Source organism: Rosa chinensis, chromosome 3, assembly GCF_002994745.2.
Source record: "Rosa chinensis cultivar Old Blush chromosome 3, RchiOBHm-V2, whole genome shotgun sequence".
Lineage (NCBI taxonomy): Eukaryota > Viridiplantae > Streptophyta > Magnoliopsida > Rosales > Rosaceae > Rosa > Rosa chinensis.
In genome coordinates, this window is record NC_037090.1 from 22728106 (window position 1) to 22797772 (window position 69667).

The window sequence follows — 69667 nt, forward strand, 5'->3', positions numbered from 1 at the left end:
TCTGTTCCACAGTGGAAAGATTTGTGTTTTGGACCCAAATTTGAGTCTAAAAATATGAGTCCAAAATATGGGTCAAAAAATAAGTCCTGCACCACTGCAACACCCAATAAAAGTAAGTAATTTTGTACACTATTCAGATGGACTCAAATCACTATTCCAGCTTATTTGGACCCAAATTTGAGTCTAAAAAATAAGTCCTCACTGTTGATGCTCTTAGGGGTGCTTACAAGATTGAGTGTAGTGTGAAAGGTTATGGAAGTACATGATGCATGTTCTTATTTTTTGGTTGTCGGTGGTTTTGGACTTGGGACCAACATTCAGGTCTGACAATCTAAATCTTTACATGGGCATGCAAAAAATGGGAGAATCCAAACCCATAAGCTTAAACACAATTATCTACCTAATAGTCTTTCCAACAACACAAACATCAATACTTCTTTTATCCTGCAGTAGTTATCTTATTCTACACTAACATCAGATGTCAAGCAAAGTCCCTTATTATGTGTCTCCACTAGTCTAGTTTAAAACAATATTATCCAAAAGAAGGTTGCATCATTTCCCATAAAGAAATACTCTAGTTGATATCAGTATAAGTATGAATTCAGCATCAATCACTACAGTAGAGGTATATGCAGACATGATTCCATGCTTTAAGCCTTGTGGCAAGGAGGCACGGCACGCAAACCTAGTCTTGTTCTTAGTGATATAGTTTTCACCTTAGCACTGTAATTTTACTCAAGTTCTTGTAGTTTTCTACTTTCTCTGTAGCCTATAAATTAAGGTTTCTTGTTCCTGCATTAGGACAACCCCCAGGAAATACAACTCAACAACCTCCAAGCAACATACCTCAGAGCCTCTAAATAATACATTAAGCAAGCCTCAAGCAGCAGGCCAAGCATTCCCAACCTCCAATCAAAAATCAGTTTCAAGCTCTAAATAACTTTAAACCCATCAACCACCACCAAAAATCTGTTCCTTCCTTACTGCATTAGATTACACTATAGCAAACCTCTAACCGTAGCAAGCATCTCATCTTCTGCAATTCATGCACTTCTAGCTCCCACACCACATGCCTTCTTACAAACATTTTTTCATGTACTTTTGTTCATCTATCAGACTATCAAAGCTATATGAAGTTTTTGCCAACATATCACAAGAAACATGTCACCGCAGCAGGTCAATATTACTGCGGGGGAGCTTAGGGGAAGACGCTACAAACCTTCTTGAAACTTTGGACTCAGTTCCCGAACTCAGAAGGGGTAAATAGAGGAGATCAAGCCAATCAAGCAATCCTAGTAGCCTCTACACAAATCTACCCAACACTTTTGAATTTTTGTTTTTTGTTCTCTATCAATGTGATTTATCTTTGTGCATGTTATGCAAAGATTGAGTTTTTTTTTTTGGCTTCTGTTTTTTTCCTCCTTGTGTTGTTCATATGTTTTGTTAATAAATTTAGACCAATAAAATTATGAATTTGACTCATGGATGAGTTGTAACTTATCGGAAAGGCATAAAATCATAAATCTGCTATCAGGCTATCACATATTAACCACAACCACCGACGAGAAGGGAGGAGGATTTAGAACACCAATGTGGAAGTGCACCAACATGAATCGATGATTGGATTACATCAAATATGCTTTTTTGGTTATTAAAAAAAAGGGTTGATAATAAGTTGTTTGAGAGTGAGGATATCTCGGTTTCCTACTCATTTTTCCGAGAAGAAGTTTTGTTTTCAAAGAAGAGAAAACCATTTCTATTCCCATGTTCTGTCCAGCGGCAAATCTTCGGGACCTTGTCGTCTGACAGCTAGGTAGTATTTCTCAGTCTTGTCGCAGTGGAGTTTAGGCCAAGACGAGGATAAGCGTTGGTGGAAGTGTATTATCTGCAACTGAGGAGTAGTCTACAATCGCCTATCTCAAGGAAGCCTGGGGAAGGCCGGGATGGTCACTTGAGCAGGCGCTCCTGCAGCATCCCGAAATCAAAGGCGATCCGGTAATAGTTGCTGATGGTTCGTGGATCTGACAATGGTGCTCCAGCTACGGTTGAGGTTCGATGGCTTGGCTCTTGCCTCGATTTGGCAATGGTTCCTGCCTTGATATGGTCAGGATGACGACGATCGGTTGATTGCTTCCTCGACATCAATGTGATCCGGTTCATTGGCACGGTGATTTGTTGGTTGCGATGCCGCCATTCTAACCGGGAAAGGTTATCAATCATGGGCCTGTCATGGGTCATGGGCATGTGTTCAGTCTTTGGGCCTCTACTGGTGAGCTTATATTCTGTTTTATGTAGTTTTAATAATCTATTTCAAGTTTAGGTGCATTTTATTTACAATAAATCCCTGCCAACTCTTGGTATGGTCATGTGGGCTTTGTATTAGGTTGCATACTCAGTGTGCCTTCTCTGCCCTATCGAGGGTGTAGATCATGGATTGGATGCAACCTCCTAGTGGCAAGATGAAACGTTGTGTTGGCGGATTTATTTCTAGTCGTCAGCATGTTGGGAAAACTACTTTTTTTTGTTTTATGACATTGCTTTAACTTCCTGATATGCCACGATTATTGTAAAGCAAATGGAGCAGTCAATATGACACTCTTTGTTATTTTTAGTGTATGTTCGATTACATTGTAGTTGTAGAGACTCTTATTATCATTCAGAATATTTTCATCTCTTTCATCAATGAAGGCCTAAGGGCGGCCACACTAGCTCTTATTTCAAACAAGAAAAAAAATATTGATTTTAAATATCAAAAGTTGAAATCATCTTATAAGTGTTAAATCACTTACATTCTCGGTTGCATAGAAAAATTTTCATAAATGAAAGAAAATTTGAACACCCTTCACCCGAGTTTCTAGAGCAAATATGAGCCTATTGTTTTTGTCCTTCGCCTCTCGGTCGAATTTCTCTAAATTGGCATTGTAGCTTAAACCCTGCTTAAAACCAAAGCCCATTAATACCGTCCTCAAATTGGAGAGGAGCTCCAACAATGTCGAAGAAGAAGCTACTGACTCCTCTCTCCTCTCTTCTCCTCCTCCGACGAACCCTAACTTCCACCCCTCATTTCTCAATCCCACACTTCCAATCCCGCACCAATTTCTCCCCCAATATCGAAAAGCTCCGCCCCCTTTTCCCGCTCCCCGGATTTGATTTTCCCGGCAAATCTTTCATCTCCTCCCAATTTGGGAACAAACCCAATTCCCCCACTGCTGGAACTGCAGCGCTGCCGCTCAAACGACGCCTTTTCTGCTCTGCCCCTCCTGTCGGTGCATCCAACCCGTCGATCACTCCGTCGATTACTTTCAGATATTTGGACTGTAAGTCATTCCAGAAATTTTGATGCTTATCATTGTTTTGCTACATCAAATTGTCTTTCTTTCTTTGAATTTGTGGTTTCTATCTGTTTGGTTTCTGAGAAATAGTGGAATGTTTGAAACTTGGATAGTCATTGTTGTGAGGCTGTAAGAAAAACAAAGCTTATGCATTGCTGGTTCTATATTGTTTGATAAAGAATGAAGAATTGAAGCTGTTGTGCTTACTGTTACTGTTCCCTTTTTTTTTTTGGTTTGAAAAAAAAAAAAATTACAGGGAGAGGAAGTATGATAGTGTGGAGGAACATCTGGAGGGAAAATATAAGGATTGGCAGAAAAAGTTGCACCCTGATCTTGTTCATTCAAAATCAGAGGTATTTCCTGAGACTTCTTCAATAGTTTAATATTTTGGAAAGAGATGAAAGAAGTATTCAGGCATTCAGCTATTATAAGGTGAATTTGATTTGGTTATTGTTTATTACGTTAACAGAAGGAGAGAGAGTACGCTGCTGAACAGTCTGCTCGGGTGATTGATGCATACCGCACGCTTAGCAAGCCCTTGGCGAGGGCAATCTATATTGTAAGTGACCTTTTGAAGTTTTTTCTTGGCTATGAGATTTGTATTTGATGCTGTGGTCAGACTTGGTGAGTTTTTTTGGGTACTTTTATGTATTTAAAGCAATGTTCTGAGAACTGGACCGGGTATAACATCCGAAACTAAATTTATTGTTATATTTATTCACCGTGTAATTACATTCGGCCAAGATCCATTTCTTCTTTAGGTTATATAATAAAATGTTAGGAATTTATGATGCTAGATAGATACTAAATACTTTCAGGGAGATAAAGGATTTATGACAATAAATAGATATGTTGTGTTTTTTCTAGCCAAGTATAGATTAATAGTACATTCCATATTGAAAAAAGAAGTTTGTTTTCAATTAAGGGCTTTTCTTTTTTGCATGTGTCCTATGGTCGTTGTATTTGCACTTCACTACTGTTGTAATGGAAATCCTTATCCATAAAATTCCTGCATCCTCGTTCTGAACTCTTTGTGCCGAGTATAACTGAATTAGTAGGAAAGTGATGGGGAGCATTCATAATTGAAACTAAGTTGCTAACTACCACACCCATCCCCCTCTCCCTTGCTCAGGCTATCTCTACCCACGAATTGGTCTAGCTCTCCTCTGATGGAACACATTCCCCTCTAATAGGCATGTTGGCTCAATACATGTTATACGGCAGAAAGTTTGTAATATTTCTGGAAAAATGCCAAGATTCTAGCCTTCTCTACTAGTATCCACAGAACTTCACAATTTTTACCAATATGTCCAAAATTCCAAAAGGACACTGAGGAAGAATATTGCCCGACTTCTATAAAGATGTAATATATTGCCCGTCTTTCAACATTTTCATCACACTGTGCATACTCAGATCTCATTGTTGCTAGCTTTTCAATTGCACTTTGGTTTCTGGGCCCCTTAATGAAAGACAAATGCGAGAAGATCATCTGGTCAATTTTTATTTTCCTTTTTAATGATGCTTAATGTCTGCTATTCATTCTTTCCGCAAGTTCATGAAATTAAACTGCACTATATCTTTTTCAGCTGAAGCTTGAAGGTGTAGACATCGATGAAGAAGAGACACTTTCAGACTTAGATTTGTTAAGTGAGGTAATTTGCAAACTTTGAATTTTACTGTATTTATGCAAATCTAGTCCTTTGTAGTTTGTTGAAAGATACCGGTTATATCTGCTTGTTACTGGAGCCTCAGAGAAACAGTGAATAAAAAAGATGGGACACATAATTTCATATTTTCGTATCTACACGTATGTTCCATGTATCTGCTTATTGCTCCGTGTAGAGATCTTTAACATATTTGGAGGGCACATGATTTAGATGAATAGTATCTATCAGGTTCTCTCTCTGAATCTGTTAAATCATTTATAGTGAATTTTTAACCAAGTCTGTAAAATCCAAGATAATTTAAGCATGTGATATTTGAGGTTACAAATTGGGATGTTGCAAGTGAGCATATTTTGATTGAGATGATTTGCCATGGAGGTGCTGTCTTAATTCATCATTCTAGAATTCTTGATTCAGGACATAATCTTATGTAATTGGAGAAAGCATAGCTCCTGTAGATGTTTTGGAGGGTTGCTTTCATCTTATTTTCTGAAATGGATGGAAGTTATTGATATTTCAGTTTTCTGATTATTGGTCCCCCCACTAAGACTTCGGACTTCTGATTCCTACTGGCTTAAAATATTTTCAGATTTTGGAAGTAAGGGAAGCTGTTGAAGAGGCTCCCAACTCTCAGGCTTTAAATCAGATTCAGTCTCTGGTATGACCCAAGACTTTTTTAATACATGCAGGAATACTTTGTACAGGAGTACATCATTTCTGTACGGTTATCACATTTGTGGGTTCTTCACTCGATGTAGAGCAATTCCTTACAGGACTAAGGGTCATCAGATTGTTTAGATTCTTAAGATTAACTATTGCATCTTGTCTAATGGCAGGAATGGTATTGTAACAGTTCTGTGTTTACTTCCTTCTGGGAAGGAAAGCCTGCTTGTTTACCTTAAGTCACCTGCCTAGTCAATTGAATATGTGTAATGAGGTCTTTAATGCCCTTTTATTATCTTAATTTATATCCAAAATGACCTGTGTTCTTACTCATCCAGATGCAAGAGAAACTGAAGCAGTGGTCTAATTCTTTTGCCGAGGCATTTGAAAGCCGGAACTTTGAAGAAGCCGTAAAAGCTATCCGGCGAATGACTTACTATGAGCGTGTAAATGAAGAAATTGTAAAGAGGCAATGAAGGTAGTCTATACTATACTCTTCAACTAAGTCATCATTATAGACAGAATGGGTATACCACGATTCATATAGGGCAAAGTGTATTAACATTTCTATCTACCAAAAAATGCATTCCGGAAAAGGCTCTATACGGTTATGTTATCATCCTGTAATTTCAAGTAATATATCAGAAAATAGAACCGTGGGTTTGTAAGCCTAGAAATTTAGTTTTAGTGAAGGCTGGATCTCTTATCTTTTACTTATTAGATTATTAACACATATTACTAATGAGACTTACTATCAAGCAACTTTCAGGCTGGGGCGTGTGAGACTGATATGGTTCTTGTGCAAACAGAATTTAAATTCATGATCGGAAAGTACAAGCTCTAATGAAGAAAGTGTGAGTAGTTTATATTTCAGAAATGAAATGTTCTGCTTTAATTATTTGCCCCTTTTCATCTGCATGAATGGTAGTTTGATCCTAGATTCTGTTCTCTATTTACAGGCAGGTTTTGATTGAAGACCTGGTTGAGATTGTTCTGCATCCTTTTGATTCATAATAGATATTAGAGGAGCCGATATTCTAAATATTTTCATGATGGTTCAGACTTCAGAGATGGATTGTTTATGCTACAGTTGTATCCAGCAGGCGCTTGTAAGCCTAGGAGTTCATCACTGAATAAAAGATACATGATGGTGTCATTTGTTTACAAAATAATAAAGAATTTATTCTGTGTTTTTCGTCAAACTCAAACTGTTAGGAGTCTTGTATTACTAGTTGATCCAGACACCAAAGATTATTGTAGATGAGAAAATATTTTATCAGATCAATTTTATCTTCAAATTTAAGGACTCGAGTTCATGGATCTGCTCCATTTACAGGTCTACCTATACTTCTTGGGTTTCTAGACTCTTAATGGCATTTATATTCTTGTGTCACCCAAGATTCGAGTCTTAATGGCATTTATATTCATGTGTCACCCAATATTTGATCTTACGGCTTTAGTGCATGAGCCTTCCATCCTCTCTATTTCACAATCATTGTACTCCTCTCAGGTTGCCACCTTTTCTTTTCTGCTTATGGCGGCCCAACCACCTTCTCCTCCTGATCACCCCAAATCACCTCCTCCTAATGCCCCTCCCAACTTGCATCCTATACCGGAACCCTTCGGATTATCATCATGCTCCATCATCTCCTCCAGATTATCATCAAACAAATCACAATCAGTCTCTAGTCATGGCCCATCGGGGACAATATTCTATTCCATTTATTGCTCCTCCTCCAGTGGTGGAACTTCTTGATGATCCTTGTGAAACAAATGTCGCTGATCGGGGAAGAAGATGCCTAGTAGGACAAGTCTTTGGAGAGCCGGTCTCAGTTAAGAGTGTCAGGTCTCGGTGCTTGAGCACCGAGTTGGAAAGTCCTTCTTGGAAGCGTTCAGATTAATAATAGCTTTGGACCTGACTGGTTCAGGGCAATGTTTGATAATGAAGAGGATTTCATTCATGTTCTTAACAACAAGCCATGGTTTGTCCAAGGACAAATAGTAGATTTTTTTTTTCAATTTTCTAATAATTTTTAATGAAAAGCGATTTGAAAACAAAAAAAAATTTGAACTTTAATTTGAAAACAAAAAAAATATCTGTCATTATTTTCTTTTAAGTTGAAAATGTATTATTTAGTGTTTAGACAAATATATTTTTAACAGGATATTTAACGATGAGTTTGCGATATTTTTCAAAAATTGGTGCGGTAAGTGTTGAATAATTCAAAATTTAATGACTACTAGTGATTTTTTGACGCCACGATAATTCAAAAATTTCTGCTCATTTGTGTAGTCCTTTGTGTCTCATCTTCACTCCTCTTAACGTTTGCTAGCTCCTCTTTCCTTTCGTGAGTTCATTTCCACTTTTTAGCTCCAAGGTCCTGAAAATAAAAACTATTACTAAAAATAGAAACTTTCCTAAAACGAAAAATAGAAACTTTCCAAAAGTGAGAAATGGAAACTTTCCTAAACTAAAATGGAAACTTGCTAAAAACCGGAAAAAGAAACTTTCCTAAACTAAAGGGATTCATTTAAGGAAATAACTAAGCAAATATGAGGAAATAACCGTTAAAACGTCGCATTAAAATGCTCCTATCAAATGTCAGTTGGCAGGTCAAGAAATTGACCCAGAAAATGACCAAAAGTGACATTTTGTGAATAGTATCTGACAGGTCAAGAAAAAATGTGAAAATGAAAGGTAAAAAGCAGTGAATAATATTGACCTGCCAAACTCAACGAGTGGACTTACTCGTAGGTTTTGGTGCTTAGCCAGTTGGAAAGGCCTTCTTGGAAGCGTTCAGATTAATAATAGCCTTGAACCTAACTGGTTCAGGGCAATGTTTGATTATGAGGAGGATTTCATTCATGTTCTTAACAACAAGCCATGGATAGCTTTGAACCTGACTGGTTCAGGGCAATGTTTGATTATGAGGAGGATTTAATTCATGTTCTTAACAACAAGCCATGGTTTGTCCAAGGACAAATAGTAGATTTTTTTTTTCTTTCAATTTCCTAATAATTTTAATTGAAAAGCGATTTAAAAAAAAATTTGATCTTTAATTTGAAAAAAAATATATATCTGTCATTATTTTTTTTTTTAAGTTTAAAATGTATTATTTAGTGTTTAGACAAATATATTTTCAATTTTAACTGACTTTAACAAGATATTTAACGACATTGAGTGAGTTTGCGATATTTTTTAAAAATTGGTGCGGTAAGTGTTGAATAAGTTATTTTTTGATGCCACTATAACGACCCAGATTTCGAAATTATCATTGTCCCTGCTTTGAGTAATTGTGTGGCTTTCCTTGCGCCACGTCCGATGTGGAAGTGAGTCGTGGTTAAGTTCCAGACAAGGAAATGAGTCATGACTCATGGTCAGCCTGAAGCCCAGACTACAATCGAGTTCAGAATGCGCGTAAACAGCTAGTAGAATCGTTAACAACGGAGACACTGAAAATGTAATATAATAAGAAAGCGTAAAATCCCACTATTTGAAATCCAATAATACCCCGAAAATGTTATTGAAATCTTTGCTTCTCTTCCTCCTCTTCCAATTTTGCACTTGCAGGGACACCATCAGATGGAATGAACAACAACTGAAGGATGTTGATGGTGAAGTTTTGGTGTCCAAAGAAAACAACTTTGAGTTGGGTTTCTTCAGCCCCGGCGTTTCTAGCCACCGGTACGTTGGTATTTGGTATTCTCAATCTAAAATATCTGCAAAAACAGTGGTGTGGATCGCAAACAGAGACAGCCCCATCAATGATACCTCTGGGGTTCTCAAAATGAACAGGTATGGAGAATTAGCTCTTTATGCTTATAACATGGAGAACATTCCTATATGGTCCACAAATGCGTCACAGTCGGTCCAAAACACAGACACCTTAAATAGATATGTACAGCTTTTAGATACCGGAAACTTAGTCGTGTTCCGGGATGGTAGAAATGGAAGCTTGATTTTATGGCAAAGTTTTGATTATCCTACTGATACTCTAATCCCAGGTATGAAATCTGGGTTGAATTGGAAAAAAGGGCTAGATTGGCATTTAACATCTTGGAAGTCACAAGATGACCCTGGAAAGGGGGACTATGCCTTTAGGGTCGATCCGAATCACAATGCTACTCCCCAATATTTTGTCTACAAGGGTTTCACTAAGTATTGGCGAGTGGATGCAGGGCCATGGCCTAATTTTGTTAGTAATGCCAACGAAATGTATATTACCCTGCCTTATAAGAGCAATGCTATTTCGATACTAAAGTTGAAGGATTCCGGGTTATTTCAGCACCTACTATGGAATGGTGCTGACCATCAATGGGTGGAAATGTGGTCTTCGCCGAAATACCCTTGTGACTGGTATGGACATTGTGGTGCCAACAGCAAATGTAGCCCTGACAATATTAATTTATTTGAGTGTGAGTGTATTCCAGGGTATGAGCCAAAATCTGTAGATGGTTGGAATCGGAGAGATGGAATAGATGGATGTGTGAGTAAACGAGTAAGAGTGTCAAAGTGTAGGAATGGAGAAGGGTTTGTGAAGGTGGCAAGGGTAAAAGATCCAGACACGTCGAATGTAGCACGGCTGAGAACAAGTATGAGTGCCAAAGAGTGTGAGCAGGAGTGCTTGAAAAATTGTTCTTGCACGGCATATATGAGCATTACACTGGAAAGGGTTGCCAATTGCTTGACATGGTATGATGACTTGATGGACATGTTAGTTTACACAGGGGCCGGACGAGATCTATATGTTCGTGTGGATAAAATTTCATTAGGTACTACTTTGCTTGCCAATGGAAATTTCAATTACTAATTTTGAGAATTAGAAGAATCTGTCTGGTTTACAATTTTACATAACTGGGTTTGGTGTTCATGTATGTAGGCTCTCTTTGTAAGCCTTTTCTAATTTTTGTCCCACTCTTATATGCAGCTGAGGCCAGAAACTCACAAGGTTTCTTCAGGAGTGGCAAGGTCCTTATTCCAATACTAACTGCTCTGGTGGCACTACTACTAATCATTATACTTTCCGTGTGGTTGCTTAAGAAAAAGAGGAAGACAAGAGGTATAAGAAGAACTAATCTATTATGAAATGATGAACTGTTTTAGTTACCTCAAAACCCGTAAACAAAATATCTGATCTGATTTTATAGTCATTTTGCTAATGTAGTTTTAATAGTGAAGATCAAATGATTGAGAGAATAATTTTTCATGTTTCTCATTTTTTTTTTTTTATTTATGATGGCAAAGACTATTTGGATGCGGAGGAACTTGAGGAAACTAAGAGACACCCGGAATTGCAATTTTTCGATCTTAACACACTAATTGCAGCCACAGACAACTTCTCTGATGCCAATAAACTCGGCCAAGGTGGTTTTGGCAGTGTTTATAAGGTAATTAAACCCATATCAGGTAGCTTATTGTTTCTTACTGCAGCTACTCCTCAAAAGTTTTATCTGTGAAAGCTCTATATGAATATTGAACCATATATTCAGGGTGAGTTACCAAACGAACAAAAGGTTGCTATAAAAAGATTGTCCAGAACTTCAAGACAGGGAATCGAAGAATTCAAAAACGAAGTTGCACTAATAGCCAGACTTCAACACAGGAATCTTGTGAAACTTTTAGGCTGCTGTATAAAGGGAGAAGAAAGGATATTGGTTCTGGAATACATGCCGCACAAAAGCTTGGACTCCTTTCTTTTTGGTATGTTATTAAGAAGAATCCTTTGTTTTTGAGTTTTTGGTATGTTATCAAGAAAACTTTGATTTTTTTTATGCCTTATCTAAAATAAGTAGCCTCTAACCAACATATCCATCAATATAAGTTCCAATTCTCTTGTTGTAGATAACACAAGGAGGTCACTCTTAAATTGGGAAAAGCGTTTTGAAATTATCAATGGGGTTGCTCGTGGGGTTCTATATCTTCATCGGGACTCAAGATTGAGGATTATCCACAGGGATCTGAAAACCAGTAATGTCCTTTTAGATGCCAAGTTAGACCCAAAAATTTCTGATTTCGGCATGGCAAGAATATTTCAAGGGGACCAACTCCTGGAAAAGACAAACAGAGTTGTCGGAACATAGTAAGAATCATACTAGCACTCGTACATTAATTCGATTAATTAGCAAACTGTCACTTTCGTATTCATTTACTTTTCTTTGGTTAAAGATTGTAATATGTCATTTTGTTCATATCCAGTGGCTACATGTCACCAGAATATGCAGTATTTGGGAGATTTTCTACGAAATCTGATGTGTTTAGTTTTGGGATCATACTATTGGAGATTGTTAGTGGCAAGAGAAACAATGGTTCTTATGAGATGCATTATTCCATAAACTTGATAGGACATGTAAGTAACACAAAGTTTGCTTATAATGTTTCCTTGATTTGGATTACATATTGATACCTTTACCAAAACTTTGAACAACAGGTATGGCAACTTTGGGTAGAAGACAAAGTCTTGGAAATTGTGGATTCATCACTACTAGAGATTTATCAGCTTGATGAAGCCTTGAGATGCATTCAAGTTGGGCTTTTGTGCGTGCAAGAAGATTTGAAGGACCGACCAGCCATGTCAGCCGTCGTGTTCATGTTGAGTGGTGAAACATCTCTTCCATCTCCTAAGCAGCCTGCATTTGTTTTCAGAACAAGTTCCAGCATTGTTGATGATCCCTTCATTCCAAATGAATCATATTCTAGTAATAGTTTGACAATAACTAACATGGAAGCGCGATAATTATATGTAGTGTTCACCTGGTAACCAAAAATTTCATGGTCACGTACCATTTGAATTAAATTGAATGGTTGAAATTAAAATATTTAAAACACTTTCAATTAATCTCAATTTTTGAATTTAAATCTAATAGGAGGTAATTATTAAATTTGTGATCAACGGTGACCGAGTGAACATTATAATGATATGAAGCTCTTGTTTATTCTTAATTAACATAATTTCTTTTATGTTTTCTAGTTCACCACTGATTTAGGATACAAGCATATAAGAATTTATTGTATGTGCCGTTTTGACTTTGAAAAATGACATCTCTTCATTCCTTTGTCAAACAAAATTTATACAATTTTTTTTTTTTAAGTTGGAGTTGTATACTTGTATTGCACACTGACAATAGAAACTAATAAAAAAGAGACTTGTATAGATAATTGTGTAGTTATTTTTTCTTTTTGTTTTGAGGGGAGGAGATCACCTGTCCCCAATTTTCCTATCCCAAACCTGTCCCACCAATCATATTCCGCCACATATTTATTTTCTAACGGCAACATAACACTGTTTACGTCCCCTAAAAATAATAAAAAAAGGCAAAAAGCTTAATTTTTTTCCTGTACTCTTTCTCCCTCTCCTTTTTCTCTCATCAAAACCCAAAAGCTGTTGAACTCTCTCTCTCTCTCTCTCTCTCTCTCTCTCATAAAAATCCAAAAACTGCTATCCAAATGGAGTTTCTTCTCAGCAAACCCATGCTAAATTTCCCAAACTCCTTTGACTAAATCCAAAATTCTGATTTTGAATTGTGTATTCTATCTTTTAGCTTAGTTGGAGAAAGAGTGTTAAATTCAGATTTGACTTCGGTGACTAGAGGAAATTGGATACAAAATATTTGCTTTGAAAATATGAGATCAGAATCCTGGAAGCTGCAATTCAATCTCTTCTTTTTTCTTCAATTTGCTCAAAGTTTTAATGAAACATGAATGTCATGGATGGTGGCTCTGTGTGTGGGGACCAAGAAGAAGAGGTATGGGTATGTGTCAAAATATATTATTTTTCTTTAATATAATATAATATATATATATATATATATGTTGTTAGTAAAATCATCATTAATTATGGATTTGTATGGGTATGTGTTATTAATTATGGATTTCTTTAATATAATATTTGTTAGTTTATATTTTTGTATGGGTATGTGTCAACATATATATACATGTTGTTATTTTTCTTGGCAGATACAATCTTCGAATCTTGGACAAGTTGGATGGTTTCTCTCTGTGAACATGATGTTCATGACGCAAGTTAAAGCTTCAGTTGAATTAGATGAATGCGTGTAAAGTGAAGTAGTAGAATTGTCGACAAGAGCTCAAATAGAGAGAATCCCACTCGACTCGCATACAAAAACGGTGTATGAAAAAGGACATCTGGTCATTTTTTATATTCACACATAGCCAGATTGCAAACGCCCTGAAAATGCTGTTGAAATCTCTGCTTCTCTTCCTCCTCTTCCAAGTTTGCACTTCCAGGGACACCTTAAGATCGAACGAAGAACTGAAGGATGATGATGGTGGACTTCTGGTGTCCAAAGAAAGCAGCTTTGAGTTGGGTTTCTTCAGCCCCGGAAATTCTAGCAACCGCTATGTTGGGATTTGGTATTCTCAATGTAAAGTATCTGAAAAAACAGTGGTGTGGATCGCAAACAGAGACAACCCCATCAATGATACCTCTGGAGTTTTCACCATAAACAGGTATGGAGACCTAGTTCTTTATGCTTATAACATGGAGACCAGTCCTATTTGGTCTGCAGATGTGCCTCATTCAGTCAAAAACACTGGCACCTTATCTGCATATGTACAGCTGTTGGATACAGGAAACTTAGTTATGTTCCAGAATGATAGAGATGGAATCTTTGTATGGCAAAGTTTTGATTATCCTACAGATACTTTAATCCCTGGTATGAAAGTTGGGATGAATCGGAAAACTGGGCTAGAATGGGTTTTAACATCTTGGAAGTCACTAGATGACCCTGGAACTGGGGACTATACCTTTAGGCTTCATAATTGGAGCCACGTTGTCACACCCCAGTATTTTATTTATAAAGGTTTGTCTAAGTATTGGCGAGGTGATACAGAGCCTTGGCCTAATTCGATCCGAAATGCAGAGGAAATGTCTTTTTTCCTTACCTATAACACCAATAAACTTACAATAATGAAGTTGATGTTTTCTGGGCTACATCAGCACTTGGTATGGAGTGATGCTGACCATCAATGGAAGGAGTTGTGGTCTTCGCCGAAATACAGGTGTGACTGGTATGGACATTGTGGTGCCAACAGCAAATGTAGCCTTGACAGTGGTAATCTGTTCGAGTGTGAGTGTCTACCGGGGTATGAACCAAAATCTATAAATGGTTGGAACGGGAGAGATGGGTCAGATGGATGTGTGAGTAAACGAGTCAAAGTGTCAGAGTGTAGAAATGGAGAAGGGTTTGTGAAGGTGGAAAGGGTGAAAGTGATGTAGGACAAGAATGGACCCAGTTTAGCCGAAAAACCATAAAAGTAAAGAAGCGGTGTAGAATCACGAAGAGTGATTGGAAAATAGGTAACTCACGCGTGATCAGGTTACTAGCCGCTGGAATATTCAAGAAGATTTGGTTTTGGACTTTTCGGGTTTCTCGTGCGAAAAGTCAGGTTTTGATTTTGAATCAGATTTGACTAACTTTTGGCCAGAATGTCCGTTTGAAACGCATGATACCTTTCCAGAATGGGAACGACGAGATATTCAAGACTCACTTTAGTGAGCCCTATCAGATTTAGGCCAAAATGTATCGTCTTAATTATCCGATTCGTGATTTAATATTTTTAGGTTAGTTTTACATTCTTTTTATTTTAGGTTTTCTAGTTTATTTTGGATTTGTTTTGTTTTAATCCGTGGGCTTTAGAGTTTCATTGTTAGTCGCCCTAGGGTTTCTTTTCCCATATATAAGCAACCTTAAACGGCTGCAGAACGATCTTTTATCATATTATCAATCAAAATTGAGAGTTTTCTCTTTTATCTCTGGTGGACTCCAGAATCTTTGTTTTAGGTTTATTGCTTGTAAACCTAGGGTTACTTCCGCCCGCGTCAGTTGGTATCAGAGCGGGTTTCGCCCGCTTCTTAGCAGACGACGATCCAAGGGAGAAGTTCACTACCACCAAACTCAACGACGCTGGTCGTAGAGTATCTATCAAAGAAAGTTTCGTTGAAGAGGAACATACCAAGGGATTTGCCCTAGGACAACCTCATCAAGCAAAAAAAAAAAAAAAAAAAGGAAAAAAAAAAGAAGAAAGAAGAAACATGCAACATTGGATATTCACAACGCCTGATTACGACGACTTCCGAACTACATGTGTCATCAAAGACAAGGTATGCTCTGTAATAATTGACAGTGGTCTACGAGAGAATTTTGTAGCAAACAAAATTGTGGATTATTTTCAATTGCCGACAGTGAAGCTGACTGATCCATACTGGATTCCATTTGGAGAGGATGAATATGCACAAGTAACAGAGGTTTGTAAAGTTCCTGTCTCTATGGGAAAATTTTATAAAGAAGAGATTACTTGTCATGTGATTGACATGGATGACACTAATGTGCTTTTTGGAAGGCCATGGCATGAAAGCGTCAAAGGTGGTTATTGCAAAGATGACACATATTTATTTAGGTGGGAGTCGCACAAAATTAAAATCAAGCCTAGAAGGAAGAACATCAAGAATTATCCTCCAAAGGTTTTCGAGAAGAAGTTAGAGTCCAAGTTTTCTTTGCCGGTTGAGATTAATAGTTTAATTGAAGAAAAGCCAGAAGAATTTCTAATGGAAGAACCTCCACAAGAATTCATGGATGAAGACCAAGAAGAGGTTAAAGATGAAATTGCTCATGAAGACATGGTTATTTGTACTGATGAAGTCTTGGAGCCTAAAATAAATCATTCAGAGCCAGATGTTATTCAAGAATATAACCTTGAGAGCTGTGAAGAATCTACTAAGGTTGCTTATGACATCCAAAGTGCATATGACAGACTCATCTTTGGCGTTGGGTTCATGATTGTGCCATCAAAATTTGCAGAGGATCAGGCCAATAATCCACAGGTTCATTTGTCTAATTTTTTCTCAGGTCTTTTGTCTACCCATTCTTGTCCTTTATTCAAGATGAACTCGAGGGCGAGTTCTTTCATAGTGGAGGAGAATGATGTAGGACAAGAATGGACCCAGTTTAGCCGAAAAACCATAAAAGTAAAGAAGCGGTGTAGAATCACGAAGAGTGATTGGAAAATAGGTAACTCACGCGTGATCAGGTTACTAGCCGCTGGAATATTCAAGAAGATTTGGTTTTGGACTTTTCGGGTTTCTCGTGCGAAAAGTCAGGTTTTGATTTTGAATCAGATTTGACTAACTTTTGGCCAGAATGTCCGTTTGAAACGCATGATACCTTTCCAGAATGGGAACGACGAGATATTCAAGACTCACTTTAGTGAGCCCTATCAGATTTAGGCCAAAATGTATCGTCTTAATTATCCGATTCGTGATTTAATATTTTTAGGTTAGTTTTACATTCTTTTTATTTTAGGTTTTCTAGTTTATTTTGGATGCTCTTTGCAGCGTTTTGCATTTTCATTGATATATTGTTTTGATTTCTTGGCGCTTTCTATTATTAGGAATATCGAATGCAATTATTTCAGTGGTATCATCCCCAGACATTTTCAATCCATACCAAATTTATGGTAAGTGATCAACTATGGTTACCTCTCCTTTGCCCGCAATTCAAATAAAGAAGTACACATCAAAATGCTGATTAATTTCCTTTCAGGATCGGGGGAAATAGTCTTCATCTTCCAGGGCACAACTATCCACCCCCCTCTGGAAAAGCAGGCAAGTGTCATTGAACAGAACATCCACCCCCCTCCAGCAACTCGGTCAAGTGCCATGGAGAAGAGCAACCCCTGTACCAAATTAGGTGGACACAAGAAGAGGAGGGTTTAGGGTTTAGGTTTAAGTGGGGGCAATAGACACGTCTAGTATTCGCTAATTATGTTTTTCTTCAGGCAAGTAAAATGTCGAATTCAGATAATTTCTTCCGGAGACTTTCAATGGTTAAAATTCAATATCAAAGAGTAAACAATCGTGGTAAGTGCTTTTAGGGAAAAATCCATAAGCAACTAATAACCTTCTACAACATGGTATGAAAATCAAATTAAGCATGTAAAATATACTGGTTTTATCATACATGCTTAATTTATGAAGGAAACTTTAAGTTTCTTAAATGGCATTATCGAAACTACGAGTTCTATATATGTATGACTAGTGGTTCATTAGGTACCTGCATTTTCTAGACATATTCTAGTTCGAAATTTAGATAAGTAACAAAATCCTGTTGAATATAGCAAATTTGAATAATATCTTAAAAATTGCATAAATAGGAATCACAGATAAATTGATGATATTGATTGCACGCTATTTATTGGACATATTAAGTATCACACAATTATGTGAATAAATAATTCTAACAATTAATTACACATATTAATTATCGAGAATCTATTTACATTACCCATAATTTAGAGGTCATCATTTGGCCCTTTGGCCCTAAGCCAGCTTGGCCCGTAGGGCCGAAGCCTGACCCGGCCCTTGCATTAACTTGAGTCGGCCCTACCCTTTTTCAAATAGGGTAGGGTATAGGCTATGCAAATGAAGCCCGGCCTGGCTTGTTAAGCCCGCCTAATTAAGTCCTAATAATTTTATATTTTTTTGAATATGTTTATCTTTTTTCTATAACATACAACTTCTCTCTCTCTTTTTTTAATTGTTTTCCTAAGCTTTATTTTCTTTAATTTTTGTTTCCTTTGGTAAACAATTAATTTTGGAAAATTGGATGTATATATAATTAAATGTAAACGTGTCACGCCTCAAATTTTGAATAAATAAATTTAAATTTGAAACGTGGAAAACCAAATCTTTGCTCGAAAATACGTATAAACTTTTTCAATTAAACTAAGAAATAAAACAACCAAGCTCACTAGCAGAAATACAGACTCATTCTTTAAAGTCACAAATTACATTACAAAGAGTTTACAAATTAAACTGAATAACAATTCAATATATAAACACGCCCACCACACTCACTACACAGCGGAAGACTAAAACCACACTCACTACACAGCGGAAGACTAAAACCAAGGTATCCCTCAACGTCCAAGCTACAGAAAGTACACCTCAACTTCGATGACGATTATTTGATATTCTAACCTGTACAATAACTCCTACACCATGGAATAGTGCACTGGGTTGAAACAACAAACTCGGTAAACTTTTGCAAGCTTGTATGAGTAAACCTAAATAACTACAAAACACCTTTCTGACTCAAGGACAACAAATCAACACCATGAATAATTCCAACATCAAAATACTTTTCTTATTAAGGAAAACACATGTCACTACAGTGAAATCATTTGAAATCTGAATAACAAACCAAGAATCACTATCCCATAAAAAAGCAAATGCGTGAGGTGTACACAAAAGAAATATTCTTGAGGCTCCAAGATGAGATTGTCAAGAGTATTGCTTACTTGAAATGTGAAATTTTGAAGGAGGATGAAAATGAATGCTTGTATACTGTTTTAAGGGCTGCAGATGATGAATAAAGCTGGAAATTACTACAAATTGTTCATGACAAAGTAACTGGTTTTGCCAAGTGTAGTTGTGGAGGCTTTGAGGTTGAAGGAATTGCATGTAGGCATATCATTGTCTTTTTTCGAAGTATTAATATGGTACATTTACCAAGTGAATACATCTTGGATAGGTGGACAAAAAATGCAAAAGTTGGAAGAGTTTGGGATGATGATGGTGTCGAAGTGAAAGATGTGGGTGACAAATCATTGATGATGAGATATATTCAATTATCTCAACTTTTACAAGCTGTAATTAATGAGGCATCTCTTTCACCAAAAACAATAAAATACTTCACAGATGGACTCCATTCGTCTCGCCTTGGTATTAAAGAACTTCTCTCAAATCTGGGTGTTGAGGAACTTCCATCCACAAAAAAACAAAAAAAACAAAAAAAAAAAAACTCAGCAAATGCTCATTGAAGAACCATCTCAATCAAAGGCTAAAGGAAGTGGGAAGAGATTAAAGTCATCCAAAGAAATTGCAATGAATAAGTAGAGAAACTATGGAAAATGTGGTAAAAGTGGGCACAACATAAAAACATGTGACAAGCACAATACTAATGGGTAATAACTTTATTTACTACCAACACTTACTTTTAATTTCCTATGTGATCGATTTCATGCTTATTAATGTATTATTGATATTGTTTATGATCAGGTCAAGCATACAAATCAACCCCACTGAGCAATCAAATGAAGCACCACTTAGCATGTAAAGGATGAAGTTGATTCAATGAATGTTTTTTCTTTCATCCACTGACCAGAACTTGTGTGTATTCTTTTGGATTATGATTATAACTTGTGATTGTGAACTGGGATGTTTGCTACTGCACAAGAATTCTATAATTGAACTAATTGAATCATCATGCAGCCACCCACTTTTCAGGATCTTTCAATGGATAATTTAATGCACGGTCAAGAAATAATGTGCAACTTGGTACTATTATTTTCACTACAGAATAAGGAGGTAAGCTCTGTTTAGTAATGATGCAGCAAAGTCTTTAGCTTAGCATTATTGGCCTGTAACAGAAGACTTAACAATTCCGGTACTAATAACAATGTCCATAAATCAGGATAAGACGATCAATTTAACAAGAATTTCAAATTTCCTGACAAGTAAATTACGAAACTGCCCTTGTGATTTGGATAATGTGAATTAACACTGCTGAATGTCAGTAACATTATGAAAAAAGAATATCTCTACGTTCTATCTTTGTTTTTCTTCAAAACAACTCATTTATTTAATAATTCCAAAAACTATTTGTACATATTACAATATGAAACTTGGACACTATCATTTATCTCTGGCTTTGCTGCTTCCACATACAAGCAGTAGTGTACTGAGGATTAGTAGTATGTCACCCCCAGCAGTATACTAGTCCCAGTAGTTTACTGACCCTCAGTAGTGTACTGATCCGCAGTAGTGTATTGGCCCCCAGTAGTATACTAGCCTGGCCTTCTCGCGTTTGCTCACTTCAGCATTGCTTTCATTAGCTCCATCCTAATCCAATAAGAAAGTACCATAAACCCAAAACTAAAGCATTACACAACACCACCAATCCAATAAGAAAGTACCATAAACACAAAACTAAAGCTATTGACCCTCAATACAAAACTGAGAATCCACCAAATACAGGGAAGAAAAATTGAAAATCAATTTTATTCAGCACCAATTATTTGGACATACTTTCAGATAAAAAAACAGTGAAATAGCTTACCCATGCCAAAACCTGTGACAACATGAGGCTAAAGGTACTGACCGTCAGAATTTCTCAACCAAATCTGGATTCACAGCCTTGCTTCGCCGGATTCGCAGCCTCAGTTCGCTGGTTGCTTTGCAGCCTCGTTTCGCCTGTTGCTTCGCAGCCTTGCTTCTCCTGATTCTCAGCCTCCCTTCGCCGGATTCGCAGCCTCAGTTCGCCGGTTGCTTTGCAACCTCGGTTTGCTGGATTCGCCGCCTCACTTCGCCGGCTTTGTAGCCTCGCTTCGCCGGTTGCTTCGCAGCCTTGATTCGCCTAATTCACAACCTCGCTTCGCTGTTCACTTGGCCGGTTGCTTCGTCGCCTAGCTTCGCCGGAGCTTCATCGCCTAGCTTCGCAGCCTCGCAGCCTCGCTTGGCCGGCTGCTTCGTCTCCTAGCTTCGCCGGAACTTCGTCGCCTAGCTTCGCAGCCTCGCTTGGCAGACTGCTTCGCCGCTCACTTGGCCGACTGCTTTGTCGGAGCTTGGCGGGCTGCTTCATCACCTAGCTTCGCCTGAGCCCTAGATCAATTTAGGGAGGATCTAGATTTGGGGACGGTTTTGATTTTGGGATCTGGATTTTGGATATGTTCTGATTTTGGGAGAGTGGCATGTTTGGTAATTTTTGTAATATTTGAGTGTTTTTCTTTAGGATGGGCTAACAGACTGTTGCAATTGTTGGCCGCATGGGATATTAGTTTTAGACTCTGCTATTGGTAAATAATAGTGTTATTTTGTAGTTATCGGTAAAAAAACTCTTGTTTCTCAACCAAATGTGAGCTTACCCTTTTGTCCTTCGCTTCAGTCAACTTTCTCTAAATTGCCATTGTAGCTTAAACCCTGCTTAGAGAGGAGCTCCAACAATGTCGAAGAAGAAGCTACTGACTCCTCTCTCCTCTCTTCTCCTCCTCCGACGAACCCTAACTTCCACCCCTCATTTCTCAATCCCACACTTCCAATCCCGCACCAATTTCTCCCCCAATATCGAAAAGCTCCGCCCCCTTTTCCCGCTCCCCGGATTTGATTTTCCCGGCAAATCTTTCATCTCCTCCCAATTTGGGAACAAACCCAATTCCCCCCACTGCTGGAACTGCAGCGCTGCCGCTCAAACGACGCCTTTTCTGCTCTGCCCCTCCTGTCGGTGCATCCAACCCGTCGATCACTCCGTCGATTACTTTCAGATATTTGGACTGTAAGTCATTCCAGAAATTTTGATGCTTATCATTGTTTTGCTACATCAAATTGTCTTTCTTTCTTTGAATTTGTGGTTTCTATCTGTTTGGTTTCTGAGAAATAGTGGAATGTTTGAAACTTGGATAGTCATTGTTGTGAGGCTGTAAGAAAAACAAAGCTTATGCATTGCTGGTTCTATATTGTTTGATAAAGAATGAAGAATTGAAGCTGTTGTGCTTACTGTTACTGTTCCCTTTTTTTTTTTGGTTTGAAAAAAAAAAAAAATTACAGGGAGAGGAAGTATGATAGTGTGGAGGAACATCTGGAGGGAAAATATAAGGATTGGCAGAAAAAGTTGCACCCTGATCTTGTTCATTCAAAATCAGAGGTATTTCCTGAGACTTCTTCAATAGTTTAATATATTGGAAAGAGATGAAAGAAGTATTCAGGCATTCAGCTATTATAAGGTGAATTTGATTTGGTTATTGTTTATTACGTTAACAGAAGGAGAGAGAGTACGCTGCTGAACAGTCTGCTCGGGTGATTGATGCATACCGCACGCTTAGCAAGCCCTTGGCGAGGGCAATATATATTGTAAGTGACCTTTTGAAGTTTTTTCTTGGCTATGAGATTTGTATTTGATGCTGTGGTCAGACTTGGTGAGTTTTATGGTAATTTTGTGTATTCAAATGAATGTTCTGAGAACTACCAAAGAGTTGTTGGTCTAGCGGTCAGGCCCTTGGTTTGCTCCCAAGTGGTCTGGGGTTCGACCCTCTCCCAAGGTACCCACCTAGCAATTGCTAGAGTTTCCAGTTCCCCAAATGTTGTGGGGTCAGGCGGGGGACCTAGGGATTAGTCGGGTCAAAGACTCGGATACCCTAGTCTCAAAAAAAAAAAAAAAAAAAAAAAAAAAAATGAATGTTCTGAGAACTGGACCGGTATAACATCCGAAGCTAAATTTATTGTTATATTTATTCACCGTGTAATTACATTCGACCAAGATCCATTTCTTCTTTAGGTTATATCATAAAATGTTAGGAATTTATGATGCTGGATAGATACTAAATACTTTCAGGGAGATAAAGGATTTATGACAATAAATAGATATGTTGTGTTTTTTCTAGCCTAGTATAGATTAATAGTACATTCCATATTGAAAAAAGAAGAAGTTTGTTTTCAATTAAGGGCTTTTCTTTTTTGCATGTGTCCTATGGTCGTTGTATTTGTACTTCACCACTGTTGTAATGGAAATCCTTGTCCATAAAATTCCTGCATCCTCATTCTGAACTCTTTGTGCCGAGTATAACTGAATTAGTAGGAAAGTGATGGGGAGCATTCATAATTGAAACTTAGTTGCTAACTACCACACCCAACCCTCTCTCCCTTGCTCAGGCTATCTCTACCCACGAATTGGTCTAGCTCTCCTCTGACGGAACACATTCCCCTCTAATGTTGGCTCAATACATGTTATACGGCAGGAAGTTTGTAATATTTCTGGAAAAATGCCAGGATTCTAGCCTTCTCTACTAGTATCCACAGAACTTCACAATTGTTACCAATATGTCCAAAATTCCAAAAGGACACTGAGGAAGAATATTGCCCGACTTCTACAAAGATGTAATATATTGCCCGTCTTTCAACATTTTCATCACTTAGTCATTTTTGAACTGTGCATACTCAGATCTCATTGTTGCTAGCTTTTCAATTGCACTTTGGTTTCTGGTCCCCTTAATGAAAGACAAATGCAAGAAGATCATCTGGCCAATTTTTATTTTCCTTTTTAATGATGCTTAATGTCTGCTATTCATTCTTTCCACAAGTTTATGAAATTAAACTGCACTATATCTTTTTCAGCTGAAGCTTGAAGGTGTAGACATCGATGAAGAAGAGACACTTTCAGACTTAGACTTGTTAAGTGAGGTAATTTGCGAACTTTGAATTTTGCTGTATTTATGCAAATCTAGTCCTTTGTAGTTTGTTGAAAGATACTGGTTATATCTGCTTGTTACTGGAGCCTCAGAGAAACAGTGAATAAAAAAGATGGGACACATAATTTCATATTTTCGTATCTACACGTATGTTCCATGTATCTGCTTATTGCTCCATGTAGAGATCTTTAACATATTTGGAGGGCACATGATTTAGATGAATAGTATCTATCAGGTTCTCTCTCTGAATCTGTTAAATCATTTATAGTGAATTTATAACCAAGTCTGTAAAATCCAAGATAATTTAAGCATGTGATATTTGAGGTTACAAATTGGGATGTTGCAAGTGAGCATATTTTGGTTGAGATGATTTGCCATGGAGGTGGTGTCTTAATTCATTATTCTAGAATTCTTGATTCAGGACATAATCTTATGTAATTGGAGAAAGCATAGCTCCTGTAGATGTTTTGGAGGGTTGCTTTCATCTTATTTTTTGAAATGGATGGAAGTTATTGATATTTGAGTTTTCTGATATATTGGTCCCCCCACTAAGACTTCGGACTTCTGATTCCCTCTGGCTTAAAATATTTTCAGATTATGGAAGTAAGGGAAGCTGTTGAAGAGGCTCCCAACTCTCAGGCTTTAAATCTGATTCAGTCTCTGGTATGACCCAAGACTTTTTTAATACATGCAGGAATACTTTGTACAGGAGTACATCATTTCTGTACGGCTATCACATTTGTGGGTTCTTCACTCAATGTAGAGCAATTCCTTACAGGACTAAGGGTCATCAGATTGTTTAAATTCTTAAGATTAACTATTGCATCTTGTCTAATGGCAGGAATGGTATTGTAACAGTTCTGTGTTTACTTCCTTCTGGGAAGGAAAGCCTGCTTGTTTACCTTAAGTCACCTGCTTAGTCAATTGAATACGTGTAATGAGGTCTTTAATGCCCTTTTATTATCTTAATTTATATCCAAACTGACCCGTGTTCTTACTCATCCAGATGCAAGAGAAACTGAAGCAGTGGTCTAATTCTTTTGCCGAGGCATTTGAAAGCCGGAACTTTGAAGAAGCCGTAAAAGCTATCTGGCAAATGACTTACTATGAGAGTGTAAATGAAGAAATTGTAAAGAGGCAATGAAGGTAGTCTATACAATACTCTTCAACTAAGTCATCATTATAGACAGAATGGGTATACCACGATTCATATAGGGCAAAGTGTATTAACATTTCTATCTACCGAAAAATGCATTCCGGAAAAGGCTCTATACGGTTATGTTATCATCCTGTAATTTCAAGTAATATATCAGAAAATAAAACTGTGGGTTTGTAAGCCTAGAAATTTAGTTTTAGTGAAGGCTGGATCTCTTATCTTTTACTTATTAGATTATTAACACATATTACTAGTGAGACTTACTAGTTACTATCGAGCAACTTTCAGGCAGGGGAGTGTGAGACTGATATGGTTCTTGTGCAAACAGAATTTAAATTCATGATCGGAAAGTACAAGCTCTAATGAAGAAAGTGTGAGTAGTTTATATTTCAGAAATGAAATGTTCTGCTTTAATTATTTGCCCCTTTTCATCTGCATGAATGGTAGTTTGAAACTAGATTCTGTTCTCTATTTACAGGCAGGTTTTGATTGAAGACCTGGTTGAGATTGTTCTGCATCCTTTTGATACATAATAGATATTGGAGGAGCCAATATTCTAAATATTTTCATGATGGTTCAGACTTCAGAGATGTATTATTTATGCTACAGTTGTATCTAGTAGGCGCTTGTAAGCCTAGGAGTTCATGACTGAATAAAAGATACATGATGGTGTCATTTGTTTACAAAATAATAAAGAATTTATTCTGGGTTTTACGTCAAACTCAAACTGTTAGGAGTCTTGTATTACTTGTTCATCCTGTCACCAAAGTTTATTCTAGATGAGAATATTTTAGCAGATCAATTTTATCTTCAAATTTAAGGACTCGAGTTCATGGATCCGCTTCATTTACAGGTCTACCTATACTTCTTGGGTTTCTACAGTCTTAATGGCATTTATATTCTTGTGTCACCCAAGATTTGATCTTACGGCTTTAGTGCATGAGCCTTCCATCTTCTCCACTTTACAATCATTGTACTCCTCTCAGGTTGCCACCTTTTCTTTTCTGCTTATGGCGTCTCAACGACCTTCTCCTCCTGATCACCCCAAATCACCTCCTTCACCTAATGCCCCTCCCAACTTGCATCCTATACCGGAACCCTTTGGGGAAGGTTCAAGTCATCATGCTCCATCATCTCCTCCAGATTATCATCAAACAAATCACAATCAGTCTCTATTCATGCTCCATCGGGGACAATATTCTATTCCATTTATTGCTGCTCCTCAAGTGGTGGAACTTCTTGATGATCCTTTTGAAGCAAATGTCGCTGATCAGGGAAGAAGATGGCTAGTAGGACAAGTCTTTGGAGAACCGGTCTCAGTTAAGAAGTGTTAGGTCTCGGCGCTTAGCCAGTTCGAAAGTCCCTCTTGGAAGCTTTCAGATTAATAATGGCTTTGGACTTGACTGGTTCCGGGCAATGTTTGATTATGAGGAGGATTTTATCTTTTTTCAATTTTCTAATAATTTTAAATTTTTTTTTATTTGAACTTTAATTTGAAAACAAAAAAAATTGCGTCATTATTTTCTTCTAAGTTAGAAATGTATTATTTAGTGTTTAGACAAATATACTTTCAATTTTAACGGGTTTTAACAGGATATTTAACGACAATATTTTTGAAAAATCAATGAATTAGGTGTTGAATAAGTCAAAATTAAGTGACTATTAATGAATTTTTTTTTTTTTTTTTGGTACAAAAAGTTTAGGTAAGAGGGAGGCTTCCCTACACTACCAGGGCTAGAGCAAATCTACAACCTCAACCCAACAGAACTTACGAAACTGGCTACTGTCTCAGCCCAGCCCATTGGTATAGAATTATGTAGGATATTTTCTAGATTGCTTACAAAATAAGAGATTGTTGGTAGCAGATCGACTATTAATGATTTTTTGACAACCAGCCAGATTTCGAAATTGTCATTGCCCCCGCTTTGAGTAATTGTGTGGCTTTCCTTGCGCCACGTCTTCCGATCTAGCCGCCACCTCCGATGTGGAAGGTGTCCTGAAATGTGGACAAGGAAATGAGTCATGACTCATGGTCAACCTGAAGCCCAGACTACAAGACTTCAGACTTCAGAGTTCAGCATGCGCGTAAACTGCTAGTAGAATTGTCAACAACAGAGACACTGAAAGTGTAATATAAAATCCCACTATTTTATTGGATTTCATACGCCGAAAATGTTATTGAAATCTTTGCTTCTCTTTCTCCTCTTCCAATTTTGCACTTGCAGGGACACCATCAGATGGAATGAACAACAACTGAAGGATGTTGATGGTGAAGTTTTGGTGTCCAAAGAAAACAACTTTGAGTTGGGTTTCTTCAGCCCCGGCGATTCTAGCCACCGGTACGTTGGTATATGGTATTCTCAATCTAAAATATCTGCAAAAACAGTGGTGTGGATTGCAAACAGAGACAACCCCATCAATGATACATCTGGAGTTCTCACAATGAACAGGTATGGGGAATTAGCTCTTTATGCTTATAACATGGAGAGCATTCCTGTATGGTCTACAAATGTATCACAGTCGGTCCAAAACACAGACACCTTATATAGATATGTCCAGCTTTTAGATACTGGAAACTTAGTTCTGTTCCGGGATGGTAAAAATGGAAGCTTGATTTTATGGCAAAGTTTTGATTATCCTACAGATACTCTAATCCCAGGTATGAAATCTGGGTTGAATTGGAAAAAAGGTCTAGATTGGCATTTAACATCTTGGAAGTCACAAGATGACCCTGGGAAGGGGGACTATGCCTTTAGGGTCGATCCGAATCACAATGCTACTCCCCAATATTTTGTCTACAAGGGTTTCACTAAGCATTGGCGAATGGATGCAGGGCCATGGCCTAATTTTGTTAGTAATGCCAACGAAATGTATAATACCCTGCCTTATATGAGCAATGCTATTTCAATAGTAAGGATGAAGGATTCCGGGTTACTTCAGCACCTAACATGGAATGATGCTGACCATCAGTGGGTGGAAATGTGGTCTTCGCCGAAATACCCTTGTGACTGGTATGGACATTGTGGTGCCAACAGCAGATGTAGGCCTGACAATATTAATTTATTTGAGTGTGAGTGTATTCCAGGGTATGAGCCAAAATCTGTAGATGGTTGGAATCGGAGAGATGGAACAGACGGATGTGTGAGTAAACGAGTAAGAGTGTCCAAGTGTAGGAATGGAGAAGGGTTTGTGAAGGTGGCAAGGGTAAAAGATCCAGACACATCGAATGTAGCAAGGTTGAGAACAAGTATGAGTGCCAAAGAGTGTGAGCAGGAGTGCTTGAAAAATTGTTCTTGCACAGCGTATATGAGCATTACACTGGAAAGGGTTGCCAGTTGCTTGACATGGTATGATGACTTGATGGACATGTTAGTTTACACAGGGGTCGGACGAGATCTATATGTTCGTGTGGATAAAATCTCATTAGGTACTACTTTGTTTGCCAATGGAAATTTCAATTACTAATTTTGAGAATTAGAAGAATCTGTCTAGTTTACATAACTGGTTTTGGTGTTCATGTATGTAGGTTCTCTTTGTAAGCCTGTCTAATTTTTGTCCCACTCTTATATGCAGCTGAGGCCAGAAACTCACAAGGTTTCTTCAGGAGTGGCAAGGTCCTTATTCCAGTACTAACTGCTCTGGTGGCACTACTACTAATCATTATACTTTCCTTGTGGTTGCTTAAGAAAAAGAGGAAGACAAGAGGTATGAGAAGAACTAATCTATTACGAAATGATGAACTGTTTTAGTTACCTTAAACCCCGTAAACAAAATATCTGATCTGATTTTATAGTCATTTTGCTAATGTAGTTTTAATAGTGAAGGTCAAATGATTGAGAGAATAATTTTTCATGTTTCTCATTTTTTTTTAATTTTTTTTTTTTAATTTATGATGGCAAAGACTATCTGGATGCGGAGGAACTTGAGGAAACTAAGAGACACCCAGAATTGCAATTTTTCGATCTTAACACACTGATAGCAGCCACAGATAACTTCTCTGATGCCAATAAACTTGGCCAAGGTGGTTTTGGCAGTGTTTATAAGGTAATTAAGCCCATATCCAGGTAGCTTTTTGTTTCTTAGTGTAGCTACCCTCAAAAGTTTTATCTGTGAAAGCTCTATATGAATATTGAACCATAACTTCAGGGCGAATTACCAAACGAACAAAAAGTTGCTATAAAAAGATTGTCTAGAACTTCAGGACAGGGAATCGAAGAATTCAAAAACGAAGTTGCACTAATAGCCAGACTTCAGCACAGGAATCTTGTGAAACTTTTAGGCTGCTGTATAAAGGGAGAAGAAAGGATATTGGTTCTGGAATACATGCCGAACAAAAGCTTGGACTCCTTTCTTTTTGGTATGTTATTAAGAAGAACCGTTTCTTTTTGAGTTTTGGGTATGTTATTAAGAAAACTTTGAGTTGTTTATGCCTTGACTAAAATAAGTAGCCTCTAACCAATATATCCATCGATATAAGATCCATTTCCCTTGATGTAGATAACACAAGGAGGTCACTCTTAAATTGGGAAAAGCGTTTTGAAATTATCAATGGGGTTGCTCGTGGGGTTCTATATCTTCATCGGGACTCAAGATTGAGGGTTATCCATAGGGATCTAAAACCCGGTAATGTCCTTCTAGATGCCGAGTTAGACCCAAAAATTTCTGATTTCGGCATGGCAAGAATATTTCAAGGGGACCAACTCCTGGAAAAGACAAACAGAGTTGTCGGAACATAGTAAGAATCATACTAGCACTCGTACATTAATCGATTTAATTAGCAAACTGTCACTTTCATATTCATTTACTTGTCTTTGGTTAAAGATTGTAATCTGTCATTTTGTTCATATCCAGTGGGTACATGTCACCGGAATATGCAGTATTTGGGAGATTTTCTACGAAATCGGATGTGTTTAGTTTTGGGATCATACTATTGGAGATTATTAGTGGCAAGAGAAACAATGGTTGTTCTGAGATGCATTATTCCATAAACTTGATAGGACATGTAAGTAACACAAAGTTTGCTTATAATGTTTCCTTGATTTGGATTACATATTGGCACCTTTACCAAAACTTTGAACAACAGGTATGGCAACTTTGGGTAGAAGACAGAGTCTTGGAAATTGTGGATTCATCACTAGAGATTTATCAGCTTGATGAAGTCTTGAGATGCATTCAAGTGGGGCTTTTGTGCGTGCAAGAAGATTTGAAGGACCGACCAGCCATGTCAGCCGTCGTGTTCATGTTGAGTGGTGAAACATCTCTTCCATCTCCTAAGCAGCCTGCATTTGTCTTCAGAACAAGTTCCAGCATTGTTGATGATCCCTTCATTCCAAATGAATCATATTCTAGTAATAGTTTGACAATAACTAACATGGAAGCTCGATAATTATATGAAGTAGTGTTCACCTAACCACCAAAAATTTCAGTCACCTACCATTTGAATTAAATTCAGTGGTTGAAATTAAAATATTTTAAAACACTTTCATTTAATCTCAATTTTTGAGTTTAAATCTAATAGGAGGTGATCATGAAATTAATGATCAACGGTGACCAAGTGAACATCATAATGATATGGAGCTCTTGTTTATTCTTAATTTACATAATTTCTTTTATGTTATCTACTTCACCACTGATTTATGATACAAGCATATAAGAATTTATTGTATGTGCCGTTTTGACTTTGAAATTAAATGAATATTTCAATTCTTGGTCAACAAAATCCATACCATTTTTTTTTTTTTTAAAGTTGGATTTGTATTACGCAAGAGACTTGTACAGATTATTGTGTAGTTATTTTTCCTTTCCTTTTGTTTTGAGGGGTGAAGATCATCCATCCCCAATTTTCCTATCCAAAACCTGTCCGACCAATCATATTCCGCCACATATTTATTTAGTAACGGCAACATAACGCTGTTTACGTCCCCCAAAAATAATGTAAAAAAAGGCAACAAGCCTAATTTTTTTCGTGAACTCTTTCTCTCTCTCCCCTTCTTCCTCATCAAAACCCAAAAGCTGTTGAACTCTCTCTCTCTCTCTCTCTCTCATCAAAATCCTGAAACTGCTATCCAAATGGAGTTTCTTCTCAGCAAACCCATGCTAAATTTCCCATACTCCTTTGACTAAATCCAAAATTTTGATTTTGAATTGTGTATTCTATCTTTTAGCTTAGTTTGAGAGAGTGTTAAATTAACATTTGATTTCAGTGTCTATAGGAAATTGGATACAAAATACTTGCTTTGAAAATATGAGATTAGAATCTTGGAAGCTGCAATTCAATCTCTTCTTTTTTCTTCAATTTGTTCAAAGTTTTAATGAAACATGTATGTCATGGATGGTGGCTCTGTGTGTGGGGACCAAGAAGAAGAGGTATGAGTATGTGTCAAAATATATTATTTTTCTTTAATATAATATATATGTATATAAAGGGTTTCACTAAGAGATTCCTTTTTTTAGTCTTTTATAGGGATAGACATTAGACCAACTTTTATATCATATTTTCACATTTTAGCCGTTCAGTTTTTAGGTCCTAATGTATAGATCACTTCTGCAAATTTCAGCCAAATTGGTGATCGTTAAGGCATCCAAAACCGCAATTTACACGAACGGACCAAATCTATCTAACAGGAACCGTTCGTGTTTTAAATGGTAAATTGCAGTTTTGGATGCCTTAACGATCATCAAATTGGCTAAAAATATGCAGAAGTGATCTATACATTAGGACCTAAAAACTGAACGGTTAAGATGTGAAAATATGATCGAAAAGTTGGTATAATGCCACATCCTTATAAAAGACCAAAAAAATGGATCTCTTAGTGAAAGGGCCATATATATATAAAGTTTTAATGAAACATGTATGTCATGGATGTCGGCTTTGTGTGTGGGGACCAAGAAGAAGGGGTATGGGTATGTGTCAAAATATACTATTTTTCACCTAATGAGAGTTGGTTCAGTTGGTAAGGGCGGACTTGAGGTGTAAACTCACACAAGTTCGATCCCCGCTACCAACAATCTCTCATTTGGTGGGCAATCTAGAAAATATCCTGCATAATTCCATACTAGTGGGTTGGGCTGGGACACTGGCCAGTTTTGTAAGTCTTGTTGGGTTGAGGTCGTAGGTTTGTCCTGGCTCTGGTAGTGTAGGGAAGTCTCCCTCTTACCTAAACTTTTACTTACCAAAAAAAATAATATATATATTATTTTTCTTTAATATATATATATATATATATATATATATATAAAGTTTTAATGAAATATGTATGTCATGGATGGCGGCTTTGTGTGTGGGACCAAGAAGAAGAGGTATGGGTATATGTCAAAATATATTATTTTTCTTTAATATATATATATATATATATATATATATATATATATAGATTCTATCCAGAGCAGAGTTTCACTTTGAAATTAAAGTGTAAACTTCGAGTTTTGGGTCGCTTTTCAGTCACATATCCACATCTCGACCATTCAGTTTTTAGGTACTAGTGTATAGATCATCTATGTAAATTTTCAGCCAAATTGATGATCGCTAAGGCATTGATAACTGCCTTAAAGCTAGTACGGATCAAGTTGGACAGATTCAGTTCGTCGATTGGTTTAAGCGAGTTAGATACCTTAACGATCATCAATTTGGCTGAAAATTTGCAGAGATGATCTATATACTAGTACCTAAAAACTAAACGGTCGAGATGTGGATATGCGACCTAAAAGTAACCCAAAACTAGAAGTTCACTCCGTAATTTCAAAGCGGAACTCCGCTCTAAATAGGATCTGTATATATATATATATATATTGTTAGTAAAGTTAACAGAATTAAAGGTAGATTAGTAGTAAGGAATGAGCATAGGTGTTAACAAAGTATGGAAGTGACAGAATGGGACACTATATTTGGAGACAGGTGATCTCTTCCCCCGGATTAAAATATTCTCATAGTCGTAGTTACTCTGCCATTTGACTTTCAAAAACTAAGGTTTATCACTCATAACGTCATTAAAGAATTGTGTAAAATATATTATCCTACGCAAGGCTCACCTAAACATTAGAATAAACAAAGAATCCTATATCATCAAAAAAAAATAAACAATGATTCCTATGGAGCCTCCACCATTTTTCTACGTAACATGGTTGGACTCGGCTTCTCTGCTAGAATAATTATGCTATAATGTGCTTAGATTTTACTCACAGCCGTCAGATATAGATTTAAGGGCAAGATGATGCCACTTCAAGAATCATCACGAAGTCACTTCAAGTTCATCCCTTGCAGTTTTTTTTTTTTGAGCAAATTATAGTTCTAGCAGAGAAGCCAAATCCAACATGTTTTCACGGCCCATTGAATCAACACGTGTGATGGAATTAAGTATGGGTTTTCTCATGGATTATAAGCTTGAGAAACTCATTTCTTTATTATAATTCAAGTGTATCTTTTGCCTTGAGCGGCAGCTGTTGTATAGTAGAAGATGATGTTTTTCTTAATTTTTAGGGTTACTCTCTTTTGCCCTATCTATGTGGATTTGGGTTGAGCAGTAATTTTCCCTGTTAGTATTACTTGTAATTGAGCCTTGTTTGGGCTCTTTCCATTGGGCTCTTCCCTTTGGTTTTTAATAGGGTTGCCACTTGGTTTGGTAATTACCAAACCCCAAATACCAACCGATATTTTAGGTTTGGTAAACCGACTTTTTGGTAACCGAGATCGATAAAATCGAAATAAAAAATTATCGAAAAAGTTGGTTTGGTTTTGGTAAATACCAAATCTACCTATTGTCTAAATATTAGCTTTATATACTATGGTTTTCAATACACATACATGTATATTAAGAAATAAACATAAAAGTTTTCATAATAGTATGAACATTACTCAATATACTACATTGTATTTTGAGTAACCTAGTCCAAGATGGTTAAATAACCTAGTTTTATTGAAAATAGATAAAATTTGATGTCATATATACAAAAGGAAGCAATGATTAGTAGATGAATATGAAGTTTACGGTTATAAAATTGAAAAACCTAATTCTGTTCATTCTAATTTATATTACAAAGAATTAGTTGTTTTAAAGTTGGTAATACCGAAAACTGAAATACCAAATTTGGTAGATATGAATAAAAATCGAAAATTTTGGTTGGTAATTGGTAGCTCAATTTTGAAACCGAAAGCTTTGGTTTTGAAGTTGGTAATACCAACCGATTCGAACCGACCGAGTGACACCCTAGTTTTTAATGAATGCTTTCATTGACCAAAAAAAATAAAAAAAAAATAAAAAAAGTCTATCTACGATTCTTGGCAGATACAATCTTTAAAGCATGGGTCGAATCTTGGACAAATTGGATGGTTTCTCTATGTCAACCTAAAAATCATCATTTCAAATCACCATCGATGACACAAGTTAAAGGTTCAGTTGAATTAGATGAATGCGTGTAAAGTAGTAGAATTGTCGACAACAGCCCAAAATTCAAATAGAGAGAATCCCACCCGACCCCACAACAAAAATGGCGTATGAAAAAGGCCCTCTTGGTCATTTTTTTATATTCACACATAGCCCTGAAAATGCTGTTGAAATCTCTGCTTCTCTTCCTCCTCTTCCAAGTTTGCACTTCCAGGGACACCTTGAGATCGAACGAAGAACTGAAGGATGATGATGGTGGACTTCTGGTGTCCAAAGAAAGCAGCTTTGAGTTGGGTTTCTTCAGCCCTGGAAATTCTAGCAACCGCTATGTTGGGATTTGGTATTCTCAATCTAAAGTATCTGAAAAAACAGTGGTGTGGATCGCAAACAGAGACAACCCCATCCATGATACCTCTGGAGTTTTCACCATAAACAGGTATGGAAACTTAGTTCTTTATGCTTATAACATGGAGACCAGTCCTATATGGTCTGCAGATGTGTCTCTTTCAGTCAAAAACACCAGCACCTTATCTGCATATGTACAGCTTTTGGATACAGGAAACTTAGTTATGTTCCAGAATGACAGAGACAGAATCTTTGTATGGCAAAGTTTCGATTTTCCTACAGATACTTTAATCCCTGGTATGAAAGTTGGGATGAATTGGAAAACTGGGTTAGAATGGGTTTTAACATCTTGGAAGTCACAAGATGACCCTGGAACTGGGGACTATACCTTTAGGCTTCATAATTGGAGCCACACTGTCACACCACAGTATTTTATTTATAAAGGTTTGACCAAGTATTGGCGAGGTGATACAGAGCCTTGGCCTAATTCGGTCCGAAATGCAGAGGAAATGTCTTTTTTCCTTACTTATAACACCAACAAACTTACAATAATGAAGTTGAAGTTTTCTGGGCTACATCAGCACTTAGAATGGAATGATGGTGACGATCAATGGAAGGAGTTGTTGTCTACACCGAAATACCGGTGTGACTGGTATGGACATTGTGGTGCCAACAGCAAATGTAGCCTTGACAGTGGTAATCTGTTCGAGTGTGAGTGTCTACCGGGGTATGAACCAAAATCCATAAATGGTTGGAATGGGAGAAATGGGTCAGATGGATGTGTGAGTAAACGAGTCAAAGTGTCAAAGTGTAGAAATGGAGAAGGGTTTGTGAAGGTGGAAAGGGTGAAAGATCCAGACGCATCGAGAGCAGCATTGTTGAAAAGAGGTATGAGTACCAAAGAGTGCGAGCAGGAGTGCCTAAGAAATTGTTCTTGCACGGCATATATGACCAAAAAGATTGCAGGGGTTGTTGATTGCTTGACATGGTATGATGACTTGATGGACATTTTGGTTTACACAGAGGCCAGACGAGATCTGTATGTTCGTGTGGATAAAATTGAGTTAGGTACTATATTTTTTGCCAACGAAAGTTTCAAATATTTTGTGATCGAGTTCTCTTTACTGGACTAGGTTTTGTGTCCATGTAAGTTCCCTTTGTTCCACTTTTCTGATCTCGAGTCTCCCTCTTACATGTAGCTGAGAATGCCGCAAACTCACAAGGATTCTTCAGGAGGGGCATGCTTGTTGTTCCAATACTGTTTGCTCTGCTGGCCCTGGTACTAATAAATGTGCTTGCCTGTTGGTTGCTTAAGAAAAAAGGGAAGACAAAAGGTATGAGAAGCACTCATCTGCTCTGAAAAAATATCCCAAGGGTGATAACACCTTTCTGGCTTGTACATCATATCAAAACACTTCACTTGAACATGTTCTGTTTCGTAGTCATTTTGTTAATGCAGTTAGAACAGAGAGGATGAAACGATACAGAAATAAGTTATTTTTTCTTTATCTAATTATTTATTAATGTTTTTGTGATGGCAAGTCTTTGTGGAGGTGGATGAACTTGAGGAAAGCAAGAGATACCCGGAATTGCAATTTTTCGATCTGAACACACTAGTAGCAGCCACAGATAATTTCTCTGATGTTAATAAACTTGGCGAAGGTGGTTTTGGTGGTGTTTATAAGGTGAGCCCAAAATTTAGATGTCCTAAACAGCAGAAGTTACCTTTTTTCAGTTTCTTGAGGGTCTTATGGCTTTCTTTATTATCCTACTATGTTATTAATGGTATTGATGCTCCTCAAAAGTGATGACTATGAAAGCTTAATTTTAGTATTGAATTATATTTCAGGGTGAGTTACCAAATGGACAGAAGGTTGCTGTAAAAAGGCTGTCTAGCAGCTCAGGACAAGGGATTGGTGAATTCAAAAATGAAGTTGAACTGATAGCAGGACTTCAACACAGGAATCTTGTGAAGCTTTTAGGTTGTTGTATAAAGGGAGGAGAAAGGATGCTAGTCCTAGAATATATGCCGAACAAAAGCTTGGACTCATTTCTTTTTGGTATTTCTATTTTCTAGAGGAAATTTTCACTTGTTTTTGGAGCTTTGTATCTACATGTTCCTAAACATTTACACTAGTTCAATTCATTTGATACAGATGACACAAGAAGGTCCTTCTTAGATTGGGGAAGGCGTTTTGAGATTCTCAATGGGGTTGCTCGTGGGCTTTTGTATCTTCACCAAGACTCGAGATTAAGGATTATTCATAGGGATCTAAAAACCAGCAATATTCTTCTAGATGATGAGATGACCCCAAAAATCTCAGATTTCGGCATGGCAAGAATTTTCCATGGGGACCAACTTCAGGATAACACAAAGAAAGTTGTTGGAACATAGTAAGAACCCTACTTACACTAGCACATTTATGAAATAAATCACCAAATTGTCACATTCATAATCATTGGCTGTAACATTTTCTTTTGTTCATATGCAGTGGCTACATGTCACCAGAGTATGCAGTGTTTGGGAGATTCTCTACGAAATCGGATGTGTTCAGTTTTGGGATTGTACTATTGGAGATTGTTAGTGGCAAGCGAAACAATGGTTCTTATGAGGAGAATTACTCCATGAACCTGATAGGACATGTAAGTAACAGAATTTGCTTCCGATATACCCTTTAATTGTTACCTTCTTATTCACCCCCCTTTCTCAGATGATAGTTTGAACTATAGGTTTGGCATGTGTGGAAAGAAGGAATAGCCTTAGATATTGTGGATTCATCGCTACAATCATATAAGCATGATGAAGTCTTGAGATGCATTCAAATTGGACTGTTGTGCGTGCAAGAAGATTCCAAGGACCGACCAGCCATGTCATCCGTTGTGTTCATGTTGAGTGGTGAGGCATCTCTTCCATCTCCTAAGCAGCCTGCATTTGTCTTCAGAAGAAATTCCAGCAGTGCTGCTGATTCAAAAGAATTGCTTTCTATTAACGACTTAACAATAACGATTGTGGGAGCTCGATAATGAGGCAAACTCTTTTTTATCCCTAATTTACACCATTTTTCTTTATATTGTGTTACACTCAGACAACAGCATTAATTCAAGAAAGTAATCGAAAAGAGGCTTATGCACACGACCCTTTCTGGTGTATTCGCACTCCGTTGCGATTGCTGTTGGGGTTTGACAAAGGCTAACAGAGATATTTTAATATTCTTACTATTTTGGTTAAGACTGTGGAGTGAGAAATTTTGTTTACCCATGCCTAATTACTTCATAGTTCGTACACACCCCTAGAGTATTTTTGTCTGACTTTTCCCTCTAAGTTCCTGCTATGCCTCTGTATTTTGTTAGCCACACCAAAGCGCTCTTGAACTCAACCCAGCAACCAAGATATTTGGCTGTACAAGAGGATTACAAACTAACAATTATACATGTATACAGTGACAATATAGGTTTTTATCACCACTAGGGTAAAAATTTTCTTACACCGGACAAAATGATACTCAACTTTCAAAAGTGATCAAAGAGGTACCTAAACTTATAAAAATTGATCAATTTCATACATACGTCCATTTTCCGTCACATCTCCGTTAATTTTTAGTTAGAAATGACAATATTATCCTCTAATTCTTTCTATTTCTCTTTTTTTGTTCTCATTCTTCTGCAATATGTGAGTTTTTGCAGAATTAGAATCTGAAATTGAATATAGAGATGCACGGATGCAAAATAAAGCCCAGCAATTGAAGTTATTTGTGGTCAGAGGGCCATCGACCATCTATAACCCAATCTTCTTTTTCTATAGAATTAAAATATTCCATTCAATTTCAATTCCACCATTGATTTTTTTTATTTTATTTTATTTTATTATTTTTTTTTTTAAGGGGAAGATAGGGGATAAACCGCCAAGTATTATTATTCAAATGAGTAGAAACAATAGACCTCGGAGGGGACATTAGACCTTCACTCCAGATTACATTCAAAGCTTTAGCAATATCCTCTACAAGAACATCCTAAATAATAGGAGGACTCTTGTCAACCCAATACTCATCAACATAAGAATAACTAGCAAAATGCGCTAACTTATTGGCTACACTATTTGCTTCTCTGAAAATATGTTGCAATTCAAAGTAATTGAAAGTTTGAATGTAAGCCTTACAATCCTCCACAATGCGATCAATCTCTGACAAATCTTCAGGTGAACATGCAGTGGCTGCTGCAAGCACCAAGCAATCACACTCTACATGCACATCAGTCCAACCTTGATGAATAGCAATGATAAGCCCTGCTCTCAGTGCCTCAACCTCCATCTGTAATGCAGAGTCTGCATGAGAGAAAAGTTGCACTAGGGCTGCCAAGCAAGTCACCTGCTCATCCCTAACCACCACACCAATTCCACCCTTTCCTCTATCAACCTAAAAAGCTCCATCTATATTGATTTTTGAGATGTCCACTGGGTGGGAACCTCCAATAAACTTTCTGTCTCTTCTCTTTCTGTCGAGTAGCCTTGTCAACTTTCTAGTAATCCTCCAGCCAACGCACTGCCCAACACATTATGCTCCAGCTCTGAAACACACCATCCTGCCAAACCACATTGTTTCGTTCCTTCCAAATTACCCAGAGAAGCACAACGAATAGCTCCATTTGATGTGTGTTAAACTTATCCATCATGTCAAGGACCCAATCCATATTAGAATGAGCTGGATGGCTAGAAGATTGCAGTGTTAAAGGTGAACTAACCCACAGGGATACCACCATCGATCTTAGAAATAAATACAGTTGGGATGTTTCCCACCTTCTAAAGAAACAAAGAAAAATAGGAGGGGAGAGAGAGGTAGAGATAGAAAAAGAGAATCAACAAAATAGAATATAAAATAATTGAAAAATAGTAGTCTTTGTTTAAAATATTATTATAACCTCAAAAAACACCTCACCACAAGTGATCAATTTTAACAAAGTAAGTTACAAATAATAAACCAATGTTGAAGGAAATCAACTTATGTGTGCCTAATCAAACTAGGATTTGTTCCATGATTGTAATAGGAGAGAATGTTCTAGAATTCCTAATCCTATTCGGAATAGTTTTCCTTGTAATATTAGAACATGTATTTTGTAATCCCTATATATAGGGCTCCTATTCTCAATAATGATACATACAATTCTCTCATCAAATTCTCTCAATTTCTCTCGTTCTTAAACACGTTATCAGCACGAGTTCTAACCACAAAAACCAAAAATCCAAATACAGAAATTCTATTCAACATCACCTTTTCCACCGTTGCACCTAACCCGAGTTAGCCTAGCCGCTGCTGCCCGCCTGAGCGCCCCTGTGCTGTACGCTGCCCCTACAGTCTTTACGCACCCGTGTGCCACTACTGCCCTGCAGCATTGCCGCACGACTGCTGCCCCTGCAGCACAGCAGGACGCTCGTTCCTGTACAAATCATCCTGCTTGCACGCCTCGAAACGTCTTGATTGGGACCTCAGATAAAAATCATTCCTTCATCAAAGTTGTTCGTCTCTATCTCTTCTATCTGACTTCAGAATTTCAGCCTTTTTGGAGTCGTTTTGAGACCACCACATCAATCAAAGTGAGAGCTGTTCAGAAGCAAATCTGCTCCGAATTTCAACGAGTAAGTTTTAAATTAAAGTTCCTGCTTTTGAAATTTAAATTCCTCCTTTCTTTTTCTCGGGGACTTGCAACCTCCTTCTTCTACATCCCATGTTTCTTATAACGTGGGTTCGATTCTATAAAAAGCGAAATCGTGGGATTCATGCTATACGAACTAAGAGCGCTCGTAAAACACGAACTAAGGGTGTTTGTGAGCATCGAAATATTACGGACTAAGAGTGTTCGTAAGTTTCGGACTAAGAGCGTCCGTAAGCATCGATTTATGACCATATAAACATCATTGTTTCGGTCTAATCTAAAAATTCTTGGAAATCGATTTCTTGGTAGCATTAAGTCTCAGAAATCTTATATTAGTTTTCCTGGAAGCATTGACTCCGAAACTTGATACATTCTTGCTTTCCTTTCCAGGATGTCAGACTTGAATGAGCTCGATTTTACTCCATTAGATTCTATGGGCACGGGATATTTTCATGTGGGCTGATAATGTTAAGCTCCACCTAATTGCCCTTTATTTATTGCCTACAATCCAGGAGTCTTGTCCTAAAGGAACCACTCAAGGCTCTCAAACTGAGATAGATAATTCCAGGGCATTTACCCTGATGAAGCGCCACATGGAGATGGCCCTCCAGTTTGAGTACATGAATGAGGATACCGCTAAGAACCTTTGGGTTGCGCCTCGTGAACGTTACTAAAACGTTCACGATTTTCCGAACTTAGAAGCACGATGGAATAATATACCCTTCTCTAAACTTTGAAAGAATTATGAAATATTGTTCGGAAGCTCTCTGCATCAGATCATTGATGCATGATTGTGGAAAATCACAAAAGAACACCATGGCGCCACTTTTGGTCAAGGTAGCACTATTCCAACTCCATTGGTCCTAGGGACCATATGTATTGTGTCAATACATCTCAATCAAGAGAGCATCCTCTTCATGGTATTTTATGGAGTACCTGATCAATGGTGATCAAGATATCGAGCTATGGAAGACTTTAAATCTGGCGATAGACAAAATATCGCAGATTTTATTAGTATAGTCTTTTATATTTCCAAGAATTATGTAATGGCAATTATGCCTTAATCAATAAAATGACTTATTGGATTAACTCTTTCTCACTAGGCTCATCTAATTAAGTATGATGTCTAGGAAAGTAGTTTGAGATTAGTGGTACTTAAGTGAGCCTCGCTCCACCGACATCTCTTCTCACTTTCCTAGTCATATTTAATTGGAGTTACCCAACGGATTGAGTGATTACAATTTGTCTAAAGTTTGATTTTTTTTATTGAATTAGATTTTGGTCACAAAACTTTGATGTAATCATTGGCTATTATTAATAAAGTCTCGATTTACTTTATTCAATGTCTTGGATATATTTTAATTTCGAACTTTATTATTTTTCAGTATGTTTCCCGGAGAGCTAGAATGCCTCGTGGATAATGCAACTACACATACTATTCTTCGAAATAGGAAATTATTCCTATGGATGACGCCTACTCGATCTTCTGTATTATGATGGCTGGATCATCTCAATTGATTCATGGTAGAGGACCGGCCCAATTTATGTTGCCAAATGGCACAACTTTAAATGTCACCGAAGCTCTTTATACTCCTAGGGCAGGAAGAACCCTATTGAGCTTCAAAGATATAAGAGCCAATGGTTTTCATGTGGAAACACATTGTGAGAATGGACAAGAGTTTCTTTACATCACCTTTAATGACTACGGACATAAAAGAGTCTTAAAGAAACTTATGTGTCGATCTAGTGGGTTGTATGCCACCACCATTTGAGTCATTAAATCCAATCATGTTATGAGAGATGATTTATGGGATTCCGACACATATAGGCTTTGGCATGACCGTTTGGGACATCCAGGTCGTGATATGATGATCCATATATTAAAGACTTCACACGGATATCCATTTTTCAGAACGAAAAGAAGTAAAAATCTAATTTTGGACCCTGAAGGAGCCCCCGCGCCTCACAGTGCCGTTTACCCCCAAAACCGGCCTTCATAGGCCGACGCCGCCATCCCCCTGCGGCCTATGGGTGGCTTTGACGCCACCTATGCTCGCATGTTTCCAAATCCTACTTCTAAAGTCAATTGTGACTTCATGGCTCAACCAAAATCCTCATTGATTGTTTCTAAAGCCTATCATTCGTTCTGCAAAGCTTGCTCTTTAGCAAAATTAGGATCGAGACCATCCTATACAAAGGACACTAAAGAAAATATACCATTCTTACAAAGAATTCAAGGTGATATTTCTGGACCTATTCAACCACCTTGCGGACCATTTAGATATTTTATGGTGTTGGTGGATGTATCGTCACGCTAGTCACATGTCATGCTATTGTCCACAAGAAATGCTACATTTGCTAAACACATAGCACAAATTATTAAGTTAAGGGCTCACCATCCTGATCATCCTATTAAGTCTATAAGATTAGGCAATGCTGGGGAGTTTATATCAAAAACTTTTGATGAATATTGCATGTCCATTGTGATTGAAGTTGAACAATTTGTTTCTCATGTTCACACCCAAAATGGTCTCGTAGAAGCCGCCATTAAACGACTACAAATGGTTGCTAGAGCATTGGCTATGCGCACCAATCTCCCTATTTCTGCTTCGGGCTATGCAATATTGCATGCAGCTGTGCTTATTCGTCTGAGGCGTACTACCACTCAACCCTTTTCTGTGTCCCAAATGGTGACTGGGTATGAGCCTGATGTCTCACACTTACGCATATTTGGGTGTGCAGTTTATGTGCCAATTGCGCCGCCACAGCGCACCAAAATGGGTCCTCAAAGACGATTAGGCATTTATGTTGGATATGATTCTCCAACCATTGTCCGCTAATTAGAACCCTTGACAAGCGATCTTTTTAAGGCTAGATTTGCGGATTGTCACTTTGATGAGACAATATTCCCTTCGTTAGGGGGAGATAAGAACATAAATGTTCAAAAGGAACGACAGGAATTGTCGTGGTCTGTCCTCACTCTGTCTCATCTTGATCCCCGAACCGCACTATCCGAAATTGAAGTGCGGAGAATTTTTCGATCTTCAGAACTTAGCAAAATCGATGCCTGATGCGTTTTCTAATATCGCTAAAGTGACGAGATCACACATACCTGCTGCAAACGTGCCTGCAAGGCTTGATGTCCCTAAAATTAGAGGACATGACGCCATCTCAAAAGTACCTGAGAATGGCGCCAACGTCCCCTCCCTTGGTGACGTTGTGGCTAGGCCCACGGCTCTCGCCAGGAAGCGCGGGAGGCCCATAGGTTCGATGGATTATCGCCCAAGAAAGAAAGCGAGTTTGGCACAAAATAATCTATTAATCATCGATGTAAATAAACCATCTCATGAGAATATTCCGGATTATGGTTATGTATATTCCGGATTACGGTTATGTCCAAGAGACATCATTTGGAGACGCTCCAATGTCAGAACCAATCCCAGAGAATAGGGAGATCTCTATGAATTACACTAGTGTACATGAGATGATGGATAGAAATTCTATGGCTAATGATGATGCATTTGCATATCATGTTGCAAAAGGAATTATAGAATATGATGATATCGAATCTCGCTCTGTCGAAGAATGTCAACGAAGAGCGGATTGGTCTAAATGGAAAGATGAGATCCAGGTTGAATTAGATTTGCTAGCAAAGAGACAGGTATTTGGGCCTATAACACAGACACCCCCAGATGTAAAACCTGTTGGCCATAAATGGGTCTTTGTTAGAAAACATAATGAGAAAAATGAGGTGGTTAGATATAAAGCCCGCCTCGTGTGGCGTAAGGTTTCTCACAACGCCCTGGAATCAACAATGAGGAGACATATTCTCCCGTAATGGACATTATAATGTTCTGCTACTTTGTTAGTTTGGTAGCTTCCGAAAAACTTGACATGCAGCTTATGGATGTGGTTACAACATATCTCTATGGGGATCTAGATTCCGAGATATATATGAAGGTTCCAAATGGACTTCAATTACCCAAGTCAAGTGGCTCAAAACTACGGAGTGCGTTTTCAATAAGATTAGAATGCTCACTATATGGATTAAAACAATCCGGACAAATGTGGTATAATCGTCTAAATGACTACTTGATTGGGAAGGGATATTATTAATAATGAAATATGCCCATGCGTGTTCATTAAAAGAACCAGTTCCGGATTTACAATCGTAGCAGTTTATGTCGATGACATGAACCTAATTGGAACTCTAGATGAGTTAAAGGAAACAGCTAAATATTTGAAATCCGAATTCGAGATGAAAGACCTGGGGAAAACACGGTTTTGTCTCGGTTTAGAACTCGAGCACCATAGTGATGGGGATTTTGATCCATCATTCTGCATATACTTAGAAAATTCTAAGGAGCTTTAATGAAGATAAAGCAAAGTTTATGAGTACTCTCATGATTGGCTATAGTCTTGAGCCCAGAAAAGATCCGTTTCGTCCAAAGGATGAGGATGAAGAATTAGGCCGAAGTTCCCTATTTAAGTGCAATAGGCGCATTATTGTACTTAGCTCAATGCACAAGACATGGCATCTCATTCGCAGTGAACTTGTTAGCTTGACATAGCTCTACGCCAACAAGCTGCTATTGGATTGGTGTAAAAACAATCTTTCGATACCTAAGAGGTACGATTGATATGGGCCTATTTTATCCCTATAGAGAGAAGAGGAATGACGGAAGAATGGGATCATACCCCATTAGGCATGGCGCCGCCGTCCACCATAACACCATAGCCGGCCATATTGCCGCCAGCGCCGCCGCCACCACTAAGGGTGGCCGGCCTCACCCACTTCTCTTACATCAAAATGATGGTGATGTTTTGATAGGTTTTGCTGATGCAGGGTGCCTCTCTAACCCTCACAAAGGTCGCTCCCAAATGGGTTATATCTTTACCATGGGAAGCACTGCGATATCTTGGAGGTCTACAAAACAGACCCTTGTTGCTACTTCCTCAAATTATGCAGAGATTATTGCCCTACATGAAGCCGTGCATGAATGTATATGGCTAAGGTATATAATTAGACATATTCGAGAAAGCTGTGGTTTGAAGTCTACCACGGATGAACCTACATGCATTTATGAGGATAATGTAGCTTGTATTGAGCAAATGAAGCTAGGTTTCATCAAAGGTGACAACACCAAGCATATATCGCCTAATTTCTTCTACAATCAGCAACAACAATCACTTTTAAAGATGGAAGTGAATCAAATCCGATCAAAGGATAATATAGCAGACTTATTCACTAAGTCGTTACCTAAATCCACCTTCGAGAAACATGTGAAGAGCATCGGATTGAAAAAGTTATCCGAACTCCTACGATTGTAGCAATCAGGGGAAGATATCGACATCAGGGGGAGTTATGATATCTACATGTTCGTTCTCGAAGAGTGAAGGACGTGTTGTACTCTTTTTCTCCTCCTCGAGTTTGTTTTTGTTCCACAGGGTTTTTCACTCGAGCAAGGTTTTTAACGAGACAACGGATGAAGCGTCACAAACAAGTTTAAGCGGCACAAGGGGGAGTGTTGAAGGAAATCGACTTATGTGTGCCTAATCAAACTAGGATTAGTTCCATGATTGTAATAGGAGAAAATGTTCTAGAATTCCTAGTCCTATTCAGATAGTTTTCCTTATAACATTAGCACATGTACTTTGTAATCCCTATATATAGGGCTCCTATTCTCAATAATGATACATAGAATTCTCTCACTTTCTCTCATTCTTAAACAACCGAGATATTAAGTTGATTTGTTTTTAAAACTTTAGATGTCATTTTGATCACTTTTGAAAGTTGGGTACAAGTAGATTTGTTTCTAAAAATTTAGATATCATTTTAATCACTTTTGAAAGTTTGGTATCATTTTATCCGGTGCAAGACAGTTTTGACCGGATCCGGCTTCTCTAAAGTGAGTAAGTCGTGAAGTTACGTGAAGTTCATAAAATCTCCAACCTCAATGTACGTAATCTAATAGCTACTTAGATTTCTTTTTTGACTTTTTTTTGGAAGAAATTTTGTTTTTTACGTTAATCTTATTTAATTTGATAAAAAAAAACTTATTTAAATAATTTTTATTTTTTGGCCAATTCAATCTTCATCTTTTGCTCCCTGAGTTTCTGAATCTATGCATCATCTCAAAACAGAAAAACAAGGGAGATCCATGGTCATGGGTGAATAAAAACTAAATAACAATTGCAATTGTCTTCTCAAACCTTCATACTCCACACATTAAGACTCTTGCATGCAGCCAACAGATGATACACAAAAATATAAATTAGGGATCGAATTTTTCCCCAAAACCAACAATTATACATGGGAATTAGAAACCCATCATCGATAAAAAAATATAAAAAAAAATATAAAAAAAAGTAGGGATGCAAAGCACAGATCGTAGTGAGAGTGATAAGAAAGTAGGTTCAACATTCATTCACTCTCTTTTCTAGGGTTGGATGCAGTTCGTGAAAATAGGCCAAAAGATAAAAGTTAATCAGAGGAGATCAATGACTGCAGTTTATTTTCTAAAAGAAAACATAGAATTTACGTTAATGTGAAGCATAATTTCTTTTGAAAAGAAAAAGGGAAAAAAGAATTTGATATTTACGCTAACTGAGTGGATATCTTTCTAATCATTAGATTACATTGAGGTTGGAGATTTTTTGAACTTTCTGAAATTCATTATTTGCTCACTTTAGAGGAGCCGGATCCGTTTTGACCCTAGTAGGGATAAATTTCTTGTAATAAGAAGAAATCATTGCTGTGAAATGCTTATTTCTAAACTTTTCATTACTGAAACTTTCAGCTGGTCTATGGCTAACAAAAGTCTCTTCAAAAAGGGAAGATTGGCCGAAGTTTGGCTTGACAAATGTACAGAGATTGTTATAATTCTCCACACATTGGTTGCTCCAAAGATTATAAACGCCTTCACTGAAATAATGGATCACCACATGTTCACGACGTGGAAATGAATTCTTTATTTGTTCTGAAATATGGAAGCGAGTCGTGGTTAATTTTGCAGACAAGGAAATGAATCATGGTCAACCCGAAGCCTAAACTAAAGCGATTCAAATTTGCTCACAATTTTTATTTTATAGTGATATCACCACCTAATTATAACTTGCCACGTCATGTAAAATTAATTTAATACTTAACATTTATCTTTTTAATAAAACATCATGATTAACTATAATTATGTTTTATAACACATGACAGTTTTATATTGAGTGGTGGTATCACCATCAAACTATTGGTGGTGAGCAAATTTGAACCGATTCAAATTTGCTCACAATTTTTATTTTATAATAATATCACCACCCAATTAAAACTTGTCACATCATGTAAAACATAAAGCGATTAGGACTATTAACCCCATCACCATCAAACTATTAACCACATCATATAGGACTGGTCTCCATGTTATAGGCATAAAGAACTAGGTCTCCATACCTGTTTATGGTGAAAACTCCAGACGTATCATTGTCACGTGATATCACCACCCAATGAATCATGGTCAATTCTACTAGTTGTTTACGTCCCCTAAAAATAATAAAAAAAAGGCAAAAAGCTTAATTTTTTTTCTGTACTCTTTCTCCCTCTCCTTTTTCTCTCATCAAAACCCAAAAGCTGTTGAACTCTCTCTCTCTCTCTCTCTCTCATCAAAATCCAAAAACTGCTATCCAAACGGAGTTTCTTCTCAGCAAACCCATGCTAAATTTCCCAAACTCCTTTGACTAAATCCAAAATTCTGATTTTGAATTGTGTATTCTATCTTTTAGCTTAGTTGGAGAAAGAGTGTTAAATTCACATTTGACTTCGGTGACTATAGGAAATTGGATACAAAATATTTGTTTGAAAATATGAGATCAGAATCCTGGAAGCTGCAATTCAATCTCTTCTTTTTTCTTCAATTTGCTCAAAGTTTTAATGAAACGTGTATGTCATGGATGGTGGCTCTGTGAGTGGGGACCAAGAAGAAGAGGTGTGGGTATGTGTCAAAATATATTATTTTTCTTTAATATATATATATATATATATATATATATATATGTTGTTAGTTGTTAGTAAAATCATCATTAATTATGGATTTGTATGGGTATGTGTTATTAATTATGGATTTCTTTAATATAATATTTGTTACTAACAAATATTTATATTTTTGTATGGGTATGTGTCAACATATATATACATGTTATTTTTGTTGACAGATACAATCTTTAAAGCATGCGTCGAATCTTGGACAAGTTGGATGGTTTCTCTCTGTGAACCTAGAAATCATCATTTCATGTCACCATCGATGACGCAAGTTAAAGCTTCAGTTGAATTAGATGAATGCGTGTAAAGTGAAGTAGTAGAATTGTCGACAAGAGCTCAAAACAGAGAATCCCACTGGACTCGCATACAAAAACGGCGTATGAAAAAGGATCTCTGGTCATTTTTTATATTGACACATAGCCAGATTGCAAACGCCCTGAAAATGCTGTTGAAATCTCTGCTTCTCTTCCTCCTCTTCCAAGTTTGCACTTCCAGGGACACCTTAAGATCGAACGAAGAACTGAAGGATGATGATGGTGGACTTCTGGTGTCCAAAGAAAGCAGCTTTGAGTTGGGTTTCTTCAGCCCTGGAAATTCTAGCAACCGCTATGTTGGGATTTGGTATTCTCAATCTAAAGTATCTGAGAAAACAGTGGTGTGGATCGCAAACAGAGACAACCCCATCAATGATACCTCTGGAGTTTTCACCATAAACAGGTATGGAGAGCTAGTTCTTTATGCTTATAAAATGGAGACCAGTCCTATATGGTCTGCAGATGCGTCTCTTTCAGTCAAAAACACCAGCACCTTATCTGCATATGTACAGCTTTTGGATACAGGAAACTTAGTTATGTTCCAGAATGATAGAGAAGGAATCTTTGTATGGCAAAGTTTTGATTATCCTACAGATACTTTAATCCCTGGTATGAAAGTTGGGATGAATCGGAAAACTGGGCTAGAATGGGTTTTAACATCTTGGAAGTCACTAGATGACCCTGGAACTGGGGACTATACCTTTAGGCTTCATAATTGGGGCCACATTTTCACACCCCAGTCTTTTATTTATAAAGGTTTGTCTAAGTATTGGCGAGGTGATACAGAGCCTTGGCCTAATTCGATCCGAAATGCAGAGGAAATTTCTTTTTTCCTTTCTTATAACACCAATAAACTTACAAAAATGAAGTTGAAGTTTTCTGGGCTACATCAGCACTTGGTATGGAGTGATGCTGACCATCAATGGAAGGAGTTGTGGTCTTCACCGAAATACAGGTGTGACTGGTATGGACATTGTGGTGCCAACAGCAAATGTAGCCTTGACAGTGGTAATCTGTTCGAGTGTGAGTGTCTACCGGGGTATGAACCAAAATCTATAAATGGTTGGAATGGGAGAGATGGGTCAGATGGATGTGTGAGTAAAAGAGTCAAAGTGTCAAAGTGCAGAAATGGAGAAGGGTTTGTGAAGGTAGAAAGGGTGAAAAATCCAGACGCATCGAGAGCAGCATTGTTGAAAACAGGTATGACTACCAAAGAGTGCGAGCAGGAATGCCTAAGAAATTGTTCATGCACGGCATATATGACCAAAAAGATTGAAGGGGTTATTAATTGCTTGACATGGTATGATGACTTGATGGACATTTTGGTTTACACAGAGGACGGACGAGATCTGTATGTTCGTGTGGATAAAATTGAGTTAGGTACTATATTTTTTGCCAACGAAAGTTTCAAAGATTTTGTGAGTTCTCTTTACTGGACTAGGTTTTGTGTCCATGTAAGTTCCCTTTGTTCTGCTTTTCTAATCTTGAGTCTCACTCTTACATGTAGCTGAGAATGCCGCAAACTCACAAGGATTCTTCAGGAGGGGCATGCTTGTTGTCCCAATACTGTTTGCTCTGCTGGCCCTAGTACTAATAAATGTGCTTGCCTGTTGGTTGCTTAAGAAAAAAGGGAAGACAAAAGGTATGAAAAGCACTCATCTGCTCTGAAATGATGAACTGTTTTAAATATCCCAAAGGTGATAACACCTTTCTGGCTTGTAAATCATATTAAAACACTTCACTTGAACATGTTCTGTTTCATAGTCATTTTGTTAATGCAGTTATGACAGAGAGGATAAAATGATACAGAAATAAGTTAATTTTTTCTTTATCTAATTATGTATTAATGTTTTTGTGATGGCAAGTCTTTGTGGATGTGGATGAACTTGAGGAAAGCAAGAGACACCCGGAATTGCAATTTTTCGATCTGAACACACTAGTAGCAGCCACAGATAATTTCTCTGATGTTAATAAACTTGGCGAAGGTGGTTTTGGTGGTGTTTATAAGGTGAGCCCAAATTTAGATGTCCTAAACAGCAGAAGTTACCTTTTTTTCGGTTTCTTGAGGGTCTGATGGCTTTCTTTACTATCCTACTATGTTATTAACGGTATTGATGCTCCTCAAAAGTGATGACTATGAAAGCTTAATTTTAGTATTGAATTATATTTCAGGGTGAGTTACCAAATGGACAGAAGGTTGCTGTAAAAGGCTGTCTAGCAGCTCAGGACAAGGGATTGGTGAATTCAAAAATGAAGTTGAACTGATAGCAGGACTTCAACACAGGAATCTTGTGAAGCTTTTAGGTTGTTGTATAAAGGGAGGAGAAAGGATGCTAGTCCCCGAATATATGCCGAACAAAAGCTTGGACTCATTTCTTTTTGGTATTTCTATTTCTAAAGGAAATTTTCACTTGTTTTTGGAGCTTGGTATCTACATGTTCCTAAACATTTACACAAGTTCAATTCTCTTGATACAGATAACACAAGAAGGTCCTTCTTAGATTGGGGAAGGCGTTTTGAAATTATCAATGGGGTTTCTCGTGGGCTTTTGTATCTTCACCAAGACTCGAGATTAAGGATTATTCATAGGGATCTAAAAACCAGTAATATTCTTCTAGATGATGAGATGACCCCAAAAATTTCAGATTTCGGCATGGCAAGAATATTCCATGGGGACCAACTTCAGGATAACACAAAGAAAGTTGTTGGAACATAGTAAGAACCCTACTTACACTTGCACATTTATGAAATAAATCACCAAATTGTCACATTCATAATCATTTGCTGTAACATTTTCTTTTGTTCATATGCAGTGGCTATATGTCACCAGAGTATGCAGTGTTTGGGAGATTCTCTACGAAATCGGATGTGTTTAGTTTTGGGATTATACTATTGGAGATTGTTAGTGGCAAGAGAAACAATGGTTCTTATGAGGAGAATTACTCCATGAACCTGATAGGACATGTAAGTCACAAATTTTGCTTACGATATACCCTTTATTACTTGTTATTCATCCCCCTTTCTAAGATGATAGTTTGAACTATAGGTTTGGCATGTGTGGAAAGAAGGAATAGCCTTAGATATTGTGGATTCATCGCAACAATCATATAAGCATGATGAAGTTTTGAGATGCATTCAAGTTGGACTGTTGTGCGTGCAAGAAGATTCAAAGGACCGGCCAGCCATGTCATCCATTGTGTTCATGTTGAGTGGTGAGGTATCTCTTCCATCTCCTAAGCAGCCTGCATTTGTCTTCCGAAGAAATTCCAGCAATGCTGCTGATTGCTCAAGTCCAAAAGAATTGCATTCTATTGACGACTTGACAATAACTATTGTGGGAGCTCGATAATGAGGCAAACTCTTGTTTGTCCCTAATTTACACCATTTTTCTTTATATAGTGTTACACTCTAAGCATTAATCCAAGAAAATAATCAAAGAGAGGCTTAGGCACACGATCCTTTCTGGTGTATTCGTACTCCGTTGCGATTGGTGTTGGGGATTTGACAAAGGCTAACAAAAATATTTCAATATTCTTACTATTATGGTTAAGACTATTAAGTGTGAAATTTTGTTTACACATGCCTAACTACTTCATAGTTCGTACACACCCTGTATTTTTGTCTAAAAGTTACCTCAAACTTCCTGTTGTTGAAGGATATTGGATTTATTTGTATGTGTCTTACCAAACTATGATTACTTTATATTGTTGTAATAGGAGAAGATTATTCTAGATTCCTAGTCTTAATTAAAATAGGATTCCTTGTACTCAATGGTTATGTACTTGTATCTATATATAGAGATTCCTATTATTAATGAAAGACACAATTATTCTCCCAATTCTCAACACGTTATCACCACGAGCCCTAAAGCTGAATTAGAAGCCAAAATCTCCATTTTCTTCTTCTCTAAGCTGTGAAACCCTAGAACTACCCTAGGACCACCTCCTTTGTGCCGTGCACCACCACCGCCCTTGTGCACTGCTTTGGAGAAGATTACAAGAAGAACAAGAAAACCAAGCATCAAGAAAGCACCAAGTAAGTTTTAAGATTAAAATTCCTGCTTTCTGTATTTTAAGTCTTCTTCTTTTTCTTCGGAGACTTCCAAAATTCCTTCTTCTACCTCTCACCTTTCTTATAATGTGGGATTTGATAAGAACCAAGCTGTGATGGTTCTTGCTAGCTACGAATAAGAGATTCATGAGCATCGAAAATTAACGATCATTCAAACGTGGTCGATTGTTTTAATATCTCCAAGAACCACTTATTCATAGTAGTATGAATCCCCACAATTTGACTTAATATCCCACGTTATAAGAAAGGTGAGAGCTAGAAGAAGGGAAATCCCGATTACAAAAAACAGAATTTAAATGGAAAGCGGCGTTTAATAAACACTTGCTTGAAAAAAGTTTCTTGTGAGGCTAGCACTGCACACTAGGGGTGAATTCGGTTTCATTCGGTTCAGTTTTGAGCCAAAACTGAAAACCGAACCGAAGTTATAGTCAGTTCGGTTCGGTTTTTTATTTTTGAGAGTTCAGAACTGACAACCGAACCGACCGGTTCGGTTCGGTCTGGCTTGGTTCACTTTCGGTTTATTTTATTTTTTTAATTATTTATATACATTTAAATATATTTAGTCCAGTTGATCCGCAAATATAACCATTTACATATATTTTAATATATTTAGTCTATTTTGAGTCCTGAATCATGTCCAATTGTCCATCTTCTTAAAACAAATCACTCTGGAAACTGGAAATCAAGGCCGTTGGAGCCTTATCAATTAAAAAAAATTAAAAAAGCAAATCATTAACATTAAAAAATCAAGGCCGTTGGAGCCATTGAAATCTACTTGCTTCACATCCACAACACCTACAGTTTTCAACACCTGCAAATCAAGTATGGTTCAGCACAGTGGAATGCAACATGAGCCTGAATTAGTAGCCATCAAATGATTTAAGATTTTAACAACCAAAAAATACAAAAGCAGTAATCAACATACCATGGAATGGCTAAAATCAAGTTGTGAAAGGAAGACAAGCTCCTAACTTGTAATTAAGGAAAGAGATTTCTTGTGGCCCCCAATAGGCATCCCTTGTGTTTCATCATATCCTGTGCAAGAACATGACTGATAAAATTAGAAGGTCATCTGGTCTGGTAACTAAAGAAATCCATGTGCAGAAACCATGCACTTTAGTAGGAGAAGTTCTCAATTAGAAGAACATGAAAAGTTTAGCTCATTCTACGAAAATATATAGATCAGAGGTGATAGTTATACCCATTCATCAATTACAAGGCCTTCTCCAACATGAGCCTGAAACAACACTATCACCATTAGAATATTCTCAATAAAAAGAAAACACAAGCACTATTGAACAAGTCAGATTTCAACTTACAGGAGTAGGGTGCTCTGCATCTAAAAATACAACCCGCAAAATTCGCTCAACTGCTACTTTGATCATTTTGCTCATCAAACTGTATCAACAAAGGGTCAGTTAAATGAACATAAAGTAGGCACCAAACAACCAATTGGAAATTGGCACTCCAATTTCCCAAAAGTGTATCCACAGAACACTTAACAAGCCACAGAGAGCATAAAGAGGGAAGAGCAATATATTTACCAGCTCAGGAGCATAGTCTGTTTCAGCTTTGACCTTCAGACTCATAATTTGGAACTTGACTTTGGTCTTTTGATCCAGAATTTTCTCATTGCTGTCAGGTTGTTCCACAAACCTAAACACTGTCATCAACATACCCATAATCAAAACAATAAAACAGAAGCCATACAAATTTCATATTAACCATCACTAGAACAGTAGAACATCAATACAATAGATAACATTTGTAACATTGAAGTAGTTTAGACCTTTTTTCTAGGGATTTCCAGTTCAGTTCCATATGAAATCTGTGTCCTTAATTCATCTTAAAACAACACCAATGTCTATCAATGACTCTAACAAGAAGGCAAAAGTGGGTAACTTGAAGACCCTGAGCATTCTTAATGTTTCCATAGACGAGTCCAAGAGAGAATGCAAAAGCACTAGCCACCTGCCTATTTCCAAAACCCAATATTACAATTACATTGAAAATTCCGAAATCGGTTCGAAATTCACATATACTTCCTCTAGCTTTTTCATTTTAACTAGATTTGAACTAAAAAGTACTGGATCTAGAAAAAAAAATTTTACCAAGGCGAGGCCGCGAGGGTACTGGTGCTGGGAAACATCATGATCAATCATTTGATCCTTGCTCCGTTAAGCTTTCTCTACCAGATCATAAACAAGCTCATCCATTCTATGCCATTAAATTCATACCAGCACAAAATCAAGACAAACTCAGAACAATATTGAACCCGAATCATCAAAAGCAGAGATATTTGAAATTGAAATACCTTGGGTTCATACCAGCACCTCAACATCGCCGTCCGTAATCTCATGCATCCAACCGAAAGATTCTCCTTCACCGCTTCACGGTCCCGCTCAGGTCTTGGCCATCGATCTGGTCTTCATGTTTATAACCTTCTTGCGGTCGCGATCTGGTTCCTTCAGAGCCTTGATGGCAGGAGCGGCGGAGAAGAGAGACTAAAGAAGAGACGCTAAAATGAAAAGGCTGAAATGAATGCCGCGACTCGCGAGGCTGAGTGAGGACAATTTATATCGCGGGGCTTTAGGGTTTCTGATCAAAAACTGAAAAAACGACGTCGTTTTTAGTAAGTTCGGTTCGGTTCGGTCCGAATCGGTTTTTGACACAGTAAAACCGAAAACCGAACCGAACCGGTTCGGTTCAGTTCTGTTTTTTTGTTTTGGTTCGGTTTTTTTTTCGGTGCGGTTTTTTCGGCTTTCGGCTCAGTTTTTTTCGGTTTTCGGTTTCGCGAACCCACCCCTACTGCGCACGACAATGGCTTGCGGATGGGAGCTTGTTTTTATGTATATATTGACTTTCTACTAATATTAAAATAAAAATATATTACCGGAAAATGTGAAAGACTTAAAAGTCGTTTCCTCTCCAACATTGACACTTGACAGCCCATTTGCCGAAGGAGCTTGTGGGCCACGACTCATATAACCTGAATTGACTCGAGTCGCGTCAACAACAATATGGGACTTTCGGTTTTCCCTTCTTAAGATAATGAGAGAGCCACAGAACTGCCGGACCTGTAAAGCGTTTCCATTCCACCATCACTCTTAACCAGGTAATCTCCTTTCACACTCCTCTTTTATTTTTTATTTTTTTTTATGGAAACTTCTCTTTCTTTTTGGTGGTAGCGATTCACGAACACATGTAACCTTGTTCGTTCAAAGCATATATGCCTGTTCCTGAATCTTTTCATCTTTCTTCTTCCAGGGATATTAGTTCCAATACCATCGGTAGTGAAATTCCATATGTCTTACCCCCCAATGCGACTCATATGTAAGTAATATGCCTTATTCATGCAGCTATGTAATTTACGTATTTATAGGTTTGGTAACTCTGGTATCTGGTGTCTGCAGAAATATGGCATACAACCATTTGATCCAAAATATTCCCCCATCCTTTCCTGGCATGAAAAGGCTCCGACATTTGTGAGCTTCTTATTCCCTCACTGCTAATTTTTCTGGTTTTCATTAATGTGTTTTCAGTCATAATCTCATTGTACTCAATACCATTATTTTCTTTTTAATGCAGGAATCTAAGCCACAATTTGTTATCTAGACCCATTGGCAATGTTTTTACCGGCCTACAGAATTTAAGAGAAATTTAAGCTTATTTCACATAGTTAATTTATGTTGTACTTAAGTGACATGAAATAAGTAGTGCTGGGGCCGGAATGAATTCGTCAAAATGTTGCTATAGAATAGTTTTGCTGAGATTTTTTCTCTTGCCACTGGTTGAAAGTGAGATCTGTTGGTATTTAAGCTTTCAAGCTAACACCAACTACAATGGGTGATAGGTTTACAAACAAATCACACCACACTCTCGCTCACACTAAAAGAAAAGAAGCAAGACTAACAAAGCAAAGGAACAGAGAAAATGGAAGACTAGCTACTGCCTACTGCTATCTTATTGATGAACTCTTGAATGAGTTAATTGGGATATATGATTACACAACGTACTAGCTTCTTATCTAAGGACTTCTACAAGACGTAGTAGACAAAGCTTTTAATGCATTGTCTATGATACACATTGACTTACTACACCATGCATGTGAGAAAGCAATAAATATGCAGAGACACTTATTTAAACTAAATTTCCTAGCTATATGTATAGCCTGCAATAGCTAAAAGGTAAACGAAGTAAAACATGGTTGCCATCTAGATGGCTTCCAATCCAACAGTGGCATCATATTGATTTGATTTGCAATTTCAACACTCCCCCCCCCCCCCCCCCTAAAAATCAAATTTCCTTCATACCTAGCATTTGTTGTAGCTTCTTGAAGGATTCAGCTGGCAATGGCTTAGTAAAGATGTCAGCCACTTGCTCCAGGGTAGGAGAATACACCAATTTAATAGTCTTCTGTTTATTCACATGGTCCGTTAGAAAATGGAACCTGATATAAATATGTTTGCTCCTTCCATGCTGTATTGGATTCTTTGCAAGTTTGATTGCTGATTTGTTATCAACGTGAATCTCAGTAGATTCTTCTTGTAGATGAGTCAGTGACTCCAAAAAGTTTCTTAACCAAATAGCCTCACAAACAGTGGATGAAAGAGCTACATACATGAAGATAGAGCTACTACTGCCTGCTTCTTCATGTCCAAAAGAAATCTGTTGAACCAAGATAAAACACATATCCTGTCGTGCTTTTGGTCTCCTCTTCATCATCTCCCCAATCACTGTCCGAATAGCCAACTAACTTTGCATCTTCACCATAAGCATAAAAAAGACCAAAATTTAGCGTACCTTGGATATATCTCACTATCCTCTTAGCAGCTGGCCAATGAGACTCTCTTGGTGTCTCAGTGTAACAACTTACAAGTCCAACTTCATAGAGAATGTCTGGCCTTGTGAGCGTCAAGTATCTCAAGCTTCCGACAAGACTCTTGTACAAAGTTGAGTCAACAAGCTTTCCTTCTCCTTCTTTTGACAACTTGAGTCCTGTAGCAACAGAAGTGCTAACAGCATTACAATTGTCCATCTTGAACTCCTCCAGAATCTCTCTCATGTATTTCTTTTGAGAGATAAAAATTCCATCATTTTCTTGCTTCACTTCCATGCCAAGAAAATAAGACATCAGACCATTTTCGGACATCTTGAACTCCTTGAACATGGACTGTTTGAATTCTACAAACATCTTTCCACTATCACCAGTGCATAGCAGATTGTCCATGTATAGAAAAAGGACCAGAAACTCTCCGTTATCGCCATTCTTCATATAAACAGAGTGTGCATGCGGACATTTAGCAAAACCATTCTCTTCAAGGTAGTTGCCAATGTGTGAATTCCAAGCTCTAGAAGCTTGCCTTAGGCCATACAAAGCCTTCTTCAAATCATACTCTTTTTTTTTCTCCTCGTACTAGGAAACCTTCTGGTTTCTCCACGTATCCTTCATCCTCAAGAATTTCACTTAGGAACACTACACCAAAAACCTTAACATACTACACTTTTTGCACAACGAAAAAAAAAAAAGTGTTGTGTGATGAAGGAAAGTGAATCACACAACACGTTTACAAAACTTGCGTTGTATAAGGCGGTTAAAGTTCTGAACTTTTTAGCTAGAAGGTCATCGCACAACAGTTGCAAGACCATTTTGTTGTGTGAATGAAACAAAAAATTGCGGCAGATTTCCCTCCTAGCCTAACTCAAATTTGGCTTCAAATTGGTACTCCAAAGTACAACAGAATAGTTATATCTGTTGTATGAGTGTAGCTTGCAAAATATCATACAACTGTTTTTTTACTTTCTGTTGTGTGATAAAGGGAGATACATTGGGAAGGTTTGGATGTGCCCTAAAATGCCACTCATTCTCCCTCAAAATCTACAAATTTTGATTGACATTTATGTGATGATTGTAGGCTCCTACAACTGAAATTACTCATTTGTGTTGTCTGAATGAGAAATGTCTATTCTAACGCCAAAATTGAAACCTTGATTGCACATAGCGGGAACTTTCCCTCCTTATTGCCTCAGCTCAAATTTATAATCAGACAACGTAGCTTTTATTTATGTGTTGTCTGATTCATAAATACAAAATAAAAGGAGCCAATTGCCCACGCGTTTGACAACTTAATTAGGTTAGGGCTATCGACTTTTGTTTCCCTCTCCATTTATTTCCCACACAATTTCTTCATCAGTCTTCTTCTCTCTCCAAAGCTCAAGTCATCACTCAAAAGCCGTCACTTCTTAGCTTGAAATTAGGGTTCTTCGCTCTCAACTCAGCCATCACTCAAGTCCTTTTATGAAGGAGTATTCTGCGAATCGGGAAGAAGGAGAAGGTTCATCAATCAACTAAAGATGTGGGTTCTTCGATCTCTGGGTTTACAACATTGATTTGGGGATTTGTGGGCTACTCGATTTGAGGGTTTCACGACTCGATCTGGGTTTTTCCGGCCACTCGATCAACAAGGAGGAGGAAAAGGGGGTTTCGCGCAGTTTTTCTTAACCCTAGAAGATGAAGCCTTCGTGCCGTCGTTTGAAGGTCCTCAACTCCAAGACTTGCTGGGAACCGAGTTCCCGGTTGTGCATCCTCCTTGGAGTTATCAATTGTCTGGGTAAAATTTTATTTCTTCCTTTATTAATGCGTTGTTCTTTTTATATTTTCAACGTGGTCGTGTTTCCGTAGAAAGGACTAGAAACGTGGAGTTTATAGGTGTATCTGTGTTGTTGCGATTGAAAGAAAGCGTCGATAGAGGAGAATTAGCGTTATTGGGATTGGAAGAAGCAGCGAAAAGGTTTGTCATCAGGGGTGTCTTTTTGGTTGATTCGTATGGATTTCTGGTTTTGAATGTGTGGTTTTCGTTGTGATTGATTTGGTTTGCAGTGAATATTGAAGTCTGGGTATTTTCAATTTGTTCCCTTTTGTCTAAATTTACTTATTCTCTGTTTGAAAATGGGTTAATCTCAAATTGGGTTTCTGGGGTTTTCTGTTCTCTTGAGTTTCTTGAATGCTTTTTCAAGGAAGAAAGTTTAGGCAGTGATGTCGTACAAGATCTGATATAACTGTTTCTGATTTCTTGAATTTCAGTACCCAAAGCAATAAATGTGTTCGTGGGATTGTCATTTTTTTGACCCGATTATTTTTTGTCAATTAAAAACTGGATGTATGTTGTGTTCTGTGAAAAGCTTTTTCCCTGGTCAATTGAGATAAAGTGTATATTCTTGAGTCACGTTTTATTAAAAGATGTAGCTAAGAATTTAATTCTATGTGTACTATAAGAATTAATGTATGACACAACTAGAGATTAGAAAGTGAGACCTGATGGTGGTGTGATTAGTAGATTATGAGGAGTGACCATGATGATCTGAAATTTTAGTTGGATATTTTGTGGAAATGCAGATATGGCAACTAAGAATGCCAAAAGAGGAATAAAAAGGTTTCTAGAGCAATCTACTCCTGATAGGATTGATCAGGCAAAAACAAGATGTAGTAATGTTAAATTATAGATACTGTGTACAAATATAATTGTTTCTGTGCAACTATGAATTAATTCGTACTGTTTCTTTGTTGGTTACAGTGCTTAGGACAGGGATTACTGAAGAATCTCACAAACATCATAATAACGCTCTGTTTACAGATGGTAATGAGGATGGTATTCGAGGTATAAATGAAGATCTCTTTATGAATTGTTTATTCAAAGAGTTAACAATGTCTCTCACATTGAGGTCTTCTTTTGATTAAGGGGTGCATAGAAAACTTTTCTGTACATGTTTTAATCGAGCCAAAGAAGACCTTAGCATAGGTGGCATTGTTAATTCTTCATGTGATTGACCCAGTTATACCTCTGTTTGATATTAAATGTATGATTAGTCTAATGTTTTAGATTAGTTGTGTAAAGGATTTCAATAATAGGTAACTTTATATCTGGGGTTAGGGATTTTGACGTTTGGAAGTTTGACATTTGAGGATTGGGGTTTCATTGTCTGGGGAGTTAAGATTTGGGCTTTAGGTGTTCTTCACAGTTTGGGATGTTGTTCCATTTTCATGTAATTGACCAAGTTCTACCTTTTGTTTAATATTAAATGTAATCGATATAGTATTTTAGATCAGTCGTGTAAAGTATGTGACAAAGAAAAAGAGTAATTGCAAGAATTGCAAGGTTCTATATATGGAAATGTGATGCATGTATTGATTTGTCGAGGAGTAGATATGGGATTCTTTTGAGCTTTATTGCTGTTAGGACCAAGGAATAGGGCTGAGGCTTTTGTTTTGGTTTTAGATTCTTTGTTTGTGATTTGGTATGTAAACTTAAATACAGTTCTTTGAGTTCAATATAATTCTGTATGGAGTATCTAGAGATATAGGAAAAAACATGAAGCAACTAAAGAGAAATTGAATACAAGTTTACTATATGTAAATGTGCTATTTGGGTGAGTAGTAATGAGATTGATTAATATATAGAGGTGCAATTTGCCTTTAAGATAATGGATATATCTTTTATTGCTGCATGAATGTCATTATTGTAACGTTTGTCTAACTTAAGTTGTTTTGCTCTTTAATTTTGAAACCCTCTTAAAACTCTTACATGATATCAGCTTAAACCCAATGTTCTCATACTAATTAAGAAAGTAATATTCATCAGTGTAATTCCATTTTAAGAAACATAACTATTTTGCTTTAGTTTTATCTTCCACAATATTTAAATTTTCTTTTTGAATGAATGAGAAACTGGAATGTTGTATATATAAGAGTTCAAACTCAATAATAAATTACAACCAGATTTTCCCTGCTTTTCAAAAATGTTCCAATTCTATCATTTACATCCTCTCATTCATGTCCCGCAGTAAAGCGCGGGCATTCTTACTAGTGGAATATATATAGCATGTGCCTTCTGTGTAGAATTTTATGGACCTGCATAATGTCATTCTACATCACAACTTTCCTCACATGATAACATTAATTCTTTGTCAAAATTAGTTATGTTAATTTAGTTTGGTCTCAATTTTGCCAGGCTTGGTGTTGAAAGAGGAATGCAAGCTAGTGACTTATATTTGGCTAAGTTATGTTTACCGCAGTATTATTTCTACTTAATTTTTTGGATCTCTCTCTCTCTCTCTCCCCCTCCTCCCTGCCTAACAATGTCAATGTCTCTCTCTCGCTCGCTATTTAGATGATGCACATTTTCTCTATAGATAGAGAAAAAATTGGTAGTTTGATACTAACTTGCATGGTGTCTTCTTCTTTATAGACATCTGGGTTTGATACGGTGTAAGCAAAATCTGGATTTTATTTGAGAATGCACTGAGCTACAATGTAGTCTCCTTGTCATTTCCAGAAGCTGTCCTTCTATTGTCTTTGGTAGGGATTACAGAACTTGAGGTATGATAGGGTATGCTACACTATAGTTGGCATGTGTATTTGCAATTTGATCAATATTGGTGAAGGGCTTGTTCTGTTTATGTTTTTCTGATATAATCTGTTTCAATATATCTTAGCTCCTATGGTCAGACTTTGACTACAAGCACATATATTGGGAAGACTTATTTTGCTATACTCATTGCTATTTTGGATTTTATTGATGGGGTTAGATTTGAGATTTTGGGATTTGCAAGAAATATGTTCCTGCTTTCTAAACACAATTGGTTTCTGCATAAACAGAGAAATTACAGCAGTTTCAAGGAAATTACAGCAGTTTCAAGGAAACCAAAAAGTTGGTCATATGGCTAATTTAGTGTTATGTTTGGTTAAGCTATCCTAGTGTCAGAGTTGTCAAAGTAACACTCAAAAAATTATGGATTTCTGTGAGATTTTTCCCTGCTTTGAAACATAATAGTTCCATAATATTGAAAAGGATTGAAGAGTGAGTTTTCCCTACATAATAGTTCCATAAATGATTTGGCATCTTCAGTAATTTTTTTATGTTATTGTATAATGAAAATCAGCATCATGTTTGTATTTGGCTTTGTCATGAAATCCAAGTATTTTGCAAGTCATTCTAATCTGTGTGAATTTAATCCACATCTCTTTTCATGTCTTTAGGTACTCTAATCAGTTTTGCCAGGTTTCATACTTTCTGCAGGTTTGGTTGTTAACGTTGTTAACCTCATTCTTTTAGAAGAGCCCATGTTTGTATGTTGGACTGAAATATTTTAGATAACTCTAAAAGGGCATGTTTTTGTTTTGCTATACTCTTTAACACTTTAGGAACCAGGAGTGTATTTACTGTTACGTTTGTTTGTTTTGGTAGTCATTTGCATCTGGGAAAAAGATTTGATCTTATCCTGTGGACACAAGTGCTTAGTTCGTAATAAATTCAGAGCATGTAAGATGAAAACCTATTTATCTTGTGAAAATTAACTTGAGTTGCTTTGCTTTGGAGTACACTATGCAGTATGTGCTATCTCAATGACCCTTTTATGCTCTATGCTTCTTAATGTCCTGCGTATTGGATAAGTCGCATAGTTTTGGAGGCTAAGATTTTTCAAATCAACTTTTTGTCAAGTCATTTATGATTTTAATTACAAGACATAACTAATTCAGAAGGAGAGATATGAAAAGTGTTCCACCATGTTGTTATATCACAGGATGTCAACTTAAAGTTTGAGCTTATCTAACAGTAGATATATCAAAGAGATTCTGCAAGTGAGTTTTCACTTTGGAACTCTTTTTCATATGTTTTGAAGTAAAAGTGACATGGCATTGTATTTCGATAGTGATGTGATGCAATCTTATTGGTAATGGTTGTCTATTGTTTACTCCAGGATAAATTGATTTGTCACTAAAAACTACTCTTCCTATATATTTGCAGGCAACATTAGAAGACAGAATGCTTTGGAACAATGTGTATCGGCCTTTGATGTTCAAGTAGATAGGGCATTTATGTATTAGAATGTAAAACGAGATGTTGAATGATTGAGAAATGCTCCATTTTAACATTTTTGGCATATGGAATGGATTGGATTATTCATTTGATGGCTTGCAATGTGTTTTCTTTCCAATTGATCACTGTTCATTAGGTAAAATGGAGCTATGTTTGCACAAAATTTAGCAAATGAAAATGATCGTACAACAGTTTTATAATGTAGCAAATGCAATCATTCATATCACACATCGGTTTTTAACAAATCAGTGTCTTCTAATTTATACTCAGACAACAGAATTAATTGAACTCTGTTGTCCTAAAAGTTAATCACACAACAGAACCAATTGAACTCTATTGTCCTAAAGTTAATCACACAACAGATATAGTCCAAGAGCTGAAGTGTGAAGATCAATCAGACAGCAGACAAAATAAAAATCTGTTGTTTGATACGCTTAACATACAACAGTTTAAAACTGGCACTGTTGTCTGAAGACAGCACCTCAACTGCTGCGCAGCTGCGCTTGACATCTGCCGAGCCATCTGTCGAGCTATCACACAATAGTTATAACACATACCTGTTGTCTGTGTGTTTATCACACAACTGTGTTCCACCGTTGTCTGATTTTTCATCAGACAACGGCTCACTCTACAACGGTGGGACTCCAAATCCCACATCGGTTTTCTGCCGTTGTCTGATAAGATTTTTGGTGTAGTGGAAAGTGGACTTGACATCGAGTTGGTATATCTTCCAACGACGATTGGCTGCAAATGAGATCAACCATCTCACTATGTGAAGTCGAGCAACATGTGCAAAGACTTCTTCGGAGTCAATTGCATACTCTTGTCTGTAGCCTTTAGCTACGAGTCTAGCCTTGTGACGATCAACACTACCATCTTTAGTCTGGTTGACCTCACACATCCATTTAACACCAATAGCCTTCTGCTTTGGTGAGAGTGTCGTCAACTCCCACGTGTCATTCTTCTGAATAACATGGATTTCTTCCTCCATTGCTAACCTCCAGCAATCTTCTTCCACGATTTCTTGGAAGGTTAGAGGCTCTCTATTTTCTTCTTCTTTTTCTTCTGCAAGTCCGTCACTCTCTCTTGGACTTTTCTTCTTAGGGTTTGAGCATCTGCTACGGCAGTCTGGACTGGAATCTGATGCGGCACTTCGGTGCACTAAAGAGGTGTTTCCAAACTGATAGGAAATATGAAAGGCAAATTCTAGGATTTGCTTTGCATATTCATCTAACGTAAGAGTTTCATTGCCCTCCTCTATACTGCTCCAGTTCCATGCATGCATCTTTTTCAATCTCAACAAAGTTTGATTTTCTTCCCCACATATGGTTACTTGCACCAGAGTCTAGGTACCAAGCATCATGTTGACCACCAAGATCACTTTGTACAAACAAGAGGGTAGCTTCATCACCCACATTGTTATACGTTTCAGCGAGGTTGACATGATCAGAATCATCATCACCATCACCATCACCATCACCATCACCATCACCATCATTCTTATACTAGCATTCAGAGGCATAATGTCCAAACTCATTGCAATTATAACATTGGACATTTCTCTTTCCTCGACCAAACAAACTTCTCATCTCTTGAGAGGGACCTCGACCTCGTCCTCGTCCTCGGTTGTTGGCATAGCCACGTCGCGAACTCCAATATCCACGACCTTCATTTGGTTTGTCAAAATTTAACTTTGACTGCAACACTTGCTGTAGCGATGTAGAAGGCCTGCATTCTCCTGAATGCGTTGCTCATGAACTCGAAGAGATCCCAGCAGCTGCTTTGCAGTCATAATCTCCAAGTCCTTCGATTCCTCAATTGTTGTCCGTCTCTTGGAGAAGCTCCTAAAACTCATGTTACCAATTGTGAGATTATGGCACAAAAAATTCAATAAAAAAATGTGTTGACAATGTTTTGACATGCCATGACATACCACGAGTGTCCCTATAACACATCTAAAGTGTCAAATCATGTCAAGCCACTTATTTCGTCAAATTTTTTCCGTGTCATAATCTCAAACAAGCTCCAATGAAGCTTCAGGTTTGTGCTTAAATCATTGAACTTTGTTAGATTAATCCATTTATGTGACAAGCTATAAAGTATAGACCATCCTTTCATATTGTAAGTTATTTCCAATTAAGTCTTGTATTTTCTCGATTTCTTTGCTACAACAAGCAGGGACATCATAAAGCTGTGGCAGTTTGTTGGGTCCTTAGTCAGTTGGTCGCATGGAACAATATGTTAATTAACTACTGGAGATTACTAAAAATCTAAAATAATTTGTTTCCACTAAGCGGCTCATGTCAAGTTACAAGAATTTACTATAGGGTCCTTGACCCAAAGCACCAGCCCAACAACAGATTTTTGTTCCCACATACACAATTTAACATGAAATGACCATTTCGCCATCAACATCAATCTCTCTCTCCTCCTGATCTGAAACTCTCTCTCTCTCTCTCTCTCTCTCTCTCTCTCTCTCTCTCTCTCTCGGTGAAAGCTCAGTAACCCACCGCACGGCCTCCTCCTCGAAGGCACCAGAAACGTACGTGTATGGTCTCCGATTTCGAACCCTCCAACCTGCCGGAGCAGCTCAAGGATGGCCTCCTCCACACGGCTTGCGGGACGCCGGCTTACACTGCGCCAGAGGTTCTGTACGGGGTCGGGTGCAACAGATATATCCATGGCCGACACGTGGTCCTGCGGCGTCATCCTCTTCGTTCTCCTCGCCGGACACTTGCCCACAATGTCGGCTCTCTCTCTTTCCCCATGTCCACCTGGCTCTGCCACCATCGTCACTGTCGTGCTCTCCGCTGCCAGGCTAGACGCCAAGCCGACAGTCCTCTTCACCGAGAAGCTCGGACTCTCCACGGCCGGGCTAAACCTTTTGAAGGAGTCGAACTCCTCGTCGCTGAGAAGGTCGGCTAGATCGGGCTGGACCTTCTGAATGCATGGCTGGTGGTGGTGTTGGTGTTGGTGTTGATGAGGTTATCATAGCAAGTTCACTGTGACTGTTCACTGTTGTCTCACTTTCTTTTTTTTTGGTAAAATGGGGGTAGAAGCCCAGAATGAAAGAAAAATGAAAAAAAAAAAGTTCTATTGGGGCAATAGAGGCTTGTTAAAGGTCTATTGGGAGGCAATAGACGTTTTGAATTTATGTAATCTTCTCGTTCTTTTTCTTTAATTAAAGTTTTATTTGTCTAAATCTAGGAAGATTAGTTTCCATTTCGGTGATTAAAAGTTCTATTGGAGGGCAATAGTCGTCTATTATTGGGGGGCAATACATAGCTGATAAACGTCTACTGGGGGGCAATAGACATCTATTAGGAGGCAATAGACTATTAGGGCAATAGATGTCTATTGAGGGGCAATAGATGTCTATTAAGAGCAATAAACCTTTCCGGTGAGGTTTTTAGAAAAGTCCGGTGGGCGGCGGTCGTTGACCGGGCTCCGGCGAAGTCTTCTATGGTTTCTCTCTTTTCCATTCTCTCTCTCTCTCTCTCTCTCTCTAAGTAACAAAGGGATAAGGGTAAAATGGTATTAAAAAAAAAAAAAAATCTTAATGGGGTATTAGGGAAGACCTCCTTAGAGTGTTTTGGGTAAGAGTGAATTAAAAAAACTTAATAGAGTAAGTGGGAAAAAAATCTCTAAAAATAGAGTAAATGGACAAAAACCCTTTACTACGATTTTCTTATGTATCATATAGCCATATATGCTCTGTGTATATATTTATGTATATCTAAAGTTCAATCCGAATACTTAAAGAAATTAAAAAGGATAATCAAACAAATGACTAAGATAATAGAGTATCAATACATTAGGTACACTGCAAAATTCTCGCGGAATAGCCGAGTAGAATAGAAAACCAGGCCTGGAACTCTCTTGTCAAAGGCCCAGGCAAGAGATAACCCAGCCCTTCAAGGCAGCCCATCCAAATAGCATTGATCAAAGAAATGTGCTTTCACTGCTTTGCTTCTGGTCAGAAGCGAAATCTTGATTTCGATTGCATATAAAACAAACAACACGTCAATCCCAGTCCTAAAGCAAACAGCAGTGAGCAGAGGTAAGTTTCTTCTTCTTCTTCTTCTTCTTTTTTCATGCTCAGCCTTCTTATGTTTCTGTGCTGAAATCTCTTCCTATTTGTTGATGGATTCTAGTTTCATTTGGTTTCTAAGCCATTAATTAGTTATGAAATAGCAAAAAGTTAAAACCTTGAGACTTGAATACTCAAAAAACTTGAACTTGTTGCCATGAAATCTCACTAAGACAGAAACATATAAGACAAGGATTCAGCACATGCGAAATACAGGATTGATGATACTAGTATGTTTATCTAGTTGCATAAAGTTGTAACCTACAAATTTGATTCTAAAAAAGAAAACAGAATTTGGTTATTGAATTTCACTAGCAGAAATAAATAAGACAAGGATATGACAGATATGGAATTCATGTATTACTACTCGATGCTTCTACTTGTTCTAAGTCTGCCTTTTTCCACACTCCATTCTCATCACATTGGTCGAAAATAAGTTTGGGACATTTGAATATCTCCAAGTAACTCAAGTTCGGAAACAAAACATGCAGTTTTCCCCAATCCATCTGCAATTCATCCAACAACTTCAGATGCACCATATGGATAGTCATCTATATATAAACATATAAAAAAAATTCTTCTAAAAATACTAAAAAATAGAGTGATTTCTTCAGTTTTTTTTCCTTCTTCTATATATTACACGTTAAACCTTTATTTTTTTTGTATATATTGACTTTCTACTAATATTAAAAATAAAAATAAAAATAAAAAGGGTAAAATACTGTTTAGTCCCTGAAGTATGCCTTCGTCCTCGTTTCAGTCCTTGCTTTTCTAATTTAATCTAAAAAGTCCCTGAGGTCACAATTTTGTGTCTAATAGGTCCTTGCCGTTAAGATTCTGTCAAGTTGGACCGTTATGTTGCTGATGTGGCACTCCAAGCCAGACCACCTCAGCATTTGCAGGCCATGCAACCTGTAAATTGTCCAAAATAACCCTTCTTCTTCTTCACACCCAAACCACCATAACCACCACCAAGCTCTCTCTCCGAGCCCAACCCCTTGCCACTTTCCTCAACCCCTCGTCGCCTTGTCTGAAACTAAATCAACCAACCTCTCTCCTTCCTCTCTTACTCAAAGAACTCAAACTCGAATTCCCTCTGTTGCTACACCACCAAAACTTGAACAGGAACAAAGTCTCCGAGAGCAATTTCACAGTCACCATCTCCAAAACCACCTTCTCACCACCACTACTTGCTGCTGCACCACCTCCTACTCCATTTGTCACTACACCCAATCCAACCACCCTTACCCTCCACCATAACCATTCCCAGACCCACTTCTCCAAGCCACTGCCTCTCAACTGCTCATTTCTAATCCCCCAGATCCCTACCTTCACCACCACCAAAACTACCACAACCGCCACCGAGCTTAACCAACAATTCAATTGCGATTTATCAACAAATTCCAAGAACTACACCTGCATAATCAATCAAACCAACATATGGGTATTTCCAAGTTCATCAAAAACCAAATTCCACCTTAAATTAACCCCAATTCTTTCTTTGAAACCTAAAATTACCAGAAAACAATCAATCTGAAGCACTGAGATTGGGTTACCTATCCCAATCATCAGCCTACTTCAGCAAAATCGTAACCACATGCAGCATCGCCGCCATCACCGTCGGCCTAGTACCCACCATCACAGTCGGATTCTGTAGTCTGGTTCATCTTCCATTTGGATGGAACCTGACCGAAGTCGTGGTCATTGAAGCTCTGCCTCCGTGGCCAAACTCTGATCATGAGATCTTAACCCGAGCTCGATTCTTTGAGAAGCCCAACAGTGTTGGTGAATCGGAGGCCAAGGCCCTCACCGGCCTCACCCTTGACATGAGATCGAGTTCTCAA

At 37.6% G+C, this 69667-nt stretch overlaps 7 protein-coding genes and 1 pseudogene across 18 annotated transcripts; all 8 read left to right on the plus strand.

Annotated features, from left to right (window-relative positions):
• The first annotated feature begins 2857 nt into the window (after positions 1–2857).
• Positions 2858–6975, plus strand: LOC112192289 (iron-sulfur cluster co-chaperone protein HscB homolog). Its single transcript, XM_040516156.1, is given in 9 exon segments — positions 2858–3202; positions 3205–3317; positions 3589–3685; positions 3802–3891; positions 4919–4984; positions 5586–5654; positions 5998–6137; positions 6469–6513; positions 6619–6975. Coding segments are annotated over 7 exon segments (786 nt in total). The 5' UTR covers positions 2858–2989; the 3' UTR covers positions 6136–6137; positions 6469–6513; positions 6619–6975.
• Positions 2941–25873, plus strand: LOC112192288 (iron-sulfur cluster co-chaperone protein HscB homolog). 3 transcript variants are annotated; one of them, XR_005808057.1, is made up of 9 exons: positions 2945–2978; positions 21667–22006; positions 22279–22375; positions 22492–22581; positions 23842–23907; positions 24510–24578; positions 24922–25061; positions 25360–25444; positions 25550–25873. XR_005808057.1 is itself a non-coding variant. In XM_024331949.2 (9 exons), exons 2-7 carry the CDS (start codon positions 21678–21680, stop codon positions 25057–25059), a joined length of 789 nt encoding a protein of 262 aa, XP_024187717.1. In that variant the 5' UTR covers positions 2945–2978; positions 21667–21677; the 3' UTR covers positions 25060–25061; positions 25400–25444; positions 25550–25873. The 3 variants fall into 3 exon arrangements, 1 of the variants encoding a protein (XP_024187717.1); XM_024331949.2 differs by having other exon boundaries at positions 25400–25444; XR_005808058.1 differs by lacking the exon at positions 24510–24578 and having other exon boundaries at positions 2941–2978.
• LOC112192286 (G-type lectin S-receptor-like serine/threonine-protein kinase RKS1) lies at positions 8964–12501 on the plus strand. 2 transcript variants are annotated; one of them, XM_024331943.2, is made up of 8 exons: positions 8964–9120; positions 9231–10432; positions 10588–10719; positions 10905–11047; positions 11150–11360; positions 11502–11739; positions 11856–12006; positions 12088–12501. In XM_024331943.2, coding segments are annotated over exons 1-8 (2385 nt in total). In that variant the 5' UTR covers positions 8964–9118; the 3' UTR covers positions 12394–12501. The 2 variants fall into 2 exon arrangements, with proteins under 2 accessions (XP_024187711.1, XP_024187710.1); XM_024331942.2 differs by having other exon boundaries at positions 9030–10432.
• LOC121048977 (G-type lectin S-receptor-like serine/threonine-protein kinase RKS1) lies at positions 13005–17485 on the plus strand. 3 transcript variants are annotated; one of them, XM_040516154.1, is made up of 4 exons: positions 13005–13402; positions 13614–14126; positions 17067–17132; positions 17219–17485. In XM_040516154.1, the coding sequence occupies exons 2-4, from the start codon at positions 13789–13791 to the stop codon at positions 17292–17294; spliced, it is 480 nt and encodes a 159-aa protein (XP_040372088.1). In that variant the 5' UTR covers positions 13005–13402; positions 13614–13788; the 3' UTR covers positions 17295–17485. The 3 variants fall into 3 exon arrangements, with proteins under 3 accessions (XP_040372088.1, XP_040372087.1, XP_040372086.1); XM_040516153.1 differs by lacking the exons at positions 17067–17132; positions 17219–17485 and having other exon boundaries at positions 13005–13408; positions 13614–15015; XM_040516152.1 differs by lacking the exons at positions 17067–17132; positions 17219–17485 and having other exon boundaries at positions 13614–15015.
• A 1103-nt stretch (positions 25874–26976) lies between the features above and the next one.
• On the plus strand, positions 26977–30704 carry LOC112192287 (G-type lectin S-receptor-like serine/threonine-protein kinase RKS1). Of its 5 annotated transcripts, XM_040516844.1 has the most exons (9): positions 26977–27199; positions 27297–27410; positions 27522–28498; positions 28645–28776; positions 28973–29115; positions 29218–29428; positions 29569–29806; positions 29923–30073; positions 30155–30704. In XM_040516844.1, the coding sequence occupies exons 3-9, from the start codon at positions 27553–27555 to the stop codon at positions 30455–30457; spliced, it is 2124 nt and encodes a 707-aa protein (XP_040372778.1). In that variant the 5' UTR covers positions 26977–27199; positions 27297–27410; positions 27522–27552; the 3' UTR covers positions 30458–30704. The 5 variants fall into 5 exon arrangements, with proteins under 5 accessions (XP_040372778.1, XP_024187715.1, XP_040372777.1 ...); XM_024331947.2 differs by having other exon boundaries at positions 27297–28498; XM_040516843.1 differs by lacking the exon at positions 26977–27199 and having other exon boundaries at positions 27208–27410.
• Positions 30705–34517: 3813 nt separating this feature from the next.
• On the plus strand, positions 34518–37929 carry LOC112192285 (putative receptor-like protein kinase At4g00960). Of its 3 annotated transcripts, XM_024331941.2 has the most exons (8): positions 34549–34887; positions 34997–35864; positions 35996–36130; positions 36339–36481; positions 36646–36856; positions 36953–37190; positions 37289–37439; positions 37527–37929. In XM_024331941.2, the coding sequence occupies exons 2-8, from the start codon at positions 35021–35023 to the stop codon at positions 37818–37820; spliced, it is 2016 nt and encodes a 671-aa protein (XP_024187709.1). In that variant the 5' UTR covers positions 34549–34887; positions 34997–35020; the 3' UTR covers positions 37821–37929. The 3 variants fall into 3 exon arrangements, with proteins under 3 accessions (XP_024187708.2, XP_040373183.1, XP_024187709.1); XM_024331940.2 differs by having other exon boundaries at positions 34518–35864; positions 37508–37642; XM_040517249.1 differs by having other exon boundaries at positions 34522–35864.
• Positions 37930–48842: 10913 nt separating this feature from the next.
• LOC121052384 (G-type lectin S-receptor-like serine/threonine-protein kinase At4g27290) lies at positions 48843–49394 on the plus strand. Its single transcript, XM_040517250.1, has 2 exons — positions 48843–49188; positions 49298–49394. The coding sequence occupies exons 1-2, from the start codon at positions 48851–48853 to the stop codon at positions 49317–49319; spliced, it is 360 nt and encodes a 119-aa protein (XP_040373184.1). The 5' UTR covers positions 48843–48850; the 3' UTR covers positions 49320–49394.
• Positions 49395–49991: 597 nt separating this feature from the next.
• LOC112192284 lies at positions 49992–52134 on the plus strand (annotated as a pseudogene).
• The last annotated feature ends 17533 nt before the right edge of the window (positions 52135–69667 follow it).

Coding starts and splice junctions, on each gene's coding strand:
- LOC112192286 (XM_024331942.2), top strand. CDS start 9,178: ATGTTATTGAAATCTTTGCTTCTCTTCCTCCTCTTCCAATTTTGCACT. Junction 10,433..10,587: donor TGTGGATAAAATTTCATTAG/GTACTACTTTGC, acceptor TCTTATATGCAG/CTGAGGCCAGAAACTCACAA. Junction 11,740..11,855: donor AACAGAGTTGTCGGAACATA/GTAAGAATCATA, acceptor GTTCATATCCAG/TGGCTACATGTCACCAGAAT.
- LOC121048977 (XM_040516153.1), top strand. CDS start 13,789: ATGAAAAAGGACATCTGGTCATTTTTTATATTCACACATAGCCAGATT.
- LOC112192288 (XM_024331949.2), top strand. CDS start 21,678: ATGTCGAAGAAGAAGCTACTGACTCCTCTCTCCTCTCTTCTCCTCCTC. Junction 22,007..22,278: donor TACTTTCAGATATTTGGACT/GTAAGTCATTCC, acceptor AAAAAATTACAG/GGAGAGGAAGTATGATAGTG. Junction 24,579..24,921: donor TAAATCTGATTCAGTCTCTG/GTATGACCCAAG, acceptor TTACTCATCCAG/ATGCAAGAGAAACTGAAGCA.
- LOC112192287 (XM_024331945.2), top strand. CDS start 27,244: ATGTTATTGAAATCTTTGCTTCTCTTTCTCCTCTTCCAATTTTGCACT. Junction 28,499..28,644: donor TGTGGATAAAATCTCATTAG/GTACTACTTTGT, acceptor TCTTATATGCAG/CTGAGGCCAGAAACTCACAA. Junction 29,807..29,922: donor AACAGAGTTGTCGGAACATA/GTAAGAATCATA, acceptor GTTCATATCCAG/TGGGTACATGTCACCGGAAT.
- LOC112192285 (XM_040517249.1), top strand. CDS start 34,562: ATGAAAAAGGCCCTCTTGGTCATTTTTTTATATTCACACATAGCCCTG. Junction 36,131..36,338: donor GAAAAAAGGGAAGACAAAAG/GTATGAGAAGCA, acceptor TGTGATGGCAAG/TCTTTGTGGAGGTGGATGAA. Junction 36,482..36,645: donor GTTTTGGTGGTGTTTATAAG/GTGAGCCCAAAA, acceptor ATTATATTTCAG/GGTGAGTTACCAAATGGACA.
- LOC121052384 (XM_040517250.1), top strand. CDS start 48,851: ATGAAAAAGGATCTCTGGTCATTTTTTATATTGACACATAGCCAGATT. Junction 49,189..49,297: donor GGAGTTTTCACCATAAACAG/GTATGGAGAGCT, acceptor GCATATGTACAG/CTTTTGGATACAGGAAACTT.